At 44.6% G+C, this 72,089-nt stretch overlaps 1 gene segment (V, D, J or C); it reads right to left on the reverse strand.

The window, feature by feature from the left end:
• Window positions 1-8,786: 8,786 nt before the first annotated feature.
• LOC117705817 (T-cell receptor alpha chain constant-like) lies at window positions 8,787-48,125 on the reverse strand. The segment is given in 5 exon segments: window positions 8,787-9,326; window positions 9,937-10,044; window positions 10,834-10,878; window positions 12,071-12,328; window positions 47,984-48,125. Coding segments are annotated over 4 exon segments (519 nt in total).
• Window positions 48,126-72,089: the final 23,964 nt, after the last annotated feature.

Raw genomic sequence — 72,089 nt, forward strand, 5'->3', positions numbered from 1 at the left:
CTGCTGTTTCCTGCAGCTTCGAGCTCACACCTCCTCTGTGGGGTGGTTTATTTTTATTTCCTGTGTTCTTTCTGTAGGGCTGCAAGCCATTTACCACAATTACTGTACATTGTTCCTTGCTCTGCAGTGGTGGGAAACAGCCCTTTGCACCTTCTGCCTACACACTTCCTGTCTCCATTGCATGCAAATGTCTCTCTTGTTTCCTCTGTAAGCAGCCGCACCTCTGCTCTTTGATCATGTGCTGTGATCTTGGCCCACAAAACACTTTTATTATGATGGTTGGAAAATACTTGGGGGAAGTTAACAGAGATTTGTTCCCTTCTTTGGGAAATTCAGCAAGCCAGCATCAGCTAGTTTCCAGCACCTGGGAACTAGCTCAGTGTGGTTCTGGTAGGTTATGGCTCTGGGCTTGAAGTCTAGGTCAATATTTGGGTACCCCACGACTTAAGACTTACCGTAAGGTTTCCATTGCTGTGATAAAACACCACAGGGGATAGAAGCCATGTGGAAAGGGTAGGGTTTGTTTCAGTTGACGGCTCATAATTCATCAGTCAGGGAATCAGGGAAGTGGGGTCAGGAACTCACAGGAGCTGATGCACAGGCAAGGTGAAAGCTGCTTGCTGACTTGCTCCCATGCCTTGCTCAGCCTGCTTTCTTATACAGCAGAACCAGCTTGCCCCGGGATGGCACCACCTATGGTGGGGTGGGCTTCCCCTCATCAATTATTAAGAAAATGTCCCACAGGCTTGTCCACCAGCCAATCTGAGGTGGGCATTTTCTCAATTGACATTCCCTTTTCCCAAATGACTCTAGACTGTCACATTGATATGAAAACTAGCCAGTACAAGACTACAGCTAATTTTTTAAAAATTAACATAAAAATGAATTTTCCCTGGGTATGCGTGATCCTTTTCCTTGAATAAGGACTTTAGTGAGAAAAAAGTTTGAGAATTCCTATGTCAGACCAGACAGAAATATTTTACTTACTTAATTTTGAATTTATAAGTCTGAGTGCCCAGAAAGGCTTTTTTTTTTGGGGGGGGGGGGGAGCCGGGGAATGTGGGCAGCCCGATATTGTGGAATGTGCTTTGCATGCTCTCAAGCGTTGAACTGAGACTGTGTTCTGCCATATATTGTCTTTTGAACCTTAGAGGACGCTCTGACTCTACAATTCTGTAAATAATTAATTAGGCGCCTGGGCTCTGCCCAGTAGGCATGGGCTATAAAGATAAGGAGCAGCCTGGCTGTGTAGGGGTGAGGGAACTGACTCATGCCTGTGTGTGTGTGGCATGGTATTAAGTGCCTGTCCCTGTCTGCTGTTTAAGTTCTGCGACCTCATGAGGTGCTCTAATTCCACAAGGATGGAGTCTCATTTTTCCAAGTGGGAAAATGGAGTCTTGGTTTGCCAGTGTCAGGACGTGAATCTTCTTTCTGACTCAAAGCCTTTGAATTAGGCTTCGGATGAGCTAATTAATAATGAATCTGGGCTGGATGATTCTTCATGTCACTGCTCTATGAATGCACCAGTCCTCGTGGAAATCAGCAGACCGGAGGAAGGACTCTGTATCCAGCCGATTGCCAGTGGGAGGAGCAAGGTCTCACTAGGGGACCCATTTCTGCCAGCTCTCACAGGGCTAGACCACTATGCTTTAAAACATTTAAACATTAGAAAATGTGTTAGTGTGTGTGTATTCCAGGGAGATGGCTTGAAGACAAGGACCCTTACCATACCCTGTGCCAGCCCTATTTAAAAAAAATTTTTTTTTTTTTAAAAAGAACAATTGGCTTTTTTAAATTAAAAAATTGCAATTAAAAATTACATCATTCCCCCCTTTCTCCTTCCCATTTACTCATCTCCCCCTCCCCATACTTTCTCAAATTCTTATCAAATTCTTGATACACATACATACACAAAATATGTATGTGTATGATTTCAGACCATTTGGTATTGGATAGCTAGTTGGGGGCTCTTCCCTGGGGAAGACTGTTTCCCACTCTTAGTGTTCCTTGGCTGCTGGTCATTCTTTGTTTAGGGTTGGGGCCTGTTTGATTTCCTTCCTCTGTGCTAACATGTCGATTGGAGTCTTTCTTGCTCAGGTCTAGTGTAGGCAACCGTGTTGGTGAGACTTCTGGGTGTAGCTTCCCTCACATTGCTTCTGAGGAAGCAATCTCAGAACACACTTCCTGTTTCTCTGTTTCTTACAATCTTTGTGCCCCCAACCCCCTTCTAAGCTGCTCCCTGAGCCTTAGGTGCAGGAGCTGGGTTGTAGATGGATCAGCTGGAGCCGGGCACCCCATGATTCCCTGTCCTCTGCGTGTTGACAGGGTGTGGTTTTCTTTCTGTATGCATGTGTACATGTTTGTGGGTGTGTCAGAGGACATCTTGGCAGGAGTTGGTTTTTTCCTTCTACCATGTAGGTACTGGGGATCAAACTTGGGTCACCAGGGTTGGCAATAGGTGCCTTTGTATACAGAGCTATCTTGCCAGCTCGTCTTCTGATTTTTGCCTTATCACTGAACTTTTGACCATGGGGCTGGCAAGGTGGCTCAGAGAGTAAAGACACCTTCTGTGCAATCCTGGTGACCTGAGATTGACCCCTAGCTTTCATGCAGAAGTAGAGAAGTGACTTCACTGAGCTTCTCTGACATTTGCATTGCACCTCTGCACAGCCTCCCCACCATGGCAACCATCCTGCCCGGAGACTGAGTAGGAGAGTTTATGCTTGGAAAGTATTACCTCAGCAGGCGAGCCATGTCCACCCATGTTCCCTGGAGTGTACAGGGCTCTGGCTTGTCATCCTAATTCAGTCCCAAAGAGGAGCAAGTAAGTGCACACAATCACAGAAGAGTCACTGAAGCAGGGTAGCAGGAGCTGGTCTGGTTGGGGAGGCGGGGGTGGGGTGGCGTTCTGCTTATATGAGGGCTGCACCTACAGCGCTGAGACTTCGTGTTCGCTCTGGTGGGAAATCAAGGCATTAGGACCAGTCCACTGTGTCTTAGTAAGCCAATCCCTATGCTTCCTAATTTGTAAAAGGGACAGATAAATACTCTGCCTATGGTTTAGGCTTGTGGGGATTGAAGGGGACAATGTTGAGCACACACTGTTGTGACTAGGGATTCTAGACAAGGATGCTGCCGGCTCATAGGACCTGACACATCATTGGACTAACTCAGCTGAGGTCGGCAAGGAGAAGGAAGGATACCCTAGAGTTGATAGAATCATGTCTTGCCGTTTCACTGACGATGGTCTTTTAGGTTTACCTTGGGTTCTTCCTGCCCAGGCTGACCATGACACAGACCAGTTGCTCCCACAACCTAAACCACATTCTTTGATCCACTTCACTCTCGAGTTCTGCCAGCCCCATCTTCTTACATCTGCATGTGCTTCTCTAGCTGGTGTTTGCCCTTGTTTTCTTGGTTGATAAATTTAATGTGGATTTTCCAGAGAAAGGGTGGAACTGGACAGCTTCACTGTGAATTTCGGGAGGGATCCCGTGGCCTCTGGAAGGGAAGTACGTTCACATTCCCAAGGCAAACACACCCTGGGTTTGTCTCTCAAAGGTGGAACACCCTTTGGGATGATGTTGGACATCCTGGTCTGAGGAGTGGTGCTGCTCAGAAAACCTGCCTGGGGGAGGTGCGTTGAGAAACTATCCTGCTACTTCTGGCTCAAGGAGTCCTGCAATCAGGGAAGCCCCTGGGGTGCCAGAGAGGAGGGAAAAATGTGTCTCTTCGTGAGTGATACAGTGAAGCATCAGGGAGGCCATGGGCTACTGTGTGTCCTGTGGTCCTGAAAATTCTCCACTGTGACCAACCAAAAGCTGGAAGTCGTGGAAGGAGTAACAAACGTGTGTGATAGAAGCTGCTGGGTCCACTGTCATGGGAGGAGTGACCATCTGCTTAGTGGGGACCTGGCGAGCCCCAAGCCTACATGAACATCTAGGCATCTTAAGCGGCAGCGGGCTTTTATCGCAGCATGGGGGAGCATGGGTGCATGCGAGCAAGCACAGTCAGCCTTGCACGCAGGATTATGGTCCATCCTTTTGCTCATTCTGACATCCCACTGCTTTATGTCTGCCTCGGGATTTCAGTTCACTAAGCATTAGCATACCCATTATCTTCTCCGACATCAACGAGAAGTAGGTGGGCATGCATTCTGGTCTCCGTGTGAATAATGAAAAATCAAGAAAGAACAAAGTTAAGTGTGCCAGGAAAGAAGGTTGGGGAAGTGTCAGGGGCAGGACAGTGAAGTTTACAGGCCCTGCTTTGCCTGACCCTTGCCTGCCCGAGGAGTGCCAGGAAGATATTAACAGAAGCCATAAAATTACAGCCACTATGTCTCTCATGCTCACACACTGCCCAGACTGTCTGTGCCTTGACTTTAGGCACTCGGTTGAATTTTGTTCATACACACTGAGATGCAGCAAACCTAGGCTTTCCAGCCGGATGCATTTTGACAGGCATTTACCCCTATGTGCCTGTCATCCAGATTCCAGGTCAACAGCCCTGAATTCCAAACCCTTGTTCTCCTTTCCCAGCCATCCTTTCTAGAGACACCCAGCATGTGAGTACCAGTTACAGGTTATCCCTTTGGCCTGTTCTTAAACTTCATCTGTATGGAGTCACAGAGTCCCTGAAACCTGGCACAGTGACCTTGGACAGGTATCCCACTGGAAAAAAACCCTCCATTCCTAAACTACCTGAGAGAATGTTGGTACAACATAGGAAATTGAGGCTGCGCGGGTTTATAGATTACAAGGAGTGAAGCCATGGATCCTGGGCCTGCCAGGTCCCCATAGTCCATCTCCTGGCTTCCAGCAGGTTAGTATCTGGGTTTACCCAAAAAGAAGTAGCTGGGTCTTCCAAACCTAAGCAGGCAGTGCCCCCTGCTGCCTGAGGGCCTGATCCTAGACTCTTTGCAGGGTAAGAGGATCTCACAAGTCTGGAGTCCAGTGACTGGCACAGGGAAGGACCTTGTGAATTAGAAGTCACTTGTCATTTTATTTTCCTTTGGAAAGAGTTTTCCCGTAAGCTATGGGGATTTTCTTTATCCAGAATAAACATGCCAAGGGAGAAGCAGCCTTTTGGTGGAGTACTGCTGCCCCCTTGTGGCTACCCTTAGACACTACAACAGAGTGGGACTCCCAAGACGGAAGTTGTTCAGGTTTCAGGTTTCTGTGACTTCCTTGGATCCTGAGAGACAGATGTCCACCAGGATTATCTCTTGACACTTACATTTCCTCCTGGAGTGGGAATGAGAGCATATGGGGCTTCTTGTGGAAGGTATCCGTTGGGGAACCAGCCTTAGCCGTGTGTGTAGGCAGATGCCTCTTTCACATCCTGTCCAGCACAAGCTAGGCTGGACATAGACTATCTCCCTTGAACTAAGTATATAGACTGGTCTAATTTGAGGGCAATAGAGGTCAGGGGAGGGGGACTTCTTGGGAGTGGTGCAGCAGTGCCTCCCCAGCCGGCTGCTGCACATGGGGATTACCACCAAGACCTGCAAGCCCCACCCAGTGTGCTCCGTGGCCTTCTTTTTTGCACCTGTGGTTGGGCTGCGGTGTAACGGCCCAGCCTACCTCTTCTGGGCACGTGGCCCAGAGAGATATTATCTCTAACTCTGTATTTTTAACTCTTCTTTCCAGAGGATGTGGCTTCTGTGGGAGAGCTTCAAAGGGTGCCCTGTTTGCCAGTGTCAGCAACCATGACGTCATGGAAGTGGGAGGCTGTTCAGACCCAAACACCTGGAGGGAAGTGGGAAACTTTTTCCATTTCCTGTTCTACTTCTGGCTATTGATTCAGTATCTGACCAGCTCACTCATTTCAGGGTGCAGCTGTTGGTGTGATTCTTGAAGGAAATCCTATGCCTTGTGTGTTTGTATGAAAGAAGGCCTAAAGATGGCCGGGTTGCTCATGTGGCCTTTACCCAATGCAGGGCTGGCGGTCCTTCAGACTGCCCCGTAGCCAGTACGCGCATCTGCAGGAGTCACAGTATTCCACAGGTCTCTCACGATCACCTCTGGGAGTATCCCTTGGGAACCCAGACTTCACATCCAGGGCGGGGTGGGTGGGATATAGACGTCCCCCTTGTACTTAGGAAGCCGGAAGTCCTTCTTCTCACATGTTTCTTGAGGAACTAGGTTTCAGGGAATTTGTGTGGGTCACCGGGAAAACCGAAATGGACGTTATCTAACTTTGGCCCTGGATGCTGGTTCTCATGTATGACCAGAGACTTTTAGAAGCCGTGTTTCCTAGTATCTGTCCTCCAGGATTCAATCAACAGTCATGAGGCTCACAGGAGTCTGAACTCTTCAAGGGCCCACCATTCAAGTTTTGATTATTCTAATAGTTTTTGCCAAGCTACTCTATTCCTTGCAAAACTGAAACAGTGGCTCACGCGTCCTTTATTACCACCACCACCATCCCCCCCTCAAGCTCAATCCCCTCCCCAGTGACTGTGTGGACCCCCATTGGGTCGTTTGTTGGTGTCTGTTGGGTGCCAGGTACTGCACTAGGACCTACTGGTGAGCAAGGTACTCCTCCTGTCCCAAGGGCCGTCTATAGCCCAGCACGCTCTTTTGTCAACATGCCACCTGGTAATAAAGTGATATTAGGGTTTTCCATGAGATTTGGGAGTTGGATTTTATGGTTATATCACAAACCAAAATGAGACAAAACAAACCTTGAAGCCTCAGAGGGCTGCCCGAGTGGTCAGAGCTGAGGCTCCTAACTGGATGCTCCACGGCCCCTCAGAACGCCTTCCACAGTCCTAGCCATGGGACACGAGGGGTCTATTTTTTCTGCCTTCAGAGCTGGCCTGCATAAAGCAATTTTGAGGGAGTAGGGCATTTGTCTAAACTCTAGAGGTATCCATTTTACAGCTGGCCCTGGCGATGTGTTTGCTGGGGAAGGGAGCCTCTCTGCGTGAGGTGGTCCAGACTGGTGCAGTGGCAGCCTTGTGACCATTGCCAAGTCGTCATGTCTTTAGGTTTCCTCAGTAGCCTCTTCCAGACTAAGCAGTGGGTGGCCCAAACTGGACATGAAGGAGCCTCTTTCTGTTCCCCACATTTGTTCAGCCCCCCATGGAGACTTAGCCTCAGCTATGAGGGAGAGTTCTGGTTCTGATTGGATGGAGATTTCTCTAGGGGTGAAGTTGACTCTGATTTCTTAGTGGCCTCCTGCCTGCCTTGTCTCAGCCTCCGTTGGGTTGGGCCTGGAAGGAGGAGGAAGCTTTACTCACTTCACGGGTGTGGGTGGACCTTCAGTTTCCTGCCACATCACCTCTCTCTGGTCCTCAGGTGACGTTAGGGTTCTAGTGACCTCTGGATGTTGCTATTTGGGGACATTGGACTAGCACGGTTCAGCAGAGGCCTGGGCGCCTCTCATGTTTGGTGAGGATGTCTGTCTTTGGCTTCTATACTGCCTTCCAGGCTTCTTACTCTGTCCCATGCCCACAGGGTCCCCTTCAGCCTCACCATCGAAGTAGCCAATTTTCAGGAGCGACTACCTCAGCCACCCACGCTTTCTTTGACTGGATTTTTTTTTTTTTTTTTTTAGAACAAAGTGAATTACCACTTTAGGAGGGAAAAAAAAAGACAAACTAATTTGCCCTAAGTTCTTAATGGTTGATAAAAGCTCGCTGCACTAACCTTCCCATGGGCACTTTCATCTAATACAGGGAAGAGAATGGTTTAATTAAAAGAAATTCCCAGTGGTAGTCTCTGGCATCATGTCAGACACGCGAGGAGGGGTTTGGGGAAGAGGCTTTTCGCCCCTCCTCCCGTGTGTGTGTGTGTGTGTGTGTGTGTGTGTGTGTGTGTGTCCCTGTCATGGTGGTGTCTCCTGAGGCCTTCCCCTTTACTGATCTCAAAAAGCTTCATTGTAGGCTAGAGATGAGGCAGTTTAGAAATCATGGGGTTCTAGGGTCACTCTCATCAGGGGCGGCCAGGAGAGGGAACATGGTTTTTTGCTGTAGTCTCCAGTCACACCTGACATTTCATAGTTGGTGACCTTGAAGCTCACAGGAGGGAGGGACATGCCCTAGATCACTGTCAGACCTATCTCTGCAAGAAGAAGCAGGCCTGGGTTACACGGCTGGGAGGATTAGCATATTTCTGGCTAGTGTGGTCATAGACACACAGGTGAACCATGGAAGTACTGGGTAGTGGCGGTTGGGTTGGGGTGGGGAGTCCTGGTCATGAGCAGACAGTTGTTTGTTGCTCTCTGAAGTGTATTCCCACCAGAATCCCTGCCCTTGGGGAAAGGAGACTGACAGGAGAGGCTCCCTCTCTGCAGAGACCATCGTGCTGTGAGGTCAGGGACTCTCACTGCTAGTGAGAGCTTGGGACATCTGTTGTCCTTGGCCAAGTTTCAGCCGTAGATTTGTGAGGCGAAACACAGTTTCAGTAGCAAGCCAGTCTGAGTGTGAAAGCAAAGAACGTGTCCCTGGAGGGTAGGAGCCAGTGGGTGAGAACCTGGAGGACACTTGTCATCTTTGACTGGTGAAGTTCACCCACAGGTCAGAGCCCCCCCACCCCCACCCCCCCACCCCCGCTGTCAGCCTGTTATGAGTGACCCCAGGTGCATGAGCGGGCACTCACACTTGTAAAAGGAGCTTCCTGGCCCTTGGCACAGCTTGCTTAGTGGAATTTTTTTTAAAAAGGTCATTCTAAGAGGTTGAATGGAGAGGTTTGTTGAGGTAACTGTCTGGGCAAGTGTGATAGACACGTACTTTGGTTTCTCTCTGCATGTAAATGCCCCCACCAAACCCAGTCAGATCATAGTTTCAGTTTTTCTGAATCACCTTTAATGAAGTCATGGGCAGCAGAATAATCTACAATGTGGCTCAATACACACAGCAGGGAGGGTCAGACAATGAGATAATTTTTACACCTTGATGAAAGAGTAATACACATTTCTTTATGGATGCTTAAAAAAACCAACCAACCAACCAACCAACCAAAAACATGTTCTTTACAACATTCTCCAAGAGATTCTACGGGGGTGGGGGTGGGGGGGTGGTGGTGGTGGTGGGGAATCTGTCGTGGGGAAGGGGTCTTCAGGTCCGGGAGAAGCCCCGCCCCTGCCTTTTCTGTGACTGGTCAGCAGCAGTAAGGGGGCTGAGTGGGTGCAGCAGCGCTTAGCTCTCCAGCAACCGTCTTCACAAATTTGGAGATCCAGTTGGTGGGATTGTGAGTGGGGGCCAGCCAGACCCCAGACGGCCTTCTTTATGAGGTGGGAGGGCTCCTTTTGGCTTGAAGAGGGATCGGAGGGGTGACGAGGAGGAAGGAGCTTGGGAGTCAGGCTCTTTCAATCTTTCGGACCTGGAGTGAGGAAGCACAGAGATCAGGCTTGGTACAGAGGACTAGGACCTTCAGGGGTGTGATGGGGATGAAGTTATTCGGGGCTGTGTAAGGTGACCAGGGACCTTGTCAGGCTGGGAGTATGATGACTGCAGCCAGGCTTAGGTACAATGAGTATAGTATCTTTGAATATCAAGCTGAAAGAGCTTGCTAGGTAGAAGGAACCCAGCAAGGGGATATAGACGCTGAGAGGCAGGGCCAGAGGCCCGTGGTACGTGTGCATCAGGGTCAAAGTTTTCTCCTCAATTCCCTGGCTGTGTGACCCTTGATATGACTTGGCCTCACTTTCATCATTTCTAAATGAGGATGATCTGAGCTGTTCTTCAAGTATCTTATGAGAGTCACGGCTGGACCAAGGATGCTGAAAGGACTGTGTTCTGCTAACCAGGTGTTTCTGGGCACTATTGCAACAATGTTACAACTTGTAAAGGGTAGGGGGTGGAAAAGTTCTGTGGGTCCAGTTTTAGGATTTAAAAGCAAATTTTAAATCTGAAGGCAATTTGCTCTTAGGGTTGGGTCTTGCCCTGAGCCCACAGCTCTAAGGTTTCTCCAAGCTTTGGTGTTTTCTTACCTCAACTGGACCACAGCCTCAGCGTCATGAGCAGGTTAAATCCGGCCACTTTCAGCAGGAGGATTCGGAGTCCCATTACTGACAAGTTTTGAAAGTTTAGGTTCATATCTGTAAAACCAAGAGGCGGTAGCTATTAACGTTACCTGAATGAGAGGGCCTTACAGCAACTCATGACACTCTGGGCTTTCCCAAGAGCTGGTTAGACTGGCTGTGGGTAACTTCAACTCCCAGAGCTTTCTTTGAGCTTCTGCACACATCCCAAGGCAAAGGTATTTGTGTATTCCTCCAGGGTAAGAACATTGTGTTTTAAGACAAAAACCACCAAAGGACTTAGTCTATATAATATTCTGAGGCCCTGTATGGAGGGGGATAGGGTTGGGGGTAGATGCTCAGAACTTGTCCTAATGCTCTAGGCCTGGGCCCCTCGGTGAAACCACAGATGTGATGACTCAGTAATCACATCTGGAACAGAGATGGTGCTGAGACAAGACCTTTGCCTGAGACTATGTGAGTTCTAATTCCTTTCTAGAAAGGAATTCCCCGAGATGTAGGGAGCCAGTGACAAGGTTAGAGTGACAAGGTTAGTTCAGGGCTGCTCTGATATGAAGTGGTTTTCTTTGGCTATTCTCACAGAGGAACCAATAAAAGGGACACCAAGGCCTGAGAGTGACTCACCGGCCTTGTGAAACTGGAGGCACTTCTTAAGTGCTTAGAGTGGATAATGAAGTTAACCACACTGGGGATTCAAGACAGACCCTGGGAAGGTTGAAGCAGGATTGGAAATGTTGTTCTCATCCCCAGTTCCACCCCCTCTCCTCCCCTGTGCACTAAAAGTTATCACTGGCCCATTTCCCCCTCACCCAGCATCACTCAACGCTGCTCAGATCCTTCTCTTACCTGTTTCAAAGCTTTTCTCGATCAACTTGGCATCACAGGGAACATCTAAAAGGGAAAACAAAGACATTTTCTTGGATTATAAAGCATGCTAATTGTCCCACCACAGGTTGTTGGTCAGGAAAACATAGCACAGCTTTTCTGTGATTCTTTGGGAGAGAACTGGGGGGGACATATTGCCTAAGGATATCGGCTGGGGCAATGGTCCTGATAGGACCAATACCCTAGCTTGTGGGCACTTTCTTATTCTTTCAACAAATATGGGCTGTGCAAAGTATATGCTGTATGACATTGACCAAAAAAATCAAGATAGTCCCTGGACCTGGCAGGTTTCAGTCCAGAGTCCCATAAAGGCAGTAAGACATATTTAACAGTGACTAGGGCCATATATTTTCATGTAACCCCCAAATTTGCTCCTTTATCATCTCTTTATATATGGTCCCATTGACTGAGATGCTCTGCCATTTCCTTGATGGCCATTGACTTATCTCTGTGTGGTTCTATCTGTGAAACCTAAGTGGTGTTGGCCGCTGGAGTCCTACCGTCACCTGTAGGGCTTCCATCTCCTGTCTCCTGTGTTCTCTGTCTTCTGCTGGACCTACACGCTACCCTCCACACAGCACTCAGCCTTATAGTTCATTTCATTTATTTGTTTTTGGAGACAGGGTCTCAGGTAGTCCAGGCTGGCCTTGAACTTGCTGTGTAGGTGAAGATAGCTTTGAATGTCTGGTTCTCTTGCCCCCTGCCTACGCCTTACAACTCATTTCCTGCAGCTTCTCCCTGTTCTCCGCATTCTCCTTTCTTAGGCTTTGACAGGGTCCTCTCTGGCTCCGGCGCAGCTGGTCTCTTCTCCGTTAACTTGTCTTGTAATAACATTTTCTCCGAGTCTGTACCCACACTACTTAGCAGACATAAAAATCAGGGCAGGCAGCTGGGGGGATGGGGACACTAAGGGCATGGAAACTGTGCCTGGGAGAACAGAGAGGGTGCGTGGCTCAAGCAAAGACAGGAAGGTGAGCACTCAGAATCGTGAGACCAACGCTGAGCCAATATCCTCTGTCATGTTCTCTTGTCTGCTTTTGTGACCCACTAGAACAGGACGCGCCACTCCTTAATGAAACAGGATGTGGATTTTTGCAGACTAATGGTGAGGGTAAGATGACTCAAAGCAGCTTTTGGCAATCATAGATTTGAGCCAGGTCTCTCCTGAAGCAAGGAGACCTCTCCGGGCACCACTCACCGGAACTGGGGAAGGAGGCGTCCACTTTGAAGGCACCTTTGCAGGTGAAGCTCTTTTCGGTGCTCCAGGCTATGAGCCCGTTGCTCTTGGAATCCGTAGCCTTCATGTCCAGCACGGTTTTGTTAGAGACGAACATTGCAGAGACCGTGTTTTCCATCACATTGGCTTGAGAATCAAAGTCGGTGAAGAGGCACAGGGTGCCATTCTTAAACTGAGGATCTTTCAGCTGGTACACAGCTGGTTCTGGGTCCTTGATATCTGTGGGCCAAGAGGACTGATGTTAGAAGTTTTGTTTTTTTTTTTTGTTTTTTTTTTTTTAAACTTTGGGGTTCTAACTTAGTCAGAACTCAGATGCCAGTGACAGGCAAGAGCAGAACTCCGTGGGCTAGCTGGTCTTGTATCGGAAATGACGTCATAGATATGGCTGCCCATGGTGGACTCAGGCTTAGCAACAGGCACAAGTCGTGAGTGCCAGCCAAGATATCTCTAGCTCTCAGTCTCTCTCTCTCTCTCTCTCTCTCTCTCTCTCTCTCTCTCTCTCTCTCTCTCTCTCTCTCTCTCTCTTTTTTGGTTTTTCGAGACAGGGTTTCTCTGTGTAGTCCTGGCTGGCTGTTCTGGAGCTCACTCTGTAGACCAGGCTGGCCTTGAACTCAGAAATCCACCTGCCTCTGCCTCCCAAGTGCTGGGATTAAAGGCATGCGCCACCACCGCCCGGCTCTCAGTCCTTCTCTATGTGGTCCTTTTTGGCATCTGGGAAAACCAGAAAGGAAGGTAGGACCACTAAACCATCTTGTCATTTTTTTTTTTTTACTTAACACGATCTTCAAAATCCCAGTGAGTCTAGTTAACAACTTTGTTTTGGCAGGACCAAAACAAGCTTAGAAGACAGAGACCTCGATGTCTCTCCAGGAGCACTCTTCCCCAAGTAGGCTGGACATTGGTGAGAAACGTAGGTGTGTCATATTTTGACATTAAGTTGGAAAATCTATCACACCACCAGATCATTTCTCTCTCATTCATAATGTTTTGAGTAACACTCACATCTGAACCCTGTCTGTACAATTTACTCCCAACAGCCTGGATTAAATCTAGGCTCAGGCAGCTGAAGGCTCAGAATTTTCACCTGTAAGATGGACAAGCTGCTTCACTCCCCGCTCCATCCAGGCTGTTCTGAGAAAAGACTATTTCTCCAAGTAAAAATAACTGAATAAACCACACAGCACTGAACAAACGTGCCAGGATTCCACCATGAAAACATACCATTTAGCAAACCAATCACACTGTCTCTTTATTCCAGGAAAGCGAGTACATACTGAGACAATTCTTTACTTTTTTCTGAGAGATTTTGTTTTTAACGTGACTCTCTCAGACTATTTCCCCACCCCCTCCAGTGTCAGAGGAGGAAGCAGAGGCTGGTCGGAGGGATTAACACACCAGACCACCTAAAGAGTTTCCAGCAAGGCTGAGATCAGAGGCTCCTACCCAGTGGTTCTCATCCCCACAGCTCTTGACTGATCACAGGAGCCAACCAGGGTGGCCTTGGCAATGCAGGCTTCCAGCTGGGTCCAAAACCAAAGGAATCAGGCCTGGCACCATTGCTCTAGGATGCTGAGTTAAGACAAGAGCTGCCTGTAGCAAGCAAGGGACTGCCTCAGAGCAGCAGAGCTGGGTGGGTGTACTCATCAGACAGTGGAGTTCTGGTCCCTTTCAGGCAAATATTTAAGGTCTCACCACAGAGACTTCCTAGTGTTTAGTCCCTTTCATTTTCAGCCCCATAGATGTCTACTGCAACTCTACCGTTTCCCCTGAAAATGAGAAAAAAATCCCCTTTAATTAGAGGTCTTTGGGGTTCTGTCTCTCAGAGCCCTGCAGTGAGGTCACTTTAGCAAGACTGGATCAATTTCTCAGGTAGAAGTTCAGCTGTTCTGGATCCTAACTTGCCATCATAATTCAAAACATACAGAGGCACATGTCTGAGTGCGTTTATGCTGTAGGTCCCCAGGGACAGAAGACTCCCTCACCACTAAATCTGTGCTCTGTTGTTAAGTACTGGGAACCTAGGAATGAGAGTTAGTGACACAAATGTGGGTCCTACTCAGGTGTGGATAGCATCAGAAGACAGCACCCGCAGGCTTGTCGGGAAAGATGGAGCACCTATCTCCACACCAGTCCTAATGCTTCCTCGCAGTAACAACCCCTGGTTGTCTTCCAAGGAGGCTGAGACGAATGCATCTAGAGTCTGATGAAGAGAGGTGGGGAGTCCTGGCCCTGGAAAGACCTGATCTCTCTCACCTCACATCTGGTCTGCTTACTAAACTGGAGTCTCAGTTTTCTTGTGGCTGGCCCCCGTCCCAATCTCTATTCCCTGGGACATTCTGGTATTTTTATCTCCACTGTTTGAGAAGGCTCCTTTTTTGTCTTGTTCTCTTCATCTGTTTTTACTATCAGATCTGCCAAAAGGCCTGGGCCTTGTTTATCCCAAGATCAAATCTTCTTTCTTGTTGCCCCTCAGTTGGAATTCTGCCTCCCTCCTCTCTCTTAGTTATACAGATCTTATCAGTCTGTCAAGGCTCAACAAATCTTTTCTAGCACAGAAAGCAGTGCCTTCTCCCAGGACCCTGACCCCTCTGAGTCTGTTTATCTACACCAGCAGTTGCCAACCTTCAAATAGTACGTAGGTTGTTAAATGTACAGTGGCTCTGAACCTTTGTCTAGTCTTTATGCTGTCTTTGGACAGGTTAGACATCTATCTGTCTTAGGCTTTTTTATTCTCAGCCTAACATTATCTAGAGTGATAGCTACTTAGAGGCATTTAAAAGTGTCCATTGAATGATTAAAGTCATCTTTTAATGAGTTTGACCTACAGAAAAACACAGATATTTAAGATTGATAGTGAAGCTTTCTCCCTTCGCAGACCTCTGTAAAACAATTAGCAAGATACCCCAGTTAGCCTCACCCTGCCATGGGGACAGTGGACATCTCCAGAGAGAGGGTTAATGACCATGGCCTGTTGGGTTGCAAATGGCGCCACTTGGGATAACTTACCAGATATTACTGTCACTTGGGTCCCTTCCCCGAATGTTAATTTACCACTTAGTCCTCTAGTATTCACACTACAGGTGACACCTTTACAGAAGCTTAATGGACCGACATACCCACTCCTTAGCACTGGGTGCCTTCCTTCTATCTACGGATAATTATCTAACAATAATTAGGGAAAATTCCTAATTATTCCTAATTATTTAGGGAAATTATTTTATAAATTCCCTAAATTAGGGAAAATTATAATAATTTTATAATTTTCCCTCAGGGTAGAGTTAGGGAAAATTCCTAATTATTCCTAATTATTTAGGGAAATTATTTTATAAATTCCCTAAATTAGGGAAAATTATAATAATTTTATAATTTTCCCTCAGGGTAGAGACTCCCAGGCTTGAGACTTAGCCCTTCTGCTATCTTACATTGCAATTCTGTCTCTGCTACAAACAGTCCTACCCTGTTGTACTGTGAAGTCCCAAACTGATTTCCATAAATTCAGGATAATTTATGAGATCAAAACTCCTTCCTCAGAGCCGCAGTTTCTCAGATATTCTAATTGAAAGATCTAGGTTATCAACTGCCTTATGATTGCCAAGGGTTCAGAGCAAGGATAGTGTTTCTTCAGTACTGGGTGGGATGGGTTCTTTCTAGAAACACTTACAATCCTACAGAAGAAAATACCAGAACTCAGGCTAGTGTCTTAGACAGAGAGGCAGCGGGAGTACGTGTAAATTCTATCCTTGACTCATTGTCCATATATGGTGAGTTGCTTAGTTTTGTTTCAGCTCCAAAGATTAGTTTTGAGCTGAATTCCCAGTAAGGTCTTTGAAGAAGCCTTTCTGACATCAGTCAGAGCCCACTGAGGTCTCAGGATATTTCCCTAAACTGTCCTGGAGTTCTTGGTTTCTTACAATTTCTGTTTACCAAGGGAGCCGTTGCTCGCTCTTTTTTACAGCAATGTAAACCTTGTGTGGCAAGGCCATGATAACAGTACCAAGGATGCTCTAGATGCTCTCCCAATGGAAGATTTTTGTTGTTGTTGTGTGCAGGCAATATCTCACATGATACCAAATGATGTGGGAATATCCTTTTGTTGTTGAAAGTGAAACACTATTAAATATAGCTGATGAAGGTAGAGCCTCCTCCTCCTCCTCCATCTCCCTCTCTGTCCTTATAAAACACACCACACAGAGCTCAAGTCATTCTTACCCTTGGGTGCGGGTCCTGGGACTCAACTCAGTTCTGAGAAAAGTGTCTGGGAACTGGTGTCCCCTCACCACACTCATTAGCTAACCCAGAAGTTTAACTACCTGCTGCAATAAAAGAGAATTTGTGTTTGCCATTAACCCATCTCTTCCTCCCCAAGGGCACTTAGCTAATTTCCTGAATGTTCAGGTTATCTGGTGCCGATATTATCAGCCTCGCTTGAAAGCACTGAGTATGTGCAATTCTTTTAATTTTTTTCTATAAATAATCCTGTCCAGATTTTCATTTATTTGATTGGCTCTTGGCACCTCTCCGACTTCAGTATGAGAACTAAGTATTTGAAGCTACCACCAGAGCCTGTGGAAATAAGAAATAACATTTTACACATCCCAAGATTTGCTACAGATTACATAAACAAGGCACCAGTTCTTTTTGCGCCCGTCATTGGCCTGATCATACTCACTTGGGCACACAGCCAGACTGGTTCCTGCTCCAAAGGTCAACTTATTGAAGCCACCAGATAACACACAGTAGAAAGGTACTTTACAAGAATTGTAATCTGGGCTGGACTAGCCTCAATGGGACACTCGCCTCCTGCCTCAGTCTACCAATTTCCCTTAAGTCAATTTTCCTTTGATGAAAGAGAAGTCTCACCGCAGTCCCCACCCCCCCTTTTTTTTTCAGGAGTAGCCCCATGGACCTTTCCCTCAGCCATCTTGGAGCTAGCAAGGTTTTGCTGAAAGGAAGGTGCCCTTTCTGGCATCAACAACCCAATTAAAGATGTAAGAGGCACCTTGGAAGAGTGTGAGTAATTGCAAAATGATTTTAAAAGTACTCAATGTGCCAGGCAGTGGTGGCACATGCCTTTAATCCCACACTTGGGAGGCAGAGGCAGGTGGATTTCTGAGTTCGAGGCCAGCCTGGTCTACAGAGTGAGTCTAGGACAGCCAGGACTACACAGAGAAACCCTGTCTCGAAAAACAAAAACAAAACAAAACAAAACCAAAACCAAACCAAACCAAAACAAAAACAAAACAAAACAAAACAAAAGTACACAATGTTTTCTTTTCTGACATGGTCTTGCTCTGTAGTCCAAGGCTGGCCTCGAACTCATGATCCTTATACCTCAGTTTTTTTGAGTGCTGGGATTATGAGTGTGTGCCACCATGTCTGGTATGAAATGGTGGCTCGTGGAAAGCATCCTCAAGGCTTAGTGACAAGACTGAGGTGTAGGTGGGCCCTCCCTTAAGATGGCACCTGTAATTCCCTAGGGTACACATGGACTACAATTATCATGGCTAGGAAGCCAGGAGAAAGCTCCGCCTTGTATTGACGTAATACGGGACATAAACCCCAGCGTCTGAGAACAGTGTAGACAAATGAGAGCTCTCGGTGGGGACAGCACAGAGCCTCATTCCTTCTAAATTTCTGTGAAAAAAGAAAAAAAAAAAATCTAAAGCCTGATCCTGAAGACTGACAATGAGTATTAGCATTTTAAAGTTTGCAAAATCTTAAAATAAAGTAAGCCCGGGCTCCTCAAGCTTACTGTTTAAGGGTAATGTTACTATTTGTTAATATCTCATAAACGTACATGTGTCTTTATTTCCGTCTTTGGATATGCCTCCTCTAGCTCTAGGACATTAAAATTCCATTCTAAATGCTAGTCTAATTTTAACCGTTGGGTTCTCTGTGCTCCGAATCTGCTCATTCTCCTATTCACTCCTGCGGCCACAATTAGGGGCCTTGCTGGTGCTGATTGTTTCTTTCTAATTATTATGAAACAGCTTGATTTCCTTCCCAAAACTGCAGAAGACCTAGGCAGCCGAGCTGCTTCTGCCCTCGTCAGCACTCTGAGCCTCAGGGATTCGCACACACACACACATACACACACACACACACACACACACACACACACACGAAGGGATCTTCCCAACAGGTTTACCTGCCAGGTACAATGTCAACTTGAATGCCTTTTCCAAACAGAGTTTTGAGCTTCCAGCCATAGTTCACCACACACCTGGGAGCTGGGCATTTCAAAGATGATGGTAATGCTAGTGGGACCATTTCTCCTGTGTACCTCTTTCCCTGGTGGTCCCTCAGACAGACACACAGACATCACATCTTTATCACCACATCTCCTCCTTTCCTGCTAAACCCTATTGGTGCTGGGTCCTCATTACAGATGGTTTTGTTTGCCTTTTGCCTTTAAGCTCTGGTTTTCCAGAAACAGGATGGTCTTTTTAAACCAGGCTAACTGACCCTTGGCAGGGAAGAGGCCCTTGCTGAAGCACATAAGCAAACAAACTTGAACAAAGGAGCCTTCCCTGGAGAGATGGGATGCTTCCCCTTGCTGGCAAAGAGATTCTGGCCTCCAAGGCAATCTAAATTTCTACTTCTTGCTCTGCCATACTCCATATGGCTGGACCCTATAGTCTCTCCGCTTTAAAGGCCTAACAACTTAATCTGTTGGAGAATACTTACTAATGTCAAACCCAACATGTTTTAAACAGTGATTTCCTCTTCACTGAAATCTTCCCAAAACCTTCTAGAAGGTACTTTTGGGAAAAAAAGAATCACTGATTTTGTGTGTGTGTGTGTGTGTGTGTGTGTGTGTGTGTGTGTGTGTATACCATGCCCATGATAGTCTGTTCAAACTTGAACTCACAAGTTGAGGCCTAGACTCTGGATTTCCTGGTCTTCCTTCCTCACATGTAGTGTAATGGTTCAGATGGAGTTGCTCAGTAAGTAGCCATGGCATGGATACATGCTCTAAATACTTTCTTTTCAATGCAGGCCTGACACTTAGATTCTTTTGTTATGTCTGACTTGTCCTTTAACTTCTGCAGAGTCTATTTTTTTGATTTATGTTGGTTTTGACATTATGTAGCTTTTACGTGCCTCCCTATCTCTTAGCTGAGCATGGAGTTTCTTGAGAGTGTGCCCCAAAATTCTATCTTTGGTGAGATTAATCCATCATCTTTTATGAAAGTGGATGGTAACAAAACCAAAAATAAATCTTTTGCTACACTTAATCACAATTTCTTCTCTGAGAAAGATCTGGGAGCCACAAAAGGGTCTATGATGGTAAAGAGGTTAATTCCCCTTGGCAGCTACCTTAGGAAATACACCAGTAAGCCAATGGCTGGGGATTTAGAATCCGAATCAACCAAATCTTATGAGGAAACACACAAATTTAGTTCAAGAATCACAGGTTCCTCATGGAAGAGAGCAGACAGACTTTCTAAGGCCAGGCACTTACTTGCATAAACTCGGAGTCTTGTTCCAGTCCCAAAAGTGAGTTGGCCCACGACCTGTGCCCCCCACCCTGGTACAGCACAGTACAAATATCTGCCCCCCACAGGGCAGTTGCCTGTGACCCCTCAGTGTCTCAGGGAACGAAACTTTTATGTGGCCTCTTTCATGGTTTTGATATTAATTCCTCTTTCTTTGTAGGTTAATACCCAATGAACAATCTCCCAATGTTTCTCTTTCCCTCTCCAAAGTTCCTGCATCTTACTAACACAAGTGTGACTTCATTTAGGTCCCTAGAAGTGCTGAGTCACTCTGCCATGGCTACTATGGCCAGAGCATCAGAATGTACCAGGCTGGACCAAACCTCCTCACTTGGGGAAGAAAAAATTTACACCCGGGCAACCTTTGCTGTGTGTGTGGCTTCCTTCATACTGATAATATATCCTTTAGTTAAATAGATCTAACTGAAGAAAAACTTCAGTTGTGTTTTTCTGAATTCTGCATTCTTGAGTAACTTGCTGACCCCAAGTTTCTGCTTCCTTATCTATAAAATGGGTCTAATATCAATTACCTATCATTAGGATGGATGAGTGTACTGATCGAAGAAGGACAGAGCCCGGTCACTGGCAGGTCAGGCATGTTGTAAACAGTAGCTAATTATAACATAATTCCTATCAGTGTTTTACATAGGGAAAGGGACTGAGGCTTCTTAAAGCCAGAGGAGGCCCGTTTTTGTCTAGAATTCCTCAGCATCCTGGCTGTGAGCTGGGGGAAAAGATCTCACGGAAGTGGACAGGAGATGGCCAGTTTCTCAGACAGAGGGTGCAACAGGGTAGGATCATTGTCTGCTACAAAGAAAAGTTCTTCAGAGACCTGACAAGAGTAAAACCTTGGTTCTTAAAATTTGGATATTTGTCCTTTGAAGCAGAACCCTTATCCATTATTCAGCGCAGCCTCGTTAGGCCTGACACACCGACAGTTACTTCTCTTCAGCAAAGGAGTCCGTTAATGAGTGCAGACCACTCCACTCTCTCACTGCAGGATGTCCTTCCCTAACATTCTGTTCACAACAATTCCCCAGTGATTGTTTCTGCAGTACTCACATGGATGAACCACGAGGCTGGTCCCTTTTCCAAACAAAGGTTTGTAGTTTCCTCCTGAGGTACACAGTGAGGAAAGCCTTTGATGAAACCTATCTCCTGTGACCTCCCTTTGCCATTGGTCCTGTTGGGCAATAATCCAGGGAAACCTTGGGCCTACTGGATCCCCCACCCAGTTACACTAAAAACCTATCACTTTCTTGTCAGCATAGAAGCAGGAATATCCTAACACCACCATGATCAATCACCTTGTCTATGGGGCAGACAGTCTGATCTGATTCTAGGGCTTCTGAAAGTGCCACGGGAGTTGGGACTCTAGGGAATATTACACAGGTTTGTGCTGATGCACCCCTAAACTTCTGTCAGAAGCTCTCTTTGCTCTTTTCTGGTTTTCCTTCCTATACTCTGAAGGTTTCCATTTATAGCTTTCCCATTATGTGAGAGTCCCAGGCATTTGATTCCTGAAAAACCCTGTCTGACCAAAACTCTGCAAGATTTAGGCCCTTCCTGCAACTTGTGTTTTTATCCTGGTTTCTCTACAGCCTGGAGATAGGTACCCAAGGCCATCTGATCATCTTTATTTCCAGTGACCTTGATTCAGACAGGGCCTTATTTCTATGAAACCCCGGATAAAAAGTTGTAACTTTTGAAAGTCAAGAGGAGATGGAGCTCCTGATGCCTACCTCAGAGATGGAAAAGCTCACAGAAGTCCCAGCCCAGGCTGCAGCCCTAAGCTGACGTGGGCACTCCAGCCATCTTTGGTCCTTGTATGCAGCTGACTCACTATTGATCTCTACCTGTGCTTGAGAATTGTTAGTAAAAGGTTGTGTGGCTCTACAGAACTCAGGGTGAGAGGAAGGGGCTGGGGTATGACACTACTCTGCATTGACCAAGACCCCAGGCTGCTGCAGTCACAGCAGCAAGATGCCCCTAAGATTCCTTCCAGCATGTGTTTCTGTAATCCACTATTCAATTTGAAACAAGCCTCAAGGAACGGCTTCGGGGGAAGCTTTACAAAGAAAAGAGTGTGGCCATCGGAGATGCCGGATAGAGAGGGTAGGAGGAAGCAAGGCTAAGCAAGCTTAGGACCATCTGAGAACCTTGTTTGTAACATCACAGATGGATGGGGTCAGCTCTCCACTGGCCTGGAGTCAGGAGAAGGAGTTATCCAGGTGAAGTTATCCTAGAGGGCCATTTGTGGCAGAGGCCCTACTTACTTAAGAGGTTCACTTACTTGGTATCACCACCACTTGGGTTCCCTTCCCCAATATAAGTCTGTTGTTTCCGTAGCCCCACTCTGAGTAAGTGCTTCACAAAAACAACCACATTTCAGCTCTTCCCTCTCATAGAGTAGATGCACCCAGAAAGAGGTGATCTTGAAATTTCCTGTAAGGGGTGGTATGAGGACTCAAAGGAGCCCTTGTAATGAGACCAAACAGTGCCAGCCCCCAGTGCTACCCACGGCCTCCATATCCCTCATTACAGTCCCCAGTGAGCATCACTTTCCCCCCTTATGGGGAAAGAAGAGTCTTTACGAGACTTTGTGAAACACTCTGCTTCCTACGTGGACCTGGAGGGTGTGAGAATTTCTTAGGGCCTAAGGGAGAAGGCAACTATTTCTCACATTTGCCGAAGGTCTTGCTTTCTTGTGGATAGATGCAAACATTATCTTTCATTTTGTCAGAATGAGCAGCACCGGAGTAGATCCTACAGAACATTGGCACATGCTAAGAACATGCTGGGGCGTGTCTCAGGGCTACCATGCCCTCTCTGGGCCTGAGCAGGAGCCTTGGTGGCCCATGCTCGGCTGAGTCCTGTTTCTGTCCTGATCTCACTCTAGGATATTAATATTAACTGTTAATGAGATTTCACTCTTTTTTTTTTTTGTCCTTAAAAAAGTCAGACATTTCAGTTCAGAACAGAGTTGAATCCTCCCCCGCCCAGAAAAGTGGGGTGCAATTGTGTCTGTCTTCTGCCAAGAAGTTTAAAGCATTCACTGTTGTCTCTGACCATTTTAACAACCTCAATTTCCTAATAAGACTGAGGGTTGTTTTTTTCTTTCTTTTACTTATTTATTTTTGAGACAGGGTGTCACTAGGCAGCACTGGTTAGCCTGGAACTCACTATGCAGACAAAAACTGGCCTTGAACTCAGCCTGCCTCAGCCTCTCAAGCACTGAGATCAAAGGTGCACCCCACTACACTCCAAGATTGAAGCTTTTGAGATCAGAGATCATATCTCAGTTTTCTTCTTTGTTTTTAAGTCGACTACAGTCCCCGGTTGTGTTGGCGATACACAATAATCATTTACTAAGAGGAAGTGGCTTTTATTGAACATTATTATGGGGTGCAGAGAGGCCAGTTTTGGAGGAATTTAAAAGCATAGTATACCCTGAGTTGCAAAATCTAAGTGCTTAGGCAAGTAAAAACCAAGGATGCATTTCTAAGAGAGATAATAAGGAGACAGTGTACATCCAAGCACTGTGACTTCCATGCTGATTTTGAGCAGAGAGGTGAGAACTGAATGAACAAATAAGAAATCACTCAAAGGAACAAATGCCCTCCCCTGCAGTATCTTGACAGTGATTCCTTTTAAGGGGCAAAAAGAATAATATAGCAGAAATGTACACTCTAAGCCAGCAGCATCGCTGTGATTAAACAAGATAGTCATAGCAATGATCCCTTACACACTAGTACAACAGCTGCAAACACAACAAAACAAAGCAAAATGAAACCAAACAAAGCAAAGCACCCGAGTGGTGGTTACCACCATTTATACCGGGGTCACTGTGACATTAATCCATACAAGGTGGCACCTGGAGCCGGGCCTGAGATTCTGATAACACTTGTTTGTTATTAAGTGTTCCAGGGTCCGTGTGCATATACCAAAGCAGTGTGAGGCTTATCATTTTAACCTTCATCTGCCCAAGACTATTGGAAGATGAAAAGCAATAAGGAAGAACCCAATAGGAGAGTCTGCTTGGTATACAGCAGGTTTCATAAAAGCTCTTAGAGAAGCAAACCGGTTCACACAGAGTTTCCAGTCTAGACAGGTCCTACCGTGATTTTCCCTATTGGCGTGTCCTGTTTATTATGTATTGTTTCCAGGTATGATAGCCATGGATACTATACGGAATGTAACACTATTGTCTACTTATTTTCTTATTTAAACAGCATGGAAAGCCACAGGTACCTCCTTATCTCCCCTCAAAAGATAACAAAAGAAATGAAGAAGACAGATGTCCCCTCTACTGTAATATAAACCAAGTTTCTCATTGCACTCACTTGGATCAACCAACAGGCTTGTTCCTGTCCCAAAGATAAGTTTGGAGCCCATTGTTGCTCACAGTGATTTGTCCTGTGACAAAATGGGCTATTTCCTCCACTTGCCACTTTCACAACACAGGTCTGGGAAGCCCACAATACGTCTTTAGTAAATGCTTTCTAAGTTTTCTGTTCATGAATGAATCTTGCACGTGGCCTGCAAGACAACCATTGACTCAACAGTGGTCATGGAATATGGCCCCAGGGCCAGGTCTCAGCTTCTACACCTAGCCTAGCTCAGATTGATTTTATTTTATTTTTTAAAATATTGAATGATTAAAGCAACCCTTCTGCATCTGAACTGCTTTTTAGGAAGAAAATAAGTCCTGAATTAGATGGTTTCTAGAATCAGAGCTAAGTGGCCTGTGACCAGTGGCTGCTCTGCCTGGGGAAGGTTTGAGGAACAGTGAGGGAAGGGAGGGAGCCAGCACAGGAGTGTCTGCTGTGTCCTTCTCCCTGCAGACCTGAGCATGCAGAGTGGTCGGAACAGCCCTCACTCTGCTGTTACTCTGTTATGGAGAGGAGAGAATCCTTTAGAACAAGCATCTATATCAAGACTTTCTGAATCTTTAACTCACGGCATCGACTAAGGATGGAAAAGCTAAGCTCCACGTATTTCCTTCCTCTCTGATTGGCATTATCCCTCATTTCTAAGTGAACCACGACAGAGTCTCTGACAGGATGAAGTACAACAAACAGAGCTTTGAGGTCGGTCGTACAGGCTGACCAGGTTTGAATTTAGGCCTTTTAGATAACTAGCCATAGAATTTCAGGCAAAACTTTTCTGAGCCTCATTACTCCCATGCAAAATAAAAAATACTGCCCTTACCTTATAGAGCTATAGACGCAACACGGTATCTAACACTATACACACCCAGCATAGGCACTTATATGAGAGGTATTATCATTTCTTTCCTCTTGTTGATGTTGATGATGATGGTAGTGGTGGTGATGATGACAATGATGTATGTGTGTGTTGTGTGTGTGTGTGTGGTTCCAGGGACTAAACCCTCATCATCTGGTTTGTGTATCAAGTATTTTATCTCCTAAGGCATCTCACAGGCATGTTATTATTATTAATATGCTGAGTCATATTATTGATTAACGAGGCTATTTCATTAAGGTTACAGAATATGCTCCCTCCACGAAGAATTTGTTTCTGAAATAGTCCCAAACCCATACTCTTGAATAGCGTGAGCTTTAGGTTCACAAAGGAGGAGCTTCTAAACTATAACTGTCTACACCCTTTCTCTCCTGAGAGAGTCAGAGGCTCACAGAGGGGCAACGATTGGTTCAATATCACACAGCGAGTTGGTGCCAGATCAAATTTAGCTTCTTGTCTGAAACTAGCATCCCTGGGCTCTTTTGTTTGTATCTCATTGACTCTGTGAGGACCATGATTTGTGTAAAGGGGCAGTTAACCTCTGGAATTTGGCTTCTCTTATTTGGGGGCATAGGTAAAAGGACCTTGGATGCCCTCAATGGTACTGCAAGCAGAAAAGGTCTATGAGATAGTGACCATGTCATTTTCTGCTCTTTCAGCTGCCTCTGTCCACTCAATTCCACTTTAGCAGAATTCTCAGGTTAAAACTCTAATGTTAGACAGAGCTTCTGCCAGCCTCAACTCTTGGGAAAAGTCTTAACGGAATGGCAAATTCCACCTCAGAGAAAATATGTTTAAATTGTTCTCAGACAACATCTGGAGGTTACAATATTAATACTTCAGCATTTGATTACAGTCAATTAGAAATAGGATGCAATGATAAAAGCACATCTCATCTAGTTCACTGTTCCATGTAGTCACTGAACACACTGCATTAGCACTCCCCCCACTCTACTTACTCAGGTCCACTCTTAGCAGGGTTCCCCTTCCAAAGGTAAGTGTGTTTGCTCCTCCCCAGCTCCCACAGTGTCTGAGGCCTCACACTAAACAGTCTTTCACAGTACTGTTCTCTCTTACACTAATGACTTGGAAAATGCTTGAGATTTTTTCTTTTTCCTTCTCTTCCTTCCTTCTCCTCCTTCCTTCTTTCTTTTTAAGGTTTTTCAAGACAGGATTTCTTGGTGTAGCCTTGATTGTCCTGTACCTCACTGTATAGACTAGGATGGCCCTGAACTCAGAGATCTGCCTGCCTATGCTTCCTGAATGCTGAGATTAAAGGTGTGTGCCACCACTACCTGGCTCTGGAAAACACTTGAGATTTAACATAACTATTTGACATATTCATAGAAAGAAAAAGGTTTTACTTTATGGCCTCACATGGAGCAAATTCACAGGGGGTTTGTGGAAAGGAGGCAACAAAGGAGATATGAGCCCACATCCCAGCTTAAAAAATATATAGAGAGGAAATCTCCAAGGCTGCTGTGAGGTACATAGCTAATTGATAGCGGAGATAGAGTGTGGGTCTCCTTGATTCTCAGTCTGTTTCCCCCTCCTCTTCATCCTTGAATGCCCTTGTCATTTGATTCATTTTCCCTTCTCTTTGGACTGGAGATTCTTTTTTTTTTATTGGATATTTTATTTACATTTCAGATGCCATCCCCTTTCCCCATTTCCCCTCCCTAGAAACCCCCCATCTCATGCCCCCTTTTTCTTTTTGCTATTAATACAATTTTTTAAAAAATGTTAATCAAAGGCTTTATAAGTTTTGTAATGCTCAATCAGAAGTGTAACCCAATACCCAACCTAGATATATAAACTATCTTTGACTGGTGGAGACACGTGAACATCTGCCTTCATGCCCCACCTCTTTCTCTCTCTCATCACCTAGCTTCTCCTCTCCTTCATCTTCTCCTCTCCTTACTCCATCTCTTCCTCTCAGTACTCCTTCCCCCTTAGCTCCTCCTACATATCACCCTTCCTGCTAAAATAAAACTTTTCTCTCAAAGTACAATTAGAGCATAATTATGCCTATTTGTACCAGTGAGGTACAAGATAGTCCTAATACCCATGGACCGGAGATTCTAATATCTCTGGGTGCTCAGTTTCAATTAAACAAATCTTTATCAAGTATTTTGTAAAAGAGCCATATTAGATATTGCAGGATATACAGATCCTTTGCTCTCAGCACTCTTCGTTTTTTGCCAGTGGGTCTTTGTAGCAATGGTTTTCTATAGCTATACAATGTTGCAGACCCAACACTGCACAGCTAAATTTGCGATACAGAAGGTAAGAGGAATCTGAAGGATATCCAAGGAAAAACACATAGTCCAGACCTTTCTCAGGAGGCTGGGTTATTTTTAGAGAAACTACTATTTCCTAATTATTTACAGTTTTAGTCTAGGCTCCATCCTGTTCTAGTGAACCAGTTCTCCTGTTATTTATAGCTTGTCTCCTAGTTTCTTGTTTAAATGAAGAGCCCAGGAAGCTACAGCCTTAAATTCACGGATTATTAACCAACAGAGCAAGAATGAGGCAGTTCATGGGGAAAACACAGAAAGAGTGTGCAGAAACCTTAATTCAAAGGGAAACGAAGCTGAGATGGGAGCAGCATTTACCTGGAGAGACTAGAAGCATCGTGCCCTTTCCAAAAGTGAGTTTGCTGTATCCTGATTCACACAGTAGCAAACCTCTACACAAAAATGGCCTGCAGCATAGGGCTTATTAGCCCGTGATATATAGTTTGGAAGGAGAAAGAAACTTCATCATTTATGGAGAACATAGGATATGCCAAGAGGCTTAACAATCTACATAGATTACATCACCTCACTAGGACTGTGACCTTGGACGCTATTATCCTGTTAAATGAATGAGGAGCAGGTGACCTAAGGCTAAGCAGGCTAGACTACTGCCACTGCCAATAAACATTCAAACATTTTGGATCCACATGATATTTTAGCAAAGGACTCACAAATCTCAGAGGACTTGTCCTCATTCTTTCCAGTGTGGGGTTGTGAACACACACACACACACACACACACACACACACACACACACACACACATTTTTTTGCTAGAACTAGTGGGACCCTAGTAACAGTGAGTCACCCCACTCCCCAGCTTGTCTTTCATCACAGGGTCATTCCTTGGACCATAAAGACCTTTCACCCACAGCCTTCCCATCATTCCTTCCTTAGCTCACTTACCAGGGCTCACCAGCAATTGAGTCCCACTTCCAAAGACCAGTTTATAGCCTCCACTGTCCACAGTGTTTCTTAATCAGTCAAAAACACCCGTAGGTGAGCACACACCCAAACTCAAGCCGTAGCTTTCCATCGACAAACAGGCTGCACCTCACTTTTCTTTTATACTCCACAAAGCACACGGTTCATTTAACTCAAGCCTGGGGCATTTGTGGCACCAAGTTTAAAAATGAACTTGCTTTCTGCCCAGGTCTCTCAATCTATCGCCACCAAACTCCCAAATTTTCAACTCTCTTTATCTAACAGATGTATCGAACCTTCTCGAAACTCCACAAGTTACAGTTTCAGATTCTTGTCACAGTGTCTCCCTAACTTTAATGTCAGTCAATTGACAATTTCATGAAGAAAGGATCAGATCACTATACAGAAAGGCTTCCGAACCCCAATTAACTCATTCTACAAGCCTGGGGCTTACTCAAGTCGACTTCTGCCTTCAAAGTCAAGTGACCCTCTTATGATACAACAGGATGCTTCACATTTGTTAAAAGCAAACAAACACCAGATCTCTGCTTTGACTTTGTGATTTGACATTTGGTTTCATGGGCAATGTCTTAGTTTTCCTTCCCATTGGAAAAGAACAAGGGTGAAACAAGACTGTTAAAATGTTAAAGGATGGATGAAGGATGCTATAAACACCTTTGCTTACATCTCCTGAAAATGGCTGAGAAGGGGGAGGTCTATGTACCCCATTTTGGGCTCCAAATGCTATGATCTTAGAGAAGACGACACAGGGGGGAAGGAACAATTCAGACATGGACTCACTTGGGATGACCTGGAGTGTTGTCCCAGTTCCAAACCTCTGGTAAGTTCCAGAATTTGCACTGTAAGTGAGGTCTTTACAAAATGGCTTCTTTCCCTTCCTGTTTTCATCAGAGTAACTCTTAACTCACATACTTCCATGAAAGAAAGGGTGTTTTAAACCAGCACCTGAGGTGACAGATCCACACGAAAACAGCCTTTACTGAGAACCCACACTGTCTCTTCATCTTAAAAGAGAAGACCCAGCTTTTAATATTTTTTTGTGTTGTTCTATAGACCCATATTTTATATGTGGGTAGCACTTCAAAATCTGTAAAATATTTTCACATACATGACTTATCCTTATAATAACTTATGAGGTATTATTAAATACTTTCCTTTTACAGATGAGACTGGTCCAGTGCACTAGTCAAAGCAGATTTAGAGGACCTGGATATGTTAGGCTAAGCTGCCCTTTCTTTAGGATCAGCTCTCAAAGCTGTTATTTCTAGGGTTCCTACATAACTTGTCTTGTTCCCAGCCATTTCTGTGACCTTATTTTAACAGTTTTCCTATACAGGGAGTGCATTTGTCTGCACAAGCCATTAATTCTTTGACTGCCGTGTTTCATAAATACTGTGGCAAGTTCAGTGGGTCTTAGCATCTGCATTAAGCGTCTCTTTAGTGATATCTGGTCCCCCAAATGAATATGTTGTAAATTGTGGTCCCATGCTGTCTGACAAAAATGCTCAGTCTTCTGTGATCATAGATTAATGTGATCAGCATAGAGCTATCCACCCTCTTGGGAGCTCTGCTGGGGATTCCCCCCTTTTGATTACTGGAATAAAGGCTAAGCCATAGAATCAAGCCCATGAAAGCCGCTTTTTAAGGCTCAATAACAGTGGTGCCGTAGATGCAGCAGGAAGCCCGAGAGGACAGCAGCTGTTATTCTCCAGCCAATTCTGAAACACACTGCTTTTTAAAAAGATTTGTACAATCTCACCAAGCAGACTTATTTCTTTTTCTAGCCAAAGCCTGTTCTGTCTGATCCCCATTGTAACCGAGGTAATACGTAGATACTTCCATTTTCACCAGTGTTTAGCAAATTGCATTCGTCCTTCTAGTAAATTTCCTGTTATCACTTAAGTTATCAATGTAATTATGAACACACAATGAGATATGGGATGGAGGACTGTATCCACTAATAAAATTTAATTCCTTTCCTCATTAAACTCCAATTCTACAAGACTTAAATGATAAGAAGGCCTGTGGTCATTTGTGTGATCTAGGCTATGAGATAAGGGCAGGTGTCATAATCAATAGCTATCAGGTACTTACTGGGACTGATTGATACTATGGTTCCTTTCCCAAATATCAGAGTTCTGCCTGCTTGGTAGGCACACTGAAACGAGGCCCTGCAAATTCTTCATTGGCTCCCTCATTCAACCTTATTGTGTATGCAACTAGACAGAATAGAAATCATGTCCTGTCCTTGCCATGGCCAGACTCTTCAGTTTTCAGTGTCTGTAAATTCAGTAACAAAACTATAATTTTTTTTCAAAACTATAATTTTTAAGAATGAAAGGCAGCTTGGCGGTTGGGTCTTAGTGCATATAGTAACAACACTAGACACTGAGAAACAATGAAAAGCAGTCACTGTCCCATGAAGGTAACATTTAGGGGTGGGGAAACAATAAATAAACATATAGATTTATAAGGTCAGGTGACCGAATGGGATGCATTAAAATCAGGTTGGGTAACAGGCTAGAGGGCATCCAGGCAACAGTGTGCTTGATGGCGTGCTAGTCTGCTCTCTGGAGAGATGGAAGAACTAATCATCACCCTCACTGACAGACAGATAATGGAGGGTGGAAAGATCAAAGCTTGGCTCCAAATTACAGCATGCCAACGAGGGACATCTACACCATGCCTCTTTCTGCTGATGTATGAGATGTGAATATCACCAAAAAATGCTTTCTTAGAAAAAGATAAAGACAGACAGATGGGTTAGAAAGATAACTCAGTCAGTAATGTGCTTGCCCTGCAAGCATGCACACCCAGGTTCCATGCCTAGAACCCACAAAAAGACAGGTATAGTTGTTTGCACTTGTAATCCAGCACCAGGGATGTGCAGGCTCTTGGAGGCTCCCTCGTCATCTAGCCTTGCTTTATCAGTGAGAGGCGTTGTCTCAAAAAAAAAAAAAAAAAGCAGCATAGATGACCCCCACGAACACCATCTGGTGGCCTCTGGCCTCTATACAAATGTGTGACGCATATTTACACAGTTACATGTGTGAGAGACTGGGATGTGAAAACAACTGAAAGATGTGGCTGTGGCTCTTTAGGGCTGTATGGATGATGCCAAGTGGAAGGGAAGGTGGCATTTCAGGGCAGCTTCCTCTGATGGGGATTGGGTTGACTGCTGGGCATAGGAGGTAGCTTCCAATCTGCTTGCAAACAATATAAACTAGTGCCTGCTTTTCTAGTCAGTATGGGGAAGGCATAAGAGGGTACTTTGCTTCCCGTGATATCTGGATGAATGGAGACATTTGATAACCCACTTACATGTCCAAAAAGTTTGCCACTTGTCTCAATAATGAATCCAGAAAAAGAGAAATACTTACTAAGGTTCACCTTTAATATGGTCCCCTGTCCAAAAAGCAGTTTCTGGCCACTTGAAGACGCCACAGTGATCTCTTCCACCACAAAAACTAAATGATGCTAGAGTGTAAAACCTCCCAGGGTCTTTGCTTGGCTCACAGATAATCCTATACCAAGCACATATTTTCAGGAAAAATATTAAACTCCTGTGCTCTTTCAAATCACTCAGTACACTTGCCCAAGTGCATATTTGTCTACTACGTGACTGCATGGGTTTGAAGATTTCCAGAGAAAGCCTTGGCCACTAATCTTTATGATTTTCCCCTCTCACAAATGGAAAGTCTCATCTTATTTCCAAATCCAAGCCTTTGTCAGCCATAGCCAAAGTCCATCAAACTTGTTCGCCTTTAGGCTTACCCTCAAATGGAATTTTGCCTAAAAATATAACTTAACAATCACGAATCATCTGACTACTTATACTTCCCAAGGGCATTTCACAAACATGATCTCACCCCAGTCTGGAGTTGTCTGGAGTAGGCAGAGCTGAAACCATGAAGTCCATGTTCCTCATGAACCAACATTCAGACATCTCAGCAGATCTCACAGAGGCATGGTTACCAAAGGGATGGACTGGGTTTGCTGTCTTTTGTCTCCTAATCGAAAGCCTTAATTATGCTGTGCACGTTCATGTATTGATCTTAGCATCTTGCCTCTCAAGTACTGTTTCTGTCTCATCCCCTCTTCCAATCTAATATAAAGTCTCCCCCTTCTCAAGAAAATAAATAAAATGAAGCCCCCTTTAGCCCACTCCTCTTCATAGCACACTGTCCTTTTAATCTGTACACACATTCTGTGAGCCGGGAGATTAGAGTTACCAATATTTCAGTTACGATAACTGGTAAAGATGAGAGCCAGAGGAAATAAATCAGAATGATGGTTATACAGGTTACAGCTGGGCACACACCGCAGTAGAGTGAACCCTAGAAAATGTGGGACCTTGCTCTGCCATTGTGAAAATGTTTGAATCACTTAACCACTTCGAGCAATGGAATCACCTCCCCGTCCTCCCCCTATCCCCCAGTCTCTGCTTCTTGGGGGCAGTAAGAGGCTACTTTTAGGAAATCTGATCCTAGGATACATCAAGGTAGCAATATCTTTTATCTGTACTGACTTCATTCATCCACTTACCCACACTTACATAAGAAAAATACTAAACATTTTTCAAGCCAAGTTTAATACAGATGAATTTGGGCCAAACTATCATCCTTCACTTAAAAACTGATGACTAGGTTCTGCTTCCAAGTTTGGGAGTAGAACTGTGGTTCGGGTCCAAATACCCACCTGGCCTGACTAGCACCCTGGTTCCTCTTCCGAAAGTTATCTTGTTCCCTGCACTGTTAGTCACACAGTGATCTGAGGCCAAGCAAAAACACAGGGACTAGGGAAACCACACACAGCAGATACTTGGTAAAGGGCCTTCCCTATGCTTGAAAAGGTGGTCAATCTGGACAGTTCAAGGGTAAGCCTGTCTTCTCCAGTTTATACAGGATTGGGATGGCTGTGACTGGGTACACATTTATGTTTACAAATTTGATTGTTTCTCAGCTTTGGCCATTTAGACCTCAGTGTTCAAAGATAATAAGTCTGAATCCTAACCTCATTTGGGAGTCTAGTTGACTATGTCTTAACACATGAAAAAACCAAGAACTCTAGAACCTTCAGAGTCAGGCTTATTCACCTAGCATGGGAATGCTGAATGTTCTGGACAATGCACTTCTATCTGAGTGTTTCTGTTTCATTTGGTGCCCGAGGAAGTCTCTAAAGAAGAGGGAGACTTTAGTCCTGGGGCTACTGAGCAGCTTTACTCCCTGCCATTAAAGTTTAGATCCAGACTTTTTCTAATTTTTCTAGAGACAATTTATTGATGCAGCTAGGGCCAGGGAAGGTGATCAAGAATCTTGAGGGGAGTTTACAGAGTACCATGCAGAGATCTTTATCCACAAATGGTAGGCAGAGGGAGAGGGCCAAGAATCACAGTACCAAGGAAAAACCAGTCCTGTGAAAATCCAGTTTTCCAGCTTGGCTTGCCTATTCTGGTTGTAGGCTTCAGCCTTTTTTTTTTTTTTTTTTTTTTTTTTTTTTTTCCCAAATGTTGTTCATGGTCTAGAGCAGGTGTTTTCGGATGCTTTAAACCTTTCTAGTACAACTGCCTGCCTATTTTCCCTTTGGTAGGAACCGATATTTCTCCTCAGATTCATGGGCTCCTAACAACAATTTTAGGCTGTCTTGGCCCTTCCCTCTGCTTTATCCTACCAGGCTGCCTGAGAGGTAGTGATGCAAAGAAATACTCAAAAAAACAAACAAACAAACAAACAAACAAACAAACAAAAAAAAACAAAAACAAAACAAAAAAAAACTTCTTTTTTTTTTTTGACAATAATGAAATTAATTTGTCTCCCTTTTAAATCTCTTCATGGTAATGTTTCCCTGGAGTAGAAAGAAATGCACTCACCAGGCATGACAGTCAACTGAGTTCCAGTTCCAAAATACAGCTTCCCTAAGGCTGAACCTCTATCTACACAGTGCTAGCCCCCTTTATACAAACCTGTCTTACCATTCCCTACCCCCTCTCCCCGGCTTGGGAGTGTAGGGCTGAAAATTATCTTCTGTCTGCTCTGAGCTGCCCTAAGTCTTCCCCCCAGCATCCAGCAGCTTAAGGTAGGCAGTCAGTCTTCCTTTAGAGCTACATCTTAAGGGACAAATGATCTGTGGTAACAATAGTCTTTCCACGGCCATAGTCATCTCCTATCAGAAAGCAATTACACAGTCTTTTGAGAGTGTTTAAATTGGAAGGAACTTCACTCCCCTGGTCCTATTTCGCAGTCTAAAAGGCTGCTTCAGTTACTAGGACTTACATTATGCCTGGATCCTATTCCAGAGCTGAACTTCTGAAAACCCTGATAGATCAGATCTTTCCGCTGCAAAATCACCCCACTTCCCTGTTCAACCTCTGATCCTCCTTCAGGACATTCCCTCTCTCTCTCTCTCTCTCTCTCTCTCTCTCTCTCTCTCTCTCTCTCCCCCCCCCAAACCATACTTGAATATCTTTTAAGTGTAAAAATCTCTGTAGGCTTCAGCTTGTGAACAATTTGATGGCCTGTTTCTTGGCTATCAAAATAATAAAAATAGAAAAAAGCAGATGTAGCCCACCCTTTTATCTTCTATGCTAGGGTCATGGGACCTTAGCACTTAGAGTTTACAGGATGTCAGAGCTAATTGAGTCCAAAGTCTAAAATGGCACAGAAACCCCTTCCACAAAACGCTCTCCACGTTGGCCCTGAGGACCCAGAGTGAAGATCTCGAAGGACTCTCTCCAGACATCACAGGGGAGCCTGCCCGCCACACTGTTCAGAAGCATCCGCGGGAGGCTGGGCGCCTTTTCATCTACTGCTTTTGATTTTGCCTTTGGTGTCAAACTCTTCCATTATCTACACAACAGTTCTTCAAATATTGGAAAAAGAGTTATCTTCTAAGATTCTTAGTATGGCCCGGGGACAGCCTTTCTCAGTTTTTTATCTGATTTTGTCATCAACAAAGACATCAACAAAGACATGTAAGGGCTTCCCTGAGACGGAAGTCCAGCTGCGGAGGATGGTGGGAAGGAAGGAAAGAGGGGTATAGAAAGGCTAGGAATCTAACCCAAAGGGAGGATGCATTTTGAATTTGTTTGTTGCTTGTTCACCATTCTTCCCGAGTGAAATTGCTCATGCATGTATTCGCCATTTTGTTTTAAAGCATTCTGAATCCAGAAAGCACTGAGAGTCTCATCTCACACACTGCTCTTACAGACATCGTGGTTCCTGACTCAACACCGAGCTTCTAGTTACCAGAGCCACAGGCTATTCCACCCAGTACAAACCTCAACAAGTCCCTGGTTGTCAGAGTTAGCACTGGGAACATTCAGGCCTGCTGCTGGTCTAGCTTGGTCCTTCATTTTCTCTGAGCCATTTGGTAAGAATTTCAACCTTACCTTTGAAAGTGGGATAACATCTGCCCCAGAGGGCCATCAGCCTCTTAAGTGAAATAAAGCGCAAGGGGGCGTTTACCAGAGCTTTGCATATAGCAAAAATTCAATAAATGTTAGTTATGGAATCTTTTATGAATACATATACTAAGCCATGTCTGCTTTCTGAAATTGTAGATACTCAGAGGCACTTTAAGTTATATCCAGCTTTTTTGGTGTGTTAATTAGTAAAAGTAGTGGCTTCTCTTACATTGGGACATTGGGAATTTTCCTGATGGAAGACATCAAGAACACAGTTGTTTGTCTCAGAATGTTAATGGACTCATAGGATTTGTTTGCTATGTTTGTATCTGCTTAAGTGATAGGGACAAGGAGTGACTGACAAAACACTGGATGAGGATCCAAGCTAAAGAGAACTAATACAGACTCAGAAAGCAAATACAGACTGAGAAGAAGAATTTAGTATGATGGATGGGTAACGATAACTTACTTGGCTTTACGATGAGTTGGGTGCCGGATCCAAAGTAAAGCACATTGTAATTAGACACACAATGTTTAGCACTATTACAAAAAACCCCTTCTTCAAAGGGAGGTTTGTTACGAAAACATGACTAACCAAGTTATGTGAAGAGCAAAGGAAGCCTACAAATGCTGTGCAGCTCCTGAGGGACACCAAGAACAGTGAAGAACGAGCAGAGATGACACATTCATTATCAGAGACAGGCGAGAGAAGGGCAGCTGACGTTCCCGTGTCTATTGATGTCCTTTTCTCTAGTTTTCGGCTTGGGTTCTTTTTTATGTCTCCCATGCTCTATACAGACAATCTGTGAAACAAGGCTGCACCCAGTAAACACTCTCTCCTCCCTTGCCTTCCCAATTATAAGTGAAAATTCCCCTCAGGTAGATTTGACTTCGAGGAAAGTCTTTATTCTGCCTTTAGCTCTTGGGCTATCTGAAACTTCTCTTTTGGACCCCGGATCTGAATCTGGATTGCTCTTGGCAATTGGCCCAAAGCATCTCTTCATGATACCCTGAGCCATGCAAGCTAGCTGAGGGAATTCTGCAAGCATGGCCTAACAAGACCATTCGATCTCATCTGTCAGAATACCTATTTTATACAACCAAATGTATCTTGACATCCTCACTGGTGGTCTCCTTCTAACCCCACAGGAAAAAAAACCCTCTACTTTTCACTTTATTTTTGCTTTCTTCTTGCAGATTCCCTTCAGGACAAAAGAAACAAAGGGGCGGGGGGGGGGGGGGGAGAGGCTGCAGCGTTGGCTGTCATTTCCAAGTCTAGATGAAACATTATTTATGGGCAAAATATTTTGCTGGCAATTTCAAGAGAAAGGAAGCCTCTGTGCCATCAGTGGCACACCCACGCTGTTTGAATTTAAACAGCTTTCAAGAAACCAGCACAGTTAGGAGAAATACAGTAGAGGTGACTTCAGTCTAAGCCAAGTAATTATAATGCTTATACGGCTTTGGAGGGCAAGGGGTTTACTTGCTCTGACTTGTAAAAATGATAAGCAGTGTGCTGCATGTTTTACTGGTAGGGCACCAGAAAGCTAGAGAAGATGGAACCTAATTTACATATCCTAACTCAGCACCCTTGTGTTTAAGGACTTGTGTAGAATAAGCTGGATGAAGCTAGAAATGTAGCCGGCTAACTTGGTTGAGTCCTTAAGACTTAGAAAACTCTGGGCAAAGCTATCTTGTAGCATCTGGTTGGTTCTAATGAGAGAATATCATGAAAATGGCAGCTTCTCTTACAGTCTGCAGCCCGGTGCAGCAAGTTTCCGGGCCCTGCCTGGCTTCTCTGCTCCACTCACTTCTGTAGACACTGCTGGTAGCTCTTTCTCATTCTCAACCCCGGGCACTCAAAATAACTTCCACACACTTGTGGCCTGGTCAGTTGGTGTAAATAGGAATTAGTTGTAGTGGCCTACCAGGTAGAACTGTCAGTTGGGTTCCAGATCCAAAGGTGAGTTGCCAGCTTCCACTAGAAGATGCACTGTGATTTGCCCAACAACAAGAACCTCCACAGAGAGGCCAGGCTGGCTGAGTACCAAATCACTTATCTACAAACTCTAAATGAGTCCTGCTTTGTCTTTCTAATTCCATTTTCCTTCAGGGGAATCTCTGATTTTCTTTCTTTCTTTTTTTTTTTCACCAGAGTTCTGAGCATCAGATAGGTGTTTCTAAATTCGTACATAGTAAATGCTCTTTGACTTTAGATGTCAAACCATCATGCAGATTTTCCCACTCAAAGAAAGTCACAAAGTTAGAGCAGAGGAGAGTTCTACTATGGGCATCAATAAAATACGCTTGCAGAAAACTGTCCTCTCTACTTCCTACATCCTCCTTAGCCCAGATTTACAGAACCCAAATACAGTGGGCATGGAGCTGGCATCAAGTTAATTTGGCTCCTGCTTTCATATTGAAATACTTTTGCTAAGATCAAACTATTAGAAAATTGCTAGTTTTTATATTTCACTTTTAATATTTCCAAAGGTAGTAAGGATAGAACGCAAGGGCCATGCCCAGGAGTGGTTCTGGGTGTGCAGTGGATCTGTGGGAGAAAACAAGGGGACTCATGTCTAGCAGCAGATATAGGAAGTATCCTTCAGTATTCATGAATGCATGTTCCCCGCCCCCCCCATGTAACTTCTCATACTCTGACAGAGAGACTAGTCACTTAGTTTGGTCAGTGGTAATTATTTTCAAGATTCATTCTAAACATGGACATAACCTCAGAGTGAATGGTGCCTTAGAGAGCTCATTAAGGAATTAGAAATCTTGTCACTGATTACCGCACAAATCCAGGCCTATGATCCTAGCCAAAGCCCAAGGTAATCAGTCATGTATCCTTAGTCCCAATACATATATTCTGGGAGCAATTCCCAGAGACATCCCTCCACAGCTCATTTTGCACAGAGCTGCCAGATTCTAACCAGGGAGACTTTTGGCCTCCTCTTCGACACTCATTCTCCCTCAGTAGGCATTCTTTATATAGTGTATAATTGAGTCAAAATCAGCCCGTAATCCATAGACATTGCTTAATCCAAGGATAAAATTTTATACTTACTGGGCTTGATAGATAACTTGGTTCCCTGTCCAAAGATAAGCTTCCCCTGGTTATAATTCACACTGTGTTACATACCCTGTCAAAAACACATCCAATCTGCCTGAACACATTTCTAATCCTCCACTTCCAAATCCACAGCCGACAGCTCCCACACCATAGCATGAATCATGGCAACATGTCTTACTGTAACTTCTTATAAGGAGAATAAGGGTATACACCCAGGAGTCTGAGAGACAGTAATGAAAAGTCTTATTTATCCAAAAATGTTTCTATTTAATGCCAAAATGGTCTCTCATTTTTGCTTAATGGCTCTGGATATTGTCCTTTGGGGAAATGGCTTCTTTCCCAATGCATTTCTCAAAGGCTTACTTGAAAATAAATTATATACAAAGGTTAAGATGAAGGGAAGGCGAGGCTCCAAGGAATTGGGCTTACCTGGGGTCACCACAACCTGGGTTCCTGTTCCAAACTGCAATTTCCCCAAACCCGTAGTTGTCACACTGTGACAAACACTTCTACAAAATGGCGTCCCCAGAGAAGACAGCTGCTAAATGAAGACAAACTGCTCATGGGAAAACACTCTTGCTACAAAATGAGGGAACTGCATGATGTGAAATACAAACATTTTCCTTTTCTCTTTTAATTTTTCTTCTTACAAGATGTTGAGGGTGATGTGTGCCGAGAGGCATGCTCTCTGAGCAGTATAGCCAGAGAGAGCCATCATGGGGTTAATAAAGCCTGCACTGCATCAAGACTCTGCAATGATGGGAACCTTTCCTGCTCAAAGTTTATCTGATCCTAAACTCTTCCTCAGAGGCACTGGAGTTCAGCCTCAGAGGATCTCACTGCCTTTAAAGAGCCTGTGTTTTGGATTCTGGAGTCCAGTGGAGAACCTGTGTCAGTGACTATTCTGTCTTTGTTGGGGCGACAATCATCACTGATCTCCTTTTGTATCATTTTTTAAATCTATTAAGTGAGGATAACTATTGCTGGAGTTTTCTGCTGAGCAAGACTCTGACATTGAGACTATTGGAAGTCTGGCAGAAGGGACAGGCCCTAGAGCTGGCTTTTTGGTGACATTCTTGTGTGATTCTTCCCTTCTCCACACTAACCTCCTTCTCTGATAAAGAAGGCGACACAATACTGGGCCTTCATCTGTGCTCCTATATACTTTTGATTCAAGGAAGCCCCGTCCTTGGGAAGTAGATCATCCCTTTGGAGATAATCTTATACAGCACATAATTCAAATTGTTTGACACTTACTTGGCTTCACCAGCAGCCTTGTCCCTGTCCCAAAGACAGAGGAGACTCTTTTGTCCTTCTACAGGGCTTGTCTCAACATCAAAACCAGCTCAGGTTTCTCTTCCATCAGGCATTGCAGAGAAGGGGACCTCTAATGCAATTCTCCTAGTGTTAGCCACAGCCTGAATCCCTGCCCCCCTGTCCCCCCCCCCCAAGCAAACTCTCCTATTCTGTTCTTAAGAACTTGTTCCTCAGTTCCTCTTGAGATCACAGTGGACCTCAGGCCCCTCTCACCCCCAGCTTATCCCCATGCCAGCACTGTGTCATTTTACTCAGGTGTACTTACAGGGAAACAGAGATACTCTGGTGCCAAGACCGAAGGTTACTCCCCGGACATAGCTACCGACACAGTGCTTCTGCTCTTAGCAAAAACTTACTAGAGCCTCCTCTCTGCACCTCAAGGCATCACAATACTACAAATGACTCAGGACTCAGAACCTGTGCTTCTGGCTTTAGAATAATAATAATGATGATGATCATCCTATTTATCCATTGAGTCTTAGGAACAAAGGGAGTTTGGGAACCAAGCAAGCAATGGTTCTAAAACCTAGCCCAGTAAGCCATGTGTCCTGAAGGCTGTAGCTCTGCCCTAATCAGTCTTGTACTTTCACAGAGAGAGGCTCTAGAGGCTGCAGAAAGCTTAAAGAGGTTCTCTCATTCCTCCAACTGCCTGGAGGCAGGGCTGCACTTTACTTACTCCTGATAGAAGGTGTCTATCTCCTTTCAGAAATCCTCTAGAGAAAGTGCTCTGGCAATGACTCCTGACGGCTCATTTTCACTGTTCAAAAACCCATTAGGAAGGCTTTACCACTAACGTTACTGTTACTCCCTTCTTGCAATATCAATTGCATCTTGTGCTCTGTGTCCTGGCCAGGCTGGAGAGCAAAGCCCCTCTGTCTTGTCTAATAAGTCCCTCCCCAGACTTAGAATTGGCACTCTGTTCCCACCTGGCCCTCACCAGCTTTCCCCTGAAATAAATGGTCCCCATTTACTTCCATGGACTTTGCTGAGCCTCCATCTCCAGGCTTGAGAGCTTTGTCAGAGACAAAATAATTTTGGGAGCCAAATTTCTAATGAGTTTCGTTACCGAGTTGAGTAGGGTAATTTGAGACATTGTTCTTCCTCTAAAGTTCCCCCCCCCTTTTTTTTTGTGGTATGGATGTCCTTTGGGGGAAGAGGATCCATGTATCTTGGAGGAAGTTGTGCTGGGATCCGGTTGGTGATGGTACTGTGAGGATTCGGTGTCTACTATGCCTACTCTGCGGTCACGGTCTCCAGGACCATGTCCAGACCATGCAGCTTTACAGAAGCCTTGCCCCTGTCTCTGACACAGGGATGGTTTTTTATTGAAATGAGTTGGGATTCTTTCTATTTTCACTTTCAAATCCCAGGTGAAGGATTTTCTAGAACAGGCTGACATTCCTCTGCCTCCCCCCTCATGCCCCTCCTGATGTATGACAGAGCCTTGACAGAAGAGCCCAGAGGGTGAAGCAAGAGCTCCACCATGCATCAGAGATGATGCTTGTCATTATTACTAATGGCTGGGGCTTAATGATGGCTCCCTGTATTCTGGTCACTGTGCTAAATATGTGAGCTGTACTAGTTCATTTGATCTTCACAATAATTCATCAGGGTAGATATATTTTATCTTATTATTATGGATGGAAAAACTAAATCTCAGAGAGATTAAGAAACTCACCTCAGATTATTCAGCTGGTTAAGGAGCAGAACAAGAATTTGAATTTAGATTTATTTTTTTTTGTCTCTAGAGCTCATGTAATATTGCTTCAGTTTAAAACATCTGGAGGGGGCATAGGACATTTCTCAGGAGCCATAGGATTGAACTCAGGGCTGAAGGCCTGTGTTCCACAGAGGATAAATATTTTTCTCAATCCAGATGGACAAAGTCCTCCTGGTTCTTTTCAGTTATTTAAATTGTAGCAGGGCATCAGAATTAAAGGTGAGAAAGTACTTTCTGGCGGTGAGAGTTGCTAGCTTTTGGAAGTGATTACAGAGAGTGGCCTGGGGACTTTTCCACTCTTGACCATTAGACAGAGCCAAAGTGCATCCCCCATGACCAGGGAGCCTGGCAGGAAGTCTAGTCAAAAGTGGTGGGGTTCCCTCGAGCTTCCTCCTAATGTCCTCATTGGCTTAAATATTATTTATATCATTACGCCCCCTCTCCACTCCCACCTCATTTTAAAGCAGGGAAGAGAAACAGCTTTTTTTTTTTTTTTTGCCTGAGGAAAGAACATTAATGAAGAGCCCAAGCAGATGCATAAGATTAAAGTATTTTTCAAACTAATGATTTGATTGATTTTTCCCCAAAGGCCCAGGCTAAGAAGAGGGCAACTTACTTGGCTTCACTGTGAGCATGGTCCCATCCCCAAAGGTTAATTTGCCTGCATAGGAGTTACACAGTGCTCAGTGCTATTGCAGTAACCTTGACGGGAGGCTCTAAGAAGACAGGTGGAGGTGGGGGGAGGCGAGCCGGAAAACAAAACCTGAAATGACTGCCCATGGCCAAAACAATCTCCTTGTAATTAGGTTAGAGCGTGGGAGGAATGTAGATAACCAGCCACTTCCCTGCTCCATTCTATCTGCCATAATTTTTCCTGAAAGGAGTCTTGGAGAGAACCCCCTCCTGGGAAATTCACAGAGTGGCTACTGCCTGTCTCTTGGGGCTGAGGTTTGTTCCTCCCACAGGCCTTTTCTCCATTTGCCTCCAGTTCTTGACACCCCCCCCCCCTTACTTTCCCTGGACCTCCCCATTCCTGGGGAGTTCACATAATTTCTCAGGGAGAGACTACATGGATATTAAAAGCCTGAGTACAATGCCTCAGGGAACACATGCATTAATAACCTTGTTTTCCAACTGGTATCCCAAACCACCCAACACAAACCGAGCAAGGAAAACACCACCTGTGTTTTGACAGCTTCCGCATGATGGAGGGTGGGCTTCTTTCGGAAAATAATTAGCTAGCAAGAGGGACTTACTCGGTATGACTGAGAGTTTGGTGCCTTTCCCAAAAGTGAGCTGGTTACTCCCAGTGCCTGGTAGACACAGAATTTCCTTTCTTTGCAAAAACTCCACAGATGCTCAGAGAGTCAAACCCTGCAGCATAGGAGCCCAGACATCAAGGGGAGGGCCTCAGTAAACATTGTCTTTATCCTTAATTGGAATTGTTTACAATAAGAACATTTTATGTATTACTTAGGAAAACGAAACTTTGTTATAAATTAGAAATTAAATGGAAATCCACAGTGTTTTTAAAAGTCATCCCTGGGCCCCAGACCATCCCTTCTGTACTTGACCAGGTTAAGGAACCTCAGGTTCTCTGTCCAAGACTTTGGACTCCTGGGGTCAGGAGAAGGAACCTGGGTGGGTTGTGTGGTCAGAAGCTAGGGGTGTGACACAGTGCAGAGCAAGGCCCTGTTCTGTGCTTGCCCATGACCTGCTGGCTGGAGTTTGATTGCTGCATTTTCCTGCTTGGCTCTGGTGACTTAGCTCCTCTGACAGACTCAGAAGCCTCATGTATGCTAAACATACTCTGGACCTAGACCCCTCCCCACCTCCCAACAGACAGTTGTTGGGGGCAAAGACATTCCTACGTGCACTGGGAAGTCATTGGAGGGAAGATGCCATTGTTGATTAAGGTTAGAGAGCTGTCTAGGCACTTTCAATCACAGAAAGTCTTGTTTCCATTCCTAGGACAGCCCTCTGCTTCCTGAATTCCCACAGTGACCATCTTCTTACTCACGTCCCACCCCCACCCCAATGCCTGCCCAGTGTTTTTCTTGGGCCTTTCTTCTTGTTAATCATTTTTTCCCTGGAGGAATCATCCAGCATTCTCCCCATTTAACCATCTCTTTTGTTTTCCCTTTGAGTCCTTATCTCCAATCTTCATAAAAGACGGTATAATAAAAACACGTCTGGCTTTGTCTGTATGCCCTGACCGTAGAATTTCCATAGACAGAGCTGTGATCCAGGAAGGCATTTCTGAGCTCCCTGAGAATGTCCAGCCCATTGTCAGCCTGAGAAAAATATCCCAAAGGAAATCTCTGATCCTGGCCTTAAATGAGCACTTTGCTGTGTCTGAATATATCACAGACATAAAATAGGAGTGGCCATGCTTCTGAACAGAAGAAAACAACTGGGAAATGGTATGGCATGAAAAGACTCCATGTGCTCTGTTACACTTGGCCAGCAGTTCATCCCTGTTGTCTGTGACATAAGGAAGCATGGGCACAGAGCCAGGATGCCAACAAAGGCCAAACACAGAAAAGCAGACCTTTTATAAAGAGTGGGAGAGAGATTGTGGAAATCATTTAAAAAAAAAAAAAAAAAAAACTAGTGGGGGTAAGGTGAACTGGGGTGGGGAGACTTAAAAATGGATTCTGGACAAAGTTTTTTGATTTTTCCCTTTTGTTCTTCATACTAGGTAAACAATGAAAAAGATCTGGGTATCAGATGGAAGAGTGGGAGCAATTTCTTCTGTAGTAGAGGATGTGGTGTCTGGCTGAGCTGTGGGGTGCCCTGGACTGGAGGGCTGCCCACATGTCTCAGTGTATGAAACTTTCCCACCCTATGCTCACCACACCTTCAACTCAGTGGGAGAGAGTTCCAGAACATCAGAAAATAGAACATCACTTACTAGGGAGAACATGAAGTTGTGTCCCTTTTCCAAAGATGACTTTGTTAGCATTTGTGTCACACTGTGATTGGGACCATACTCAAAACTTCCAGTGACAGTTTTTGAGAAAGCTATGCATTCTTTGTTGGATATTTCACCCTCATGGGACTTAACAAATCCCACATGGCCTCTTCTGCTGTAATAAACAGGCCTCATCTATTTGGCCACCCACCTCTGTTCTTCCTTGCTATTTTGCCTGAATTTTATACTGCTCATTGACCTCATTTGACACTGAGAGTGAATTACAAAAGCAGCAACTCAATGAACTCCTGTAGGATATCAAACACAATGCTGTTATTGCAGGCAAAAGATATCTGGCAGGCAGCTACCAAGATAGACACCCTCTCTCCAGAGCCTAAACAAGGATGTGGACAGGAAGGGGCAGCTTGGGTCTCACAGCTGAGGTCCGCTTGTGAGGAGCTGCATTGCAGGGCCCTCACCTCACACTCATCACTAAGATACAAGCTTGGAAACAAGTCATATTACCAAACTCAGGACACTATCCCTGAACAAAGCAAATATCTGTTGTGTTCTTTAGAGCTGTCACTAGCTGGGGACAGTGGAGACCACTCATTTTGACCCATAGGGATCCCTGGCTCTGGGGAAATATGTGTTGTAGCCCATAGATACATTTTCTTACTGTCAAGAAATGCTTACCAATCCTAAAAAGATCCTGTTTTGACACTCAAAGAACAAGTTCCAGTGTCTCCTTTTCCTCCTCCCCACCCACCACAGATTCACCTCACTACAGTCATTGAAAGAAATCAACTTGAGATAGTTACACTATCAGCTCTGAAACAAATTTAGGGAGCCAACAGCCCACTTCTCTGTCTCTCGGCATTTCCCTCAGCAAAGCACTAGAAGACAAACTACCCTGGTTTAAAACTCGTTAGTTGCGCATCCTAAGTCATGATCAGCACCTGTTATAACCCTCACCAGTCAGTTTGATAACACTTGCCTCTTAACATACGTATTGTCTGACATGTGTGAGAGTCTTAGCGCCTAAAATAGCAACATGGAGAAAACTGACACCTTAGGAGCACCCCTTAGGAGAGCCAAGCTCTTGAATGCCGTTCTTTGTCACCCCTCCAGTGAGATATGCTTATAAATTTTTATTCTACAAGGAAGCATTGATTATTGAACAAGAATCTTGTCATGCCTGCAACCTTTTTCATGATGAATTTCCTTTCAGGTATTTACAAAGCCACCTTGAGCCACCAGTTCTTCTCTGGATTGCTTCCCCCTAACCCCCAATGGTATTTGAACTGTGAGGCTGTGTTTTTAGTGGAATTTGACATGAATGAGGAGATCAAATGTAGACATTTACCAAAACAGGACAGTGCATGGATTTCCTGTTAGACTACTGAATAGACACAGGAAGAGAAGGTGCATTATAGATATTATTAGCATCAAAAATGAGATCCATTCTCATTCTTAACACAAGACAAGTTCTGTGGGCAAATTCATAATAAACACACAAATCATTGCAGAATATAGTTTAAGAGATATGGAGGCTATAAATAACTCATGGTTTCAGTATCTGTCTGGAAAAGAGCGCTAAGCGACTATATTAAAGGCGATTTGGGATGGTCTCATTTCCCATCTGTTTATTACTTTTGCTGTATTCTTAGCCATCATGAATGTTTCATGTGTTAAAATGAAGATTCATTAAAAAAAACCCCAAAAACCACAATTGTTTTCGTATTAATTTGCATCTCTGCTACAGTCCCAGGACTTACTTGTTTGGCCAAATATAAGTGGAACATGGGTACTCACTGGGCTTCACCACCAGCTGTGTTCCATCACCAAAGAAGAGTCTGTTATTGTTATTCCCACAGCCTTTCTTGCCTTTACTGAAACCCTTCGCAAGACCCAGCCAAATACAAAGTATCCCAGAGAGCAGGCAGTTAGACCTGGTATACTTTTTTGTTTTACTTCCATGTTTCTGGAAATTGGCCTTTTATCACAGGGAGAAAAAAAAGTGCTTCTGCTATACAAAGTTAACCATTTCTCCTTTATAAAGAGCAGACTTACAAGCTCTTACAACTCCCCCACCCCAGCATCTCTGAGCTGAAATCTACCCATGCTGAATCAAATACTTTGTTAACAATTTTGTCCGTTGTGTGGGCTCAGCCTCAGATATGAGGTGCATTTTAGAAGAAACAGCAAGATATGAAGGTCTGAGGAGGTAAATGCCTGGATAAGCGGATGATACAGATTGTAGAAACGAACAAATAGAAATGTTATATTCCTGCATCCACAGGGAAACCAGCTGAGCTCTCCTCCAAACTTGACCTAGTCTTCATGGTCCTGTCCGTAATTACATATTTTCGAGCCTTCCCAGTGTGTCATAATGCTTAAGTAATTGCCTAGACATTTTCTGAAGAAATTCCACCATGGGCTGCTATGTGGTTTCATTCAGAAAGAGTTGAGAGTGAAGATCCACAAGTTCTCACAACCCTAGGAAGACTCAGGCAGGCCTGAAAGAGGTGAGCATCTACCATTATGGAAGTTTGGATAAGCAAACACAAGGGTGCCAAGAACTCATCTATCTCAAACTTGTACTTCAGCTGGGTTTTAATGTGCATGAAATCATTTTATTTAACGGAGAAGGTGAGCAGACCAGGTCGGGACAGCAGGGCCCTGACTTTCTTGGTTAGAAGTAGGGCTTCACCAATAGCATTTAAAGTTTGAAGAGAGGGCGACTTTATCCCATCCCCAGGTATCTGTGATGTTGATTTATCAGATTTGATGATGAGTTCAGGATAAATTTTATTGTTCCCTTTCTTGTTGGAGGGAAACAGGGGTCCAGAATATAGAGAAAGGACTTCTTCCGGGAGGGGCGGAAAAGAGCAAGGGCAGGCAGCATTAGTTGCATCACACTTTAACTATGGAGTTAACCTTTGTTTCCCTCCCCTCCCAGTAATCATGTCAATGATTCTGGGAGTTTCTATTGGAAGAGGGAGGAGGAAGAGGAGGAGGAGGAGGAAGAGGAGGAAGAAGAGGAGATCTAGCTTAAGGAAGCTGATACAGAATTGTATAAACAGCTCCACAGAGAGGTTGCTCTGCACAGGTGACCACAGCTGATGAGCGTCTAGAAAGCAGAACTCAGGAGCAGGCACCCTGCAGCATGCAGAGGTCACAAGCTTCCCACAATAGATTCCCTCCTCTTCCTAGGGTCTATCTTAAAATTAGCCCAATTTCCAGTTTCCTCTTCCCTGACTGAAGTTGCCATTCAGAAGAGTGGGGGATTTTTGAGAGTCCTGTGTCTTGGAATATTGTGACAGACAAAGGAGGACACAGCAGGGAACAAAGTCAGCCTTAGCTCTCCTCAGTAAAACATGGCTGCTACCTCCCATTTGCCATGGGCAAGATCTAGCACACAGATCCTATTACTCACGTACTTGGCTTGACGGAAAGCTGGGTGCCAGTCCCAAAGATGAGCTTGTTGCCACTGCCCCCATAATTCACACAGCCCTGCAGAGCCTTACAATAACTCTGAGGAAGGGCCATGGGAGATGGGGTGAGAATAGCTTGTGTCCTTTTATGTAAAGAGTATTTTAGTACCACTGTGGCAGAAGTCAAGAACCAGGAACCCTTTAACCTTCATATTCCAGCAAGCCTTTTAATTGGTGTCTTTATGGGACTTGGGCTATAGCCCCAAAGCCCAAGTAATCAGCCAGAGACCAAAAGGTTTGTAGGCATCTGCTCTCATACACTGGGAAAGGTACAGCCACATGACTTTTTAATCTACCTTTCCTCTCTCTCTTTTTCTCCCCCCCACCCCCTCTCTCATTTATTTTTTCCAGTGGGATGGGCTGTCTTATCTTTGGGAAAGAATTCTAAACATACCAGAGGGAAAATTAGACATTCCCTCTCCACTTGGCTCTGCTATTTTAGAAGACCAGTCAAGCATTATTCATTCTGGAAGCAGCTATATTAAACACGAGAGTTGGTGGCTGACATCGCCTTTCTCTGGGAGCAAAGACCCCATCGGGCTGAGTGCATTGTCTCCAGCAGGCTGGATTGTTCTTAAAAAATACAATTTGCATGCTAGACTTCATGCATTATTCAGCCAGTGCCTTCTTCCTTACTGTCATATAGCGGAGACTTACCTGGCTTTATAATTAGCTTGGTCCCAGAGCCCCAGATCAACTGATAGTTGCTATCCACACAAACACAAAAACCTTAACAAAAACATTCACTGTCCCTTCTGGGGAGCCTATTAGAGATAAAGCCCCGATTAAAAAAAAAAAAAACACCCCAGAGCAAAGCACATAAAACAATGTAGGAATATTGACGATTGAAGATTATTTGTTCATTTAATTACATCTGATTCCCTTGCCCATTATGGATTGCAGACACAGATGACAAAATCAAATGACTAACCATCCAAAGTCAGCCTCAGCCTTTCTGCATATAAGGGAGGCAAGATCTGTTTTCAAATTAGAGAAGTGGAGTTCACTTTATCTTCCCTGATATTCTACATAAAAATGGAAACGAGAAATAGATCATTCTCTTGGCATCCTAAGGCAGCTGACTCTTTAGTGTCTCACTTTCTGAAGAACTGTGCTCTCATACAGATGAAACAGATTGTTTACAGAAGGTTGAACCTGGGAAAAAGATACCCTGCTCTCCCATGGACACAATAGCTAGGGGCATGGAGGGTACCTGCAGAATGCAGTGCTAGGAAGGATGACCTGGACATACCTGTTAAAGCTGGGAGTTTATAGAAAACATCTTTTCAAATTGCTCCACGGTCTCAGAACTTACTTGGTGAGACTTGTAATCTGGTCCCTGTCCCAAAGATGAGTTTGTCAGTATTGGAGGACACTGTGATATCATGTTCTACAAAAACCCCTGACCCCTCTGCTCTTTCTGTTTCTGGTACCAAATGACTGCCAGGAGCAGAAATTTGTGGTGCAGTAAAGCTCCGAATGCTAAGTTTTATCTCCTGAAAATGTCCATGGCCTGTGCTTTTCATTTTCTAAGTAACAAACCCAACAGCTGGAGATGATTCCCTGCGTGAAAGTAGCTCAGCTCAAGCCCTGAGCCCAGTTCTGAGGTTTTTGTTTTTGTTTGGCTTGACTTAAATTACGTAACTCCTCTGCTCATCGACTTTTCTGCCTGTGAAATACGTTTGATAGCACATGATCCTTTTGACTTTATTAGAGAAAGTGTGGAGATCAGGGTTACTGCTGGAGCAGTGGGTTATAGCACTGCCATGGGTTAATGCATTTTGAATAATGTGGGGGTAAGATGCGACTGTTCAAGTCACGGTACTATTAATCTGAATAACTGGGACTACACATTGGCAGAAATGAGTTGTCAAAGCCACTAACACACACACAAAAAACTTACTTAGGGAGAAATAAAGGAAAACTCGTCTGTCATATGTATCTTTCACAATAAAGTTGGTAGATATAACCACTTCATCTTCCAGAAAAGCTAGGCTTGGAAAAAGGCTACCAAATTCTGAGGTCTAATGATGAGAGAGAAGACTCGACTATCCTCATAGCAGCGATGAACACAAATTAGGTCCCTGGGTAGGCTAGTCCCCTTGGCAGTTGGCAACATTAAAAGGAATCAGTCTAAGTTATTTTAAAAAATGAATTTGACCTTTTTAATGGTTAAATTGGCAGAGTCTGTAGACACAGAAATTGTATCCTACCAGAGGATATCTGGGGTTGCAAAGAACAGTATTACTGTAAATCCAGGGAACAAGAAAAGACACACTTACATGGTAGAACAATCACTTTTGTGCCAGATCCAAATTTCAGCGCACCCGAAAAGCCTGTCTGCCACAGTGGCTGACTCTACAACAAAAACCTCTCTTCAGAGTCCCACATGGTTCAAGGTGGAAGCTAAAACTTTTTAGGCCTGAGAGAAGATTCAGACATATGTATCGAGAAAGAGATGCTATTCCTTATTCCTGAGGCTTTTCCTCATCCTGACCCCACCCCAGTCTTCAGTAACCACCTAGGAACGAGGACACAGGCTGCACATCTTTAGGGGCTCTGCTGAAGGACCACTAAAGAGGACCCCAGGTCCCCCAGCCATCTGAGGGTCACTCAGGGAGCTAAGAAACTGCTCAGAAATACAGCAGGCCTGCCAAAGAGTCAGGCCGTGGTACATGCTTGGGTGGTTACTAGGTGTGGTAGATAGAAATTCAAAGGAGAAAGAAAAGAGGATTAGATAGGTGCTAGAGATGAAGGGAACAGGGGTTGGGGATGGAGAGTGTGGGGACCAGACAGTAGACCCACTAAGTGCCGAAGCCTAACTCTGCTTTGTGTACGTATGAATTCCTAGCTGCCAGTTGCTCTCACCTATTTAGATTCTTCCTCCTGGGTAAGTTCTCAGTGCAGCCGAGAAACCCATACCACAGATGCTGACCACCTCCCATCTTGCTCCTGTGTTACTTAGGTGTCTGACCAAGTGTTCTAGATGAGTGGCTTGGAACTGCAGCCACAAAAGGACTCTCCCAATCTTTTTCTCTCTTCCTAATTAGGCTGTCAATCTGTTTAGCTAATAAGTCGTATAAAGTGCTTTAATCTCTTCCACGGAAAAGAGTCATATAAATGCAAAATAGCGGCAGCGATAAGTCACGTGACTCTCTGCACATCCTTTCTTTGTGTGAAGAGATGCTATTTGGAAGGAAACCTTTCTGTGAGGAGAGGCAGAGCGGGAAAGCACAGCAGCATTTGTTTTTATTAGGCTGAGTCTATACAGCACAAAGTAAAACAGATTTGGCAATTATGTAGGTAATGTGACAGTCAATTCAAGCAAAGTGAGACCAAAGAAGTTTGCTCGGAGAGGTGCCTAAATATTTGGATCAGCTATTGGCATTAATCAAACTAACTGGACCTTGGTGGAGTACGGACACAACAAGCTGATGAATGTATCCTGATTTGGTTCTTATAAAAGGCTTCTATTTTATAAACCTAACGTTAGAACTGGCTAGAAATTTATACCTGTTCTCCTTATTTTCGCAGTGCAATTGACATTTCCCACTTAGTCTTAGAATACCTATCTTACATTAGAACTGCAAAGGTAAAAGTGACCTTCTCCCCAGGGAGTCTTATCAGGTGAGCACATGGAATCTCATTTAGAAGCTCATTAGTGTGAGAGCCCATTACAGATGAAGGGCTTTTTCTCAAGTGGTAAAGGACTTACGAGGAATAATGGTTAGTTTTGTTCTAGTCCCAAAGACGAGGTGTTTTTGTTCAGATGTTGGCATAGCGTTTCTGCCCAGTTCAAAAGCATCTCTTACTTTGCTAAATGTGCTCCCAGCTATAGCAGTGATCCTCAGCTGGTGGGGCTGAGCGCCTTTGGGGGTTCAATGACCCTTTTACAGGGGTTCCATGTCAGATATGCTGCATATCAGATATTTACATTAGGATTCATAACCATAGAATAATTACAGTTATGAAGTAGCAACAAAATAATTTTATGGTTGGGGGGTTGCAACATTAGGAAGGTTGAGAACCACTGCTCTAGAGCCTGGCCAGGAACATGCCATACACATTTGGATCCCTAATTATTCAAAAGCACTTAGTTAATATGTGCTGTATTATGTTTCTTTTAACGATGATGACGATGACGTCAACAACAACCCAACCACAAACAGCACCCTGGTTGCTCAGTGGAAAGCCGGTCAGTTTTCCCACCATTTCTCTTTGTAGGGCAGACCATGCTTGAAGAATTTTGGAGGCAACAGTGGCAGCTTTTACTTTAGAATACTATTATGATAAAAAACCAAAACAAGCCCTTCTTTTCTGTGAACCAGGCAAACTTACATCCTCTCTACCTTAGCTAGATGTCTCAGATCCAAGTCACTGCAAATCCTGCCTCCCTTGGCCACGAGCTGAAACTGAACAGGCAGAGGAGGTCTTGTTACTTACTTCACAGACTCCACTTACTTCATAAAAGGAAAGGAAAGCCTGAAACCAAGAGTTTCTAGTTAAAAGTAGGAAAGACAAAGATGACTAGTAAAAAAAAAAAAAAAAAAAAAAAAAAAAAAAAAAAAAAAAAGAGCATAAGCTACAGCTGTGGTCCACGTGGGACTGTTCGGACCCACCTGGTTGCACTTGTAAAGTTGTCCCTAGTCCAAAGATGAGTTTCCCAATATTGTTCGTTGCACCCCAATGCTGCACTTTACAAAAACTGTCAAGAGGGCTTATTTTTATTTTTCCTTCCTTTTCTCTAGCAGTCAAATCCAGCCATAGTGAAAAGATAAACACGGTACTTATGCATGCTCAGCCCTGTAAAAACACCTGGAAGCTATTAGCCGTTAACTTCAGGACATCTTGGTAAGCTGGTTAGCATCATCACTCCCACTTTACAGTTGGGGAAAATGAGGCATCAAGAGAATGATAACCTAGTCGTGCACAGTGAAGGGGGAAATGGGCACCCAGATGTTCCTGAACATTTCTGGAGGGAATGGCTCCCCAGGAAGGACCAGAGCTAGAGTGAAAGCAACTTTTCCTGTTACTTCTAGCAAGTCACAGGAAGGTGCCAAGTCACAGAGAACACAGAGCTGTAAGGTTCATGGGGAACCCTTGATGGGGAAGTATTCCCTTGCACGGTCACTGACTTAGAGATGACCCCAAGTCCTGAGGATTAATCCCAAGAAGCACTTGGCTGCCAAGAAAGTGTTTACCAACAGCCCGTGTAGAGGGCAGTGTGGTGGGAAATAAAGAAACCATGGAACAGGACGTACAGTCTAATTTTCCCCAACAGTCAGTGCTTCCCGGCAGCCCTTCTGGAGTGTGAGAGCCTAGTTTCCCTGTTTAATAAAAAAAAAAGGGGGGGGGGTCATACTCCAACTATCTTCCTACCTCGGCCTTCTTGATTCCTTGATCTAGTTGTTTTGATTAAGCAACCAGCAAGAAGCCAGCTTCAGTGGTCAGGAGAGAAATATTAGCTATAAATGGACATTTTAAACACTGTAAGTGGAAAAGGAGGTGTTTCTGGGATTTTCAAACTGTATAGACAGTTAACATGGAGACTTACTTGGATTTACTGCCAGGCTTGTCCCCAAACCCCAAATCAGCTTACTGTTGCCACCGACATTACACAGTTATAGAGAGCTTTACAGAAATGGAGCAGCCAATGAAGACCAGGAAATCCCTTTCAATCCCCAAATCCCAATGGCATGCTCCCTCAACTGGGACCTTAGCCAAGGAGGCAGTGGGAAAGACGGTTTATTATTATGGTTAGTTCAGGGTATGGACAGGGTAGAAGGGCTCAGCCGAGATTAAGCACTATCTCTCCACCTCCAGGCCTAGCTGCCCTCTCTCCAGCACCGCAGGGAGAGGTGCTGTATAGACATCACTGCTGCTTCAGGATCCCCTGACTCCAGTGCTCACCCTTCCCAGTGTTGAACAGTCTTTAGGTTCTGAAGGGCAGAGATAAAAAGGACGAGGAATCTAATTTCTGCAGTGTCCATGTTCCCACAATCACACACGTGCCCATCTTCACACCCACACATGTCACATTTATACCACACCATCTTTAAATTAATAGAAAAATAAAACTGAGTAGAGAAAGCAGAAAACCGAGCCTAATGCTATGGTTCTTTTTGAAATTAGAGCACTCGTTATTGATTCAGTAGAGATACTCACGGGGTTTGACCATTAACCTTGTTCCCCCTCCAAATGTGAGCTTGGCACCTGCATTATTATTCACACAGTGATCTTCAGCTCAGCAAAAACCTCCTAGAAACTGAGCTAAGTTTTCCCTAAAGATCTTCTGGAAGGAGCGATGCTGTGAGCATAGAGAATATTAAGTAATTGTCCCAGTAATAAGCTGGCACAGAATCTGAGTACCAGCTTGGATTTCAGGTCTGTTTCCACATTGGACAAATGAAGGGTATTCTTTCTAACTATTCCAAAGAAGGCATTTTCATGCACAGGGTCTGAACACTGACTGTCAAAATCCCAGCACATCTTTAGTATTTTAGATAACAATTTTCCAGGGTTCTCAAAATCACATACTTCGTTTGGACAAATTGCAAACAGTTTATGTGGATGGCACCTAAGTAACATTCATCAGGGAGATTATCCTCAAAGAGAGAGGGGCTGGAGGAAACTGTCACTGTCTCCTTGGCAAGAAAGGTCAGAGTACTGCTCCACATTCTAAGGGTAGGGTCAGGTACTTCAGGCCATAGTCCAAAGCCCAGCTCCTGGCACATCTAAGGGGTGGCTTACTTCTTCAGCACCCAGAGGAGAGACAGTCACACATACTTCTCTGCCTTGCAGTTTGCTCCTGTCCCAGATATTTTTGGTTCTCTACTTAGGTGGTCATCAGAAAAAGGACTTTCCACCTTTTATGATTCTTGTCCTAGGGGAGACTTCTCCCAGCAGATAACACACCTCAATGATTAGCATGAAATCATTTCCTTATGATTAAGAAGGTAATTTCTTTCATTCTTTCTAAGTGCCCCACACCTTGCCCAGAAAGAGGACAAGTAAGTACTCCTTCAATTTTAACATAATCTGAAGGAGAATCTTAGTCAAAAGCTCCATAGTACCACTATGTGTGTCAGTATGGCTTCCTCTACCTTCCTCATCACGGGCCACGCTGAGCATTAGGTGCTTAACAACTGACAATCAGAAGTGGATCTCTCTCTCTCTCTCTCTCTCTCTCTCTCTCTCTCTCTCTCTCTCTGTGTGTGTGTGTCTGTGTGCATGTGTGTATGTGTGCACTCACGCATGCATGTGCATGCATGTGTGAGAAACATACAATTAATACAGCAACTCATAAATTTCCAACTTGAATTTAGCCAAGGACCATCTTCCCATGAACCCCTCTCTGGCCTGTCCCCACTTGCTACAGAAGCCAGCGCTTCTCTTCTTCCTTTTCATCTGTCTGCTGGATCCCTTATGCTAGCCTTCTTAATATTTAAACAAAGTTTACAATTTTTCATGTCTGCTTGTGAAATTAGGTCTGATGACAACTGTGCTGGATTTCCTGCTACGTGATAGGAAAGCCAAGTGTTTACAAATCTGTACATGTCTGACTGGGTATTAGGCCAGGAAGTTTGGGGTATGGACACAGTGCACAGGTGTGGGTTCACAAAAGAGTTTGGGGTGGAACTGGGGAACACTTTGCCTGGGGCAGAGCATTTAATAGGGAAATATCTAGAAACCAAATTAAAGCTCGGGAAATGCCCAGGTTTGAGAGAGAGAGAGAGAGAGAGAGAGAGAGAGAGAGAGAGAATGGATGTGATCAATCCAGACAAAACACTAAGTTGGTCGGAGAAGAGAGATGTAGAGAGGGATAGGAAAGGCAAGTGAAAGCATGTGGACTGAGAGCATAGCTATGAAAGAAGAGGATGAGGAACACTGGATGCCTATTGCTGGAAGAGTCTCTTGAGGTCTCAGGCATTTCTTTCTGTTTGTTATACTTTACAATAAAGTCTTTGTGGTATAGTCCCAGATGGCCGTGAACCTGTGACCTTCCTGCACCAGCCTACCTAGGGCTAGGATTATAGATCTGCACCATTAAGCTTGGCTTCATTAGCATTTTTCTACTGAAAAAATTGCAAAGTCCACCATAATGGTTCCCCAGAGTTGTTGTTTTTTTTTTTTTTTTTTTTTAAAACCCTTCCTCTTTAGAGTTGAGGGACCCAGACTTGCCTCTTCAGAGAGTAGGAATTTTAGCCTCTGTCATCTTGATCAATATTCTTTCTGCCTAACCTGTCTCTCATGTATGAACATCAGGAATTTAAAAACCAAGTCTGTCTTGCTTGTTCTACTTACGTGTTATAACCTTCAGTCTGGTACCTGCTCCAAAGATGTATTTGTAGCCTCCTGTATTAACCACAGTGTTCTGTGTCTCTACATAAACCAAGGTAAGGCTGCCATTGTTAAAAATGAACATCGAGCACTAGAACATGATAGCTACCTTCTTCACTGAGAGGACACAATGTTTTGAGTCCAAAAGGAATTTAGCTGGTGTCATATCTCTTTTATGTTAAGTTTGAGTTTTCAAAACTCCCTCAATTTCATGTCACTCTCTCCTGTGTTCATCAAGAGGCTGATTTAACAAATGTTCTAGGACTCAAACATCTAAGTAATTGCTTGAACTCTGCAAAATCCTTAGGATTCTCTCTGAGAGTCAGTTTATGAGCCACAAAACACACCGGTCACATCATTTTATAGATATACATCATTTTAGATTCCAAACAGTATTGGCAATTAGCTAGAGACTCTTCTCAATTGATTTCTTTTTCTGAAATCTAATTATTAATGATAGTGAAATCTGCTTTCCAAGGATAAAACCATCATGGTTGCTACAGGGAGAAAAGACTGTGTCCCTTGAGGGTCGTCTCACAAGAGGAAACGGTCAGTGATATTGCATGAGAAAGTGTAGACCACTTTAAGCTGGGTGCTTTGACTGGCCACTCACCAAAATGTACAGGTTCTGTCATCAATATAGAATCCTATCATGTTCTAGTTTCACACACTGAAGATAATTGATGAAATATTACAAAAACATGAAGTGACAGCCACTTCTGTAAAAAGTATGTCTGCATGGAAGGAGAAGGCACTTTTGTAATTCTAACAGAGAAAAAGCAAACCAATGGACAGAAACCCTACCAAACACCAGAAAGGCAGGTAGCCTGCAAACCATCCATATTGCTCCCGTGTACCTATCTCCATAATGCTCACCCTAACAACTCACAACTCATATAAGTCTACTGCTTCATCACAGGTAATCAAGCCTGTAGAGTGGGAAGCTGTCTAAGCTACCGGAATCCTCAGTTTCTCTCACAGGGTCAACTGAGCCAATGATGTTCAGCGGCGGCATTTTCCTAGGACAAAGAGCAGTGCTGTCCGAAGGACAAACCCATCGATGTGACAAAGCTGCGGCTGTCCTCTGTCTAGAGAAAGTTCCATGTTTGGCCACTTGCTCAGAATGAGATAGCCTGGAGGTCTGGCCGTCCTCTGTGCTCCCCCGCCCCATCCTCAGCCCATTTGCTTTATTTCTCAGTTCTGCCTAGATGTCGAGGCACAAACTCGATTGGATCCTCATCACTTATCTGCCGAGGACACACTTCCCTGGCTGCTGCTTCAGTAGCCTCCCTTTCCGTTCCTTTGTTTCTGTCTCTATCGAAAAGCTTTTCTTCTTATCTCTGCCTTTCCCCCAAAGCCACTACGTGCTTTGTGGACCTTCGAGAGAAACACTGATTGCAGTATTAGTACAATTCATCAAACTGCCCATAGACCTGATAACCAAATCTAGTCTCCAGGGAGACATGTATTCATATCTTGCTCACACATCCGACATAGTTAACAACTGCATGCTAAACGAAGCAATTAAATTTAGCTGTGTTTCAACAGGCCCCAGTGGATTTCTTTCCAGAAAGGAGAATTAGTTAGCCACAAGAACTTACAGGGTGTGACCAATAATGAGGTGCCTCTGCCAACATGGAGCTAGTGTTTGAGACCCCCAACGCATCCTCTTGAAACAATCTGCTTAACACAACAGTCAGTCTCCTCCCATGATCCCTTCTAGAAGCTAATATCTGAAAGCCAACCACCCAGAATCACAGATCATGGCTCATTTAGGATTCTCTTCCACAAGAGCATTGCTGAAACAGTCACTGAACCCCCACAGTGTGGTGGGCCCTTACTCCTGAGGAAGTACCATTCTGGGAAGGAGGGCTCTCTAAAGTTATAGAGTCCAGAGTCTGCTTACATGTAGCACATGGAAGGGCTAGCCTGGACTGAGACCCACAAGGGGAGTTGACAAAAGCAGTTTTGTAGGGTTTGTGGGTGAAGTGAGATGGGGGAATACCTCACCCCCTGTATGCTATACTTCAGTTACCTAGTCTGGTGGAGTCTTTGGAATCTTTAACACTTACTTGCTTTAACAGAGAGTTTAGTGCCTTTCCCGAAGGTTAGCTTTGCAAAGGTTCCTCCAGAATTCACAGTCATTTGGGGCCTTACAATAACCAGCAGGCAGGAAGGACTGAGAAGCAGACCAAGAAAAGTGACATCATCTTCCCCTCTAGTGGAAGCCTTACTCCTTGCGGCCTCAGTCCCCAGGGTCTGGGAAAGCTTACAGCATTCTCTTAAAAATAACAGCTGGTTGTGAAGCTACTTCTGAACTTGATCAGAAACCACTAGTTTTGTTGTCACAACACTGAATTCTGATGGACTGCTCTAGCTTAAGATTTATGATGATAATAGAAAGGCCAAGTTATAGGTGGTTAATGTAGGGATCAGAAAGTGACAACTTTAGGGCAGGTAGCACCATGCTTCCTTCACAGGCAAGGATTTCACAGAGAATTAATTAATTTTAGCAAAAAAACAACAAACAAACAAACAAACAAACAAACAAACAAAAAACCCAACCAACTAACCAACTGATATGACTGCATGTCTCTAGTAAGGCAAATATAGCAACCGTTACCTGAAGGAAACTAGATGTGGTTGCATTGCCCCAAGAGAGTTTGTGTGTAGGCAGTGGTGGCGCACACCTTTAATCCCAGTACTTGGGAGGCAGAGGCAGGCGGATTTCTGAGTTCAAGGCCAGCCTGGTCTACAGAGTGAGTTCCAGGACAGCCAGGGCTACACAGAGAAAGAAACCCTGTCTCGAAAAACAAAACAAAACAAAAAACAGTGTGTGTGTGTGTCTGTGTGTGATTGTGTTAGTGTATGAGTGAGTATGTGTATAATTGTGTTAGTGTGTGTGTGTCTTTGTATTGAGAAAAGCCTGATTTTTGAATTGTTAGGTTTTAATTTTATCTAACATGAACATGACTCCTACATTTATAAATCACCTTTAAGCACTTCTCTATATTCTGAGCTAATGAAGAAAGCAAGCAGTAACAATAATTACTTCTTCACCAAATCCTTGCAATTGCCAGACTTCATTAGCTAGCGGAGGTCCATAAGAAGTTATGTACACTGATCTTGGAGGTAGTGACATGTACCCACTGAAACTGCACAGAACAGCAAAGCCACACATGTTGGCCTTTGGATGAGCTCAGTCTTTTACTTACTTGGTTTTACTATTAATCTGGTTCCTGCTCCAAATCGTGGGGCATTGTTGTTAGTGTCACAGTAATACACACTCTAACAAAAACTTCTTGTAGTTATCTCCCAAGTATGGTGGTGACTGGGAACAGAGGAACTGACATGCCATATTCTTTTTTCTACAGAACAAGAGCTGTTTGTTACACATCCACACCGTGAGTGTCTATATTTGTCAGTGTCGTCAGCACACCTAGCTGGAACTCACATTGGTACCCAGCAACAGGTAGGTAGGTTTCAATCAGGTCCCTGAACACTACAAAACACAACACAGAGAGAAGTCATGCCCAGGTACACAGGCTGTCTTCAGCGACCACTGCCTGGTGGCTGGCTCCAGAAATTCTACGATTTGCATCTTAATCATGAATTAAAAATACTCAAGCCACTCATCTTCATCACTTCATGCTAATGACCACGGTCATTCCATAACTGGGGGATGTCGAGACATGGCAGTACTTTGGAGTGAAATATTTGTCATTTGATTCCGCTCTCAAGGTTTTGCTTTGACTCCACCAAGATTCCAGTAAGGTGAGTCTTCCCAGACGCTGCATGCATAAGGAATCAAGCTTCCCTAGGGTCCTTCTAGAGTGCCCACTAATAGGTCACAATAGCCTGTCTCCCCACGTTAAACTCACCACCCTCGGGAAGTTGTCTGAGTGACTTTCTATTTTCTATTTGAGAGCACTTTCACCCTGTTGCTAAGTGACAAAGTCCTGGCGATAAATTAATTTCCAAGCCCACTGTCCAGGGAAAACACGCAGTACAAGGAAGCCTGAAGAAGCCAGGAGCAGAGGTTGCTCTCACAGAGGGAAGGGAAAAGCTCAGTGATAGAAATCAAGATAGCATGGCTGATAACTGAGGGCAGCTGTCCTCCATGAGGGAAGTCTCTTCCCACTGGAAGGCAGGAGGGATTATCCCCAGCCAGGACATCTTTAGAAGATGCCTTCTCTTACAGGAGTACCCGGTCAAGTAACTTCATGGTTCCTTGTACCTACCAAGGTTGACCTGAAGTCTTGTTCCAGTCCCAAAAGTGAGTTTTCTGTCACCACCAGTGGTTACACTGTGAGACACTCCATATCAGAAACCCAGTGCTGGACTTCCCAGCCAGTCTCCACTGCCTGCCTCACAGCTCTCCCATGGCCTCTTTCCAGCCAGCCAGCCTGGAAAAGCTTTCCTGAAGTATCATCTCTGGTGAGGGCAGAGGGCTCCGGTCAGATAATGGCTTGATAACCACATCCTGTCCGTTGCCCTTCGGCCTCAGTTGGTCATAGACACCGGCTAGTTGATTAAAGGCAAGGAGGTGTCAAGTCAACTCTGAACATGTCTGGAATTGAACACTTTGCCCTCTCTCTTCTGGGTTTTATGTTAATGTGTCTTGTCATTTTTTATGAGCGATGCAGCTGAGAAACCTAATGATTAATAAGTGCTTTACTTTAGGTCCTACGTCAGGCCGAGACAAAGCAAAGCCACGGAGACAGAAAAGGAAGAACGGCGAGACTCCACAAGCACACCCATTGCAAAGTTTCCTGTGAAAATAATTTTCATTGCAAAGATATTGCCAGCTAAGTGTCCAGTGTATCTTTAGGTCTCAGTCTTTTGTTTGCTGGACTCTAGAATGTACTACAATGGACAAGTAGTCAGATACCTTGACAAGGGTCAAATCTCAAGAGTCCTTGTAAGTATGGACTGCATGACTTCCTTCATCAACACGGCTCAACACCCTCTATGTATTTAAAACAGTATCGGCGGTGGCAGTCGTATCAGAGGCTTGCAAATAGGATTTGGAACCGTCCCTGTCTACTTCCCATTTAGACTCCCATCTCCCAGGCAGAAGCACTTACAGGGCCGGATAATCAGCTGAGTTCCTTTCCCAAAGGTGAGTCTGTTTGCAGTTCCTGTATTCACACCCCGAGGCAAGCCTTGACATAAACCTCTCTGACAGAAACATACATCCTGAGCTAACAATGGCAGCACAAGATCATAACCCTTGTCTATGCTACTGATCACTTCTTCCTCTGCTTTGTTGCCAGCAGGAAATATTTACCAAGGCAGAGGGCTGGGGAGTATGGATTCTATATAGGTACTGACTGTATCCATGTCTTCTGGATATGTCTACCATGGACTCTGTGGAAGTTTCTGTCTACCTGGAAGGGGTAGGTAGCATGGAAGACCTTAGCCAAAAGTATTTAAGAGACTATAAAATAACAACAGCGACAACAACAACAACAACAGCAGCAGCAGCAGCAGCAACAACGACAACAACAACATGATGCTGGTTTGTGTGTCGGAATCTAAAGGAGGACAAATGAAATGTCAGTCTAGAGCAAACACAAGACGAAAAGGCGCAGAAAAGACCTCACTTTGTGCGCACTACAAGCTCATCCCCGTCCCCAAAGCCAGCATGCCCACACCGCTGTTTTTCTCACTGTCGCCAATAACCGCACAGAAACAGGGCTGGTGCTTGCCATCAGCCGCTTCTTACCAACATGTCTGCCTGGGCTTTCTCTCCATGCTGATGCCGAATGCCTGGCAGCCAGCAGTGCGCATCTTTTCTCACACCCAGGTCACAGGCTAAGGACAAAGCTCTAGCTCAACACCACAGTCCAAGGTTTCCATTTTGCAAATCTAGACACCAAACAGCAAGCACAATGGTCTGCAGAGATGGCACATTTTTTTTTTTTTCAAGTTTAAGCTCAGTTTTCAAGCAGTGGGCCACACCAGTGAATTTGGTGTCTACCCTGCTCTCCAAGGCACTGCGTGGGAAATTCTTAAGTGAGCCACACCAGTGATCTGTCTGTACTGCACCTGGAGCTTGTTTGATTCTTAGAACCAAGCCCTTCTAAGTGAGTCTCTTCAGTATACAGAGACGCTCAGGTTGGGATCGTGGTAGATCAGAATGTGTTTGGTACTTACAAGGTCTGACTTTCACAATGGTTCCCAAGCCAAAGATCAGCTTGTTTACATAGCCCACACAGCCTCAAACTCCTGTACAAAAACTGCCCCTGAGCGTGAGTGTGGGTGGAGTGGGGGTGGGGTAAGTGAAGGGAGGGATGTGGGTGCTGAAGACAAGGCTCCCCTGCTTTATATTTAGGACCTGATGGTATTTGGCCCGAAAGCTAAAGACATTATACTAATTACAGAATCTTACAAATGTGAAGTGGTCAATTGTGTGTTGGAATTTGGCTGCTGTTTGCTCTTTGCTGCTTGGCCTGGGATAAACCCTGCCATCCGCAGGCTTCAGTGTATCCTTTCTTTCAGGACTTTTCTTGCCCTTAAGTCAGAAGTTTCTTTCATCTCATTAATCCTATCAGATCTTCTTGTTCTAAATTATTCCACTCTGCCGTGATGTCCTCCAGCTCCAAACCCATGGTAACTGCCTTCTCTTAAAAACCTCTGGGAGGTCTGTTTGGTGGGTGAACTCATTACGGCTTCAGCGTGTTGTTTGCATATCTGGAGCTGGGAGCTGGCTTAGAGGTGGTCTGTCCTCTTCTGGGTAAAAATATCCTATTCTGAATTGTTCTCAGTTGCATTTTCCCTGGGCATACTATGGTCTCACCTTGACATGTTTCTCTGAATGATTCTAGCAACTATGGTGGCATCAGGGAAAGGGCAGACTGACAATTACTGGGTCCCCAACTCCTGTGGCTTAGTTCTGACACTGTCACTCTTAAGAACTCTGAGCTACCTTTCTCTGGATTCAGAGGACACCATTTTCCTGGAGAGAGAGAGAGAGAGAGAGAGAGAGAGAGAGAGAGAGAGAGAGAGAGAGAGAGAGAACACCTTTGATATCTAATAGTGCTTTAATCCAGCCCCACTAGAAGGTGATTGGTAGTGTAAGTTTCACTGTAAGAGTCAGCCATACAAATCCTCAAGACCCAGGCTTCTAACTTCCGATGCAGAAACACAGAGATTTACTCCAGGAATCACAGTGGTTGGGACAGCTGAGAAAGCCCATGTTGGAGAGGTTCCATCCCTGTGGTTCTTGCTCCTTCAGTACAGCGTCCTGCTTTGTGATGCCTTTGGTGACATGATAAATATATTTAATAAACATTACAGCTTTTAGCTGTAGGTTGGAGAACTCTATCTGCATCATGTTTGCACATTTCTCTTGGCTATACACCCTGCCTTTGTATCTGTGAGTATGCACCCTGCCTTTGTATCTGTGAGTATACACCCTGCCTTTGTATCTGTGAGTATACACCCTGCCTTTGTATCTGTGAGTATACACCCTGCCTTTGTATCTGTCTATTATTTCATCTCTCATCTCAGAGCATTTCCAGCAGTTAACTCTAGCTTCTAATTTTGCAAATCTAGACACCAAATACCATACAGCACAGTCCATAGAAAAAGCACTTGTTTTCAAGGTTAAGCTCAGTTTTCTAGCTGTAAACCACATTTTGGCCTGCTTCGTGCTTTCAAAGGCATCGAGACAAGCTATTTGACAGGTTCCATTTGGGGGTGGAGAAGACCTGGAATTTCTCCTAAATTTATTTCCTTTTTGAGTTTGGTGCTTCTCTTTCTACCTTGGGTACCCCTGTCTCACCCAGGGCATCCATGTTCACAACCTTCCCAATATCCTTGCAGTCTGCAAAAAGAGACACAAGGCTGGATTGATTCTACAATATTGCTCTGCCAGTTCTCTGTCTGAATCTCTGTCTTCTGCTTGTCTCCCTGACAGCTGATGTTCCTACTGTTTCTTCCAAACACTTCCCCAGCACCCAAAGTTAAAAACCATCATACAAGATAAAGGAGGAGACGCAGTCACATGTCACCTTAGTGCATGATGCTGGCAGCAAAAAGCAGGATTGAGAATCATATTTGCTAGTTATGAATTAAGTATTCAAGGCCAGGGTTCCTCCAGAAAACTCAAGTACTTGGCTGCCACCTCTCTCTATCAGCAGTGACAAAGGGCATGGACATTCCCTAAGCCTGTGTAGTTTCCTTTGATCCCTAAGATCTAAGTGGCTGGTTTCCTGATTAGGGATGAAATACTTACTGGGTTTAATGGTGAGTTTGGTTCCAGCCCCAAAAGTCATTTTTTCATTTTCATAGTTGTCACAGTGTGCCAAGCCATTACAAAATCCACCATGCCAGCTCTGTAAACTTCCTGCAAGCCCCTCCCCACTTCTTATTTTTTTTAATAATTTTTTTATTTTGCTAATTCACTTTACATTCCACTCATTGCCTCCCTCCCAGTTACCCCCTCCCACAACCATTCCCCCTCCCTCTCCTCTTCTCCTCAGAGTGGGTTGGGGCCCCCCTGGGTATGTGTGAGGCCAGGTGCATCTTTGCCACTGAGGCCAGACAAGGCGGCCCAGAACATATTCCATATACAGGCAACAGCTTTTGGAATAGCCCACCACTGACTCCCACTCCAGATGTTTGGAACCCACATGAAGACCAAGATGCACATCTGCTACACATGTGCAGCCTGCCTAGGTCCAGCCTGCGTAGGTTCTTGCCCCACCTCGTTTCTTGTGAGCCTGCTCCCTCCAACACTTTGGCAACATCAAAATCTCTCTCCTAACACTGCCTGGTGCATCCACTGAGACAACAGGCTGTCATCAGGGGAGCTTGGCAGGTGACTTTCTGCTAAATTTGTCTTTGGAAAGGACAGGGACCCCCTTCTCTGTCAGAGCCTGTGCCTAAGCTCAGATACAAGCCGGAGACTCCTGCCATGCTTCTCACACCTCGACACCTCCCCAGATTACAGTTTTTTATGAAGTTTTCCCTTTTTTTCTCACATGGCCTCTGTCCCTCTTCCCTCAGTTGAGTCACCCCTTCACCCTCTGCCCCTGAGGTATGCACTGTGGTGATGTCCCTGATGACCACAGTCTTGGTGAGTGAGCAAAACAGAAGGCGATTGCTGCAAATATCCATTGTCTGTTCCCCTCCCCACAGGAATAAGGACCTGTCCTGGCACGGATCATCCATAGGGGAAGGCAAGGGGCCTGTGTAATGTTCTAGAACATTCTACCCAGGATCAGGGGAACCAAGCAGCAAACTTTTGATAGCTCCTTCTGCAGGCTCAGGATTCTACAGAATGGCGACAGAAACTTTTTTGTTTTTACTTACTTGGAATGACAGTCAAACGTGTTCCTTTCCCAAAATAGAAGTTCTGGTTACCCGATTTCCACTGTGACAGTAACCTCAACAAAAACCAGCAGAAGACAGAGCTAGAGTCTACACCTGGGCCCACCATGTGGCCAAGTGGGGAGTGACAGCCTGGCTGTCACTTTCCCTGGAAGGACACTTGGCAAGAGAAAAGGCAGAAAGTTCCAGGGCTTAAAACCCCTGTGACCCTGTGCTGTGCTGGAAGGTGGCTTCCTCTTGGGAGGGGATTAGAGGGGCAGCTTATGTGCCTTTGCTGTGGCTTATTGTCTAATTTAAGTGTAGGCCATTTGTTTTATGCTTGTGTATTTAAATTCTTTTTCTATTTTTAAGGCTTAATTTCTCTTCTGTTGATGATATGATTCTGAAACACATTTTAAACCTAGCATTCCTTAAGAAATCTCTTGACTTTGGGGAGGATTTTCTTTCTTTATTAGACGTCTAGAACAAGTCATTCTCCCTAGGTTAATCCAGACTGAAGCTAGGACCACGTTGTCTCATTTCTCAGAGACCTCAACTCTTCCATATCCATCATTCTCTCCACCTCACTCAGCTCCCATTCATGGCAAGAAAGTGGTAGTAGACCACAGGTAAGGCCTTTTCATCTCTGCTGAGCTCCAGGTACATGACTATGACTCCCACCAGACTCCACGCCAGTGGTTCTCAACCTGTGGGTCTGGACCCCTTTGGGGATCAGAGGACCCTTTCACAGGGTTCACATATCAGCTATCCTGCATATCAGGTTTACATTATGATTCTCAACAGTAGCAACATTACAGTTAAGAAGTAGCAACGAAAACAATTTTGTGGTTGGGAGGCCACCACGACATGAAGAACTGTATTAAAAGGTCCTAGTATTAGCGACTGGTTGAGAACCACTGGCCCACAGGCAGCATGCAAACTTACTTGGAGTGACTGATAAGGATGTCCCCTGCCCAAACACCAGCTTGTTGTAGGAGGAGGATGTCACACCGCAAATCAACCCTTTACAATAAACTGGCAGGCGACTCTTACAAAGCAAGGATCCCAGGTTTTTGTGATACAACTTCAAAAGGCATCTCAGGTTCTGTTCAGCCTGTGAGATCTGAGTAGGGAACACATTTTGAACAGATTCCCTCAGGAATAACAGGACACCTGCTGGGTGCATGCAGTTCTCTTTGGTGTCATTAGAATCTCTGGTATACTGCAGGTTTTAAAAGGTGCCATGGAGCTCCCCGGTCTCCTCCATCTTTATGATCCCTCCACCCTTGCAGAATTTTTCATCTGAATCTCATTTCCATCTTCGAGCTAGCCTAGTGACACCAGGTCCTCAGGCTTCATTGATCTACCTTCTCGCTAACAGCACAGGCTCACCAGCACACTGTGATTGAAGGGCTAGAAATGCCAGGCTCCTCAGAGCCAAGATCTGGACTCCCTGCACCTTACCTCTGGTCAATATGTTGTTCTCATTTGTCTGGCTAATGAAGAGCTGACCTTTCTAAGTGGATGCATTTTGCTGAAATGACAACTGCCAGAGAGCTAACAACAAAGGCCATGCTCTGGAGACACCTTGGCCTTTCAGACCACTCTGGCATATTTCAGTCAATTGGATCCTGAGCTAAAATGTCAAGTTCTCAGTGTTGGCATTCATACTCCTGGGCGTGGAGAAACGTAACAACAATGTCATCACCATCACCATCACCATCACCATCACCATCACCATCACCATCATCATCAGCAGCAGCGGCAACAACATGAGCAATATTGGTACAACCTGGACTCTGCTCAATAGAACCAGACTTTGCTAGAAGGTACAATTTACATTTGAGACATTTATAACAGCCCCGAATTGAACCTGAAAGCAATATTGGTAACAGTCTCACTCCACACCCACCTCATGTGAGTCTATGCTGCTAAGGTCAGATAAAAAGCATGATGTTAGGTATGTCCTCCACACACCTAAGACTCTGTACTATGCTCTCTGCCTGCAAAAAAAGTAGCTGGTTCAACGCAGGGCTGGCCACGTGTCTCTTCGTGAGAAGACACTGTCTTAGGTGGAGATCCTAGGTTACAAACTATAGTTCTCTGATGCCCACCTCCTGACTCAGTCCTCTAAAGCTTCACCAAAAAGCCCATTGCTGCTTTTTAACTGTTGCCTTCCTGCTTGCCACTCATTGAATTTATTATTTCTAAACACCCATACTCTCCAAGCTCCAGGCTGTTTCTAATTCATATCTCTTCGGCTCCCTTAGGACTCCTACAAGGAAGATCTAAAAGCCCTGAAGTGGGAAAGTGAATGAAGATATGTGGGGGCATTGAGCTGAGCCACTCCAGCTTGTGTCTTTTTACATAGATGGGCTTCGAAACACGGTCTCATTTCTCTCTGCAGTGGGGGGTTTTACAACAGACGACAGAAGGAATTTTATGCATCTTAAAAAAATAGTCACATCTCCCTCTCCACCCAGCAGGGATCCCGCTGCAAACACACCAGAGCCAAATCTTCCTATCTGTTCTAATTATTGGCAAGGATACACACTACCATGAGAAGAAAGGTTTTAAGCCATGGATTGGACACTCTGGAATTAATTGTCATCCTTTGCCTGTGGTTTCGGTGATGGGCAATGGACATAGTGGCCACTTCTTTCTGTCCGTCCTTTCTCTCTTTCTTTTTTGTAGTTTTGCATTTGCAGATGAAATTGGATCCATGCAGGGAACATGGAAGGATTTGAAATGAGACCTTATAGTTCCACCCAGATTTCTGTTTTTCATTCTCCGCTTCATTTAAAACCCCTCCGAACTGACTATGAATGACACATCTATTCACGCCCTGTTCTGATTATCTCTCTCCATGTGGAGGGCAGCAGTGGAGATGGTCTTTGCTGTGTCAAGGGCAGTCTAAGATTGCTGTAAGGGAGACCTTTCTGACAGGGATGCTGTGAAAATAGAAGATGGGATCCCCAGGAGTCATTCACCAAGGGTTTCTCCTCCCCCTAAAAGTTAGAGCCTCTCTTCCAGAGAAGGCTCTGAGAGCAGTAAAGATTCTAGCTTTTTCCACCTCAGCTTTTTTCTAACAAAGGGAAGCGAGCTAAGGAGACTGCAGATGACAGAGGACCTTGAACAATTAGTTTACTTACGCAAAGTGTGTAAATACATGTTAATACAGTCTTTTTAAACCTAGTACCAGGGATTCTACCTCAGAATTCCCATCATGCTGCATTCCCTTTCTCACTTACTTGGATGGACACTAAGGATGGTCCCTTGTCCAAATGTCAGCTTTCCAGCGGCAGCTCCAGTGTTAGCACTGTAACAGGGGCCTTTACAAAAACACCAGTAGAGCCCCAAGGACCACAGATACCTTTACAAAGACACTAGGCGGAACCCTGAGCCTCACAGACACCTTTATCTTTTAATTCTAGGCAAAGTAAACTCATTGAGAAAGGCCTGGGCCTGTGACACTGAGCACAATTCTCTGAAGGTCAGGAGACCATTTCTACATCTGGCTCAGAGACGGGACAGGCTGCACCCAGGGCCCGCCCCCACCCCTGTGTCCTCTGGTTTCATAATGAGCCTTACTGGTTTCTCGTGTTCAGTGTCTCTCTTCTAAAGGTCTCATTTCCATTTTACAACATCATTTTCAGCACGATTTCTCTATTCCGTTTTCAAGGCATGTCCTTCCCTCCCCTCGAGGTGTCACACATTTCTGATGACAATGAATTGATTACGAGGAGACGGGAGGAAGTGTTCCGCCATTGGGAGACTGTCTAGAATTAGATGAGGGTTAGACTCCAGCCCTCAGAAACCTGCCTCCTCAGTTCCCTTCTCACCCCAGTACAGGAGAGGGAATGACAGGTACACTGAGCTGAGCCACCACACAGCATAACTTTCTGTCTGTCTTGAACTGACAAACTGTAAGCAACGGCCCCCAGGAAAGCTCACCTCTGAGCTTCTATTCTTACACTGAACTATGTGTTAATATAATTAGCTGCTTTGGGATGACCGTCAATCCGGGAAAGATCTGGTGATCCTATAATCTCAGCAGAGGTGAGCAACCTTTTTGAGCAAGCCTGGCGCTACAGTGGAGACAATAAGAGATGTCCCAAGGAACAATTCCTGGAGAGTTACTTGAGAGAGCTGTACATTTCATTCCTTGAACGCATGGCATTCCTAGCACTAACAGTCATAGCCATGGGAATCTGGGGCGTTCGTTGGTGGCTGGACGCCACCGAAAACTGCGAAGAGCAAAATTCACATGGTTTTATTACATGGCATATTTTAGCCCTTTAATTCAATTTGACTTTAAACTGTTGAACAGTTTTTTTTTTTTTTAAAAAAAAAACAACTAAATTTATAGTAGTTGCTCTATTTACCTCTTTAGCAATTATTTATTAGCAGAGAGTTAAGGCTTGCTCACTGTCATTAAGAGGGTGGACAAAGGCTAAGAGGTATGTGTCTGCTTTGAGCAGAGCAGCTGGGGACGTGTGCAGCCCTTCCTATCTGTTTATTTACTGTCTGAAACGCTTTCCATTAACCTCAGAGAACGTAAGTCAAATAGGATGATTGCTCTCAGCTAAAACTCTCAGATGTGTGGGCGCCTAAGTGCTGCTATGGCAATAATCTGTGCTCTGTACACAGAAGGAAACAGAATTTCATCACAGATTTCTTATGCTCCAGCCTTGCCTAAAAGTCACTGCAAAGAAAAAGCCCACTGCGCGGAGGAACTTTGCATGCGATTACTGTTTTCTTCGCATTACTAGACTCGTTTGCCAACATTTTAGTGTAGAGGCTGTTATAATCTTCAGGCTCCAAAGAAGCCAATGAAGAGCTGAGAGAGTGTCTTAGCTTTTCCATTCTGGAAAACTCACCACAGAATTCTACCCCAACACATTTCTCGCAAGACAAGCGAAAGTTAACACCTACGACCTGGTCCCCAGCCTTGTGAGCACCGAGGTGTTCTGCTTTGATAAGCTCTGGAATGCTTGGGGTTTGACAGCACCAAGTTTGTTCCTTATTTCTATAGCCATGGATGGGCTGATTCTGCCCCTGCTGAGCAGCGCATCAGCCATGCTGTATGCTCTCCGCAGCCTGGGTGTATCCCAGACCATCGTAAGCTGGGTGCCAGAGAACCTCACTGTCGCCCTGTGGCTGAATGTATCTCACCCTGAATCATTTACTAGTGTCCCTTTCCTGGAGCCAGTCTTTTTAAGAGCTTTGCCTGGGCCTGTTTCATAACAATCTCACTCCAGTGTGGCTCTTCCCTTGATCACAGAAGACAGCGCTGAACACATGAAACCAGGAATCTGGCTTTTATGCCGTATCCAGGGCACTCGGCTTAGACCAGAAAGGAGACTCGTGCCCTTCAAAGTTTTCCTGTTTTTACTTTAACTGGATTTTAGAACAGGTCAGGCTTGAAGTATATTCTCAAAACCCGCCAGCAACACAGATTTTTTTTTTTTTAAGTGTCAATAGAAACCACAGTGATTTTGCTATAAAAATTTTAACTATTTCAGCACGCACATATCCTATATAGGGAGGGGCAGGGTTGTATGTGAAGCAGAGACTGCTCTGCTCTGCTCTGCTCTGCTCTCACAGCTAAGAGGAAAGACACATCTCTCTAGTCTCAGGTAAATGTAGTCTTAAACCGAATCATGAATTTTGTTACCAAGAAGGTAAAAAGGGATAAGTGCTCTGTCCCAGTGACCCAGTCTCTGCTGCAGAGACCTCAAGTATTCCAGGAAAGACTGAGAACAGTTCCTTTAAGAGAAAGATTGAGAAGGTAAAAAAAAAAAAAAATCAGACTGTAGAATTCCCATCACTAGTTAAGGAAATTACAGGGTCCCTCCTCGTTTGGGGGAAGTTTTAGTATCTACATTATTTTTGATTCACTAAATTCGCATAGTCACAACATGCCAATTTCCTCTCAATCTTCCTGGAAAATCCTTTCTGGCCTGAGCTGCATCCCTCTGGATTCTGTATTCAATTTGCCTCCCTGTACCAAAGATTTCGTTTAAGATGAATGATTGGGATATCATTGGCTAGAGGCAATTTAGTCTTTGCACAGTGGCGTTGGGGACCACCTCTCTGTAATAAATCCGCTCAGATTTAGAAGCTAAGCTGGGATGCTTTAGAGGGGCAATACTTGGAATGAGAAGTATCCGAATGTCCCCCTCTGCCGCTCCCGTCATACTTACTTGGATTCACAGTTAAGAGAGTTCCTTTCCCAAATGTCAGCTTGTAGCTGCCACCTCCACTGTACCCACAGCCTGGGGAGGCTTTACAAAAACAGGACCTAGGGCCATTCCTGCAGTAGGGCTCTGGCTGCCCTCATCCTTGTACCAAGCAACAAGTTTGCAGGTTTTTTTGAGGATAAGGCTGGGAG

Source organism: Arvicanthis niloticus, chromosome 3, assembly GCF_011762505.2.
Source record: "Arvicanthis niloticus isolate mArvNil1 chromosome 3, mArvNil1.pat.X, whole genome shotgun sequence".
NCBI classification, from domain to species: domain Eukaryota; kingdom Metazoa; phylum Chordata; class Mammalia; order Rodentia; family Muridae; genus Arvicanthis; species Arvicanthis niloticus.